This window comes from Castanea sativa, chromosome 9, assembly GCF_040712315.1.
Source record: "Castanea sativa cultivar Marrone di Chiusa Pesio chromosome 9, ASM4071231v1".
Classification (NCBI taxonomy): Eukaryota; Viridiplantae; Streptophyta; class Magnoliopsida; order Fagales; family Fagaceae; genus Castanea; species Castanea sativa.
In genome coordinates this window covers 33,966,737-34,038,825 of record NC_134021.1, presented here as the reverse complement: position 1 = coordinate 34,038,825, position 72,089 = coordinate 33,966,737, and the positions used below count along the sequence as shown (strand labels likewise).

The 72,089-nt window shown below is 34.3% G+C and overlaps 5 protein-coding genes and 1 pseudogene across 5 annotated transcripts; 2 read left to right on the top strand and 4 right to left on the bottom strand.

Moving 5' to 3' along the window:
- Positions 1-168: 168 nt before the first annotated feature.
- Positions 169-2,373, bottom strand: LOC142610822 (cytochrome P450 81E8-like). Its single transcript, XM_075782762.1, has 2 exons — positions 1,415-2,373; positions 169-914 (listed from the first exon to the last, which is right to left on the bottom strand). Exons 1-2 carry the CDS (start codon positions 2,306-2,308, stop codon positions 819-821), a joined length of 990 nt encoding a protein of 329 aa, XP_075638877.1. The 5' UTR covers positions 2,309-2,373; the 3' UTR covers positions 169-818.
- An 8,712-nt stretch (positions 2,374-11,085) lies between these two features.
- LOC142609698 (cytochrome P450 81Q32-like) lies at positions 11,086-13,414 on the bottom strand. The gene is made up of 2 exons (XM_075781359.1): positions 12,455-13,414; positions 11,086-11,947 (listed from the first exon to the last, which is right to left on the bottom strand). Exons 1-2 carry the CDS (start codon positions 13,346-13,348, stop codon positions 11,321-11,323), a joined length of 1,521 nt encoding a protein of 506 aa, XP_075637474.1. The 5' UTR covers positions 13,349-13,414; the 3' UTR covers positions 11,086-11,320.
- An 18,137-nt stretch (positions 13,415-31,551) lies between these two features.
- On the bottom strand, positions 31,552-33,879 carry LOC142609553 (cytochrome P450 81Q32-like). The gene is made up of 2 exons (XM_075781163.1): positions 32,917-33,879; positions 31,552-32,415 (listed from the first exon to the last, which is right to left on the bottom strand). Exons 1-2 carry the CDS (start codon positions 33,808-33,810, stop codon positions 31,789-31,791), a joined length of 1,521 nt encoding a protein of 506 aa, XP_075637278.1. The 5' UTR covers positions 33,811-33,879; the 3' UTR covers positions 31,552-31,788.
- A 6,771-nt stretch (positions 33,880-40,650) lies between these two features.
- Positions 40,651-43,071, top strand: LOC142610989 (cytochrome P450 81D11-like). The gene is made up of 2 exons (XM_075782981.1): positions 40,651-41,576; positions 42,077-43,071. Exons 1-2 carry the CDS (start codon positions 41,388-41,390, stop codon positions 42,701-42,703), a joined length of 816 nt encoding a protein of 271 aa, XP_075639096.1. The 5' UTR covers positions 40,651-41,387; the 3' UTR covers positions 42,704-43,071.
- LOC142609077 (cytochrome P450 81E8-like) lies at positions 40,683-41,267 on the top strand. The gene has a single exon (XM_075780712.1). It carries the CDS (start codon positions 40,683-40,685, stop codon positions 41,265-41,267), a length of 585 nt encoding a protein of 194 aa, XP_075636827.1.
- An 18,858-nt stretch (positions 43,072-61,929) lies between the features above and the next one.
- LOC142611323 (cytochrome P450 81E8-like) lies at positions 61,930-63,898 on the bottom strand (annotated as a pseudogene).
- Positions 63,899-72,089: the final 8,191 nt, after the last annotated feature.

Sequence of the window (72,089 nt, the reverse complement as noted above, 5' to 3'; positions counted from 1 at the left end):
CAAAATGTCCTAATTTAACTTAAGAATTTGGAAGGGAAAAGCAAAATTATACGTATCCTTTACTATTCCTTAAACAAATATACAAATCACTATTTATTATAGGCCAAAAACAACAACACCACACCAAAAAAAAAAAAAAAAAACCCCAAAAAAAGATACAACTTTATATAGATACAATAATTCAATTTGAAAATTGAATATGTAATGGTTTATTTTAGTCTATTAAATGATTAAAATTATCAACAAATAACTAAGCAAGTCTCTTAAAAGTAATTCAAGGAGATTGTTCAAACATCATCTGTTGACATAGAAAGAAGCTTATGCATGATTGGGCGTGCTTTACACATGGCCTCCAATGGCATGGCTTTAGGCATAGTGAGCCCACTACCTTCATCTATGTCAACTTCTTCTGTGGTAACCCTTTCCCACTCAAAACATTGAATCAACGAACCCAAAGTCAGGCTCACAGTACGTTGGGCGAGGCCTGCCCCAGGACAAGTCCTTCTCCCAATCCCAAATGGCATTAGCTTATGTCCTTCACTTTCACCATTTTCAAACCTCTCTGGCTTAAAACTAGTCGCATCATCTCACACCATAGGATCTCTATGTATGGCCCATGCATTGACCAATAACATTGTGCCACTTGGTACATCATATCCTCCAATGGTGCAATCAGCAGAGGACATATGGGGTACTAACAATGGTGCTGCTGGATACAATCGAAGGGTTTCTGAGATAATACTCTGAAGGTAGTGTAATTTGGAAACATCTGATTCCTCAATCAATTTCTCTTCTCCAATTTGACTATTTATCTCATCTCAAGCTTTCTTCAATATATTAGGATGATTAAGCAAATTAGTCATTGCCCACTCTAATGTAACTGCTGATGTGTCAGTCCCAGCAAGTAACAATACCTGTGCATTATACACGAGGTGTTTAGAATAAAACAACAATATATTAAATAAAAAAGGTTTCTTTATATGTTCTGCGAAATTCAACAACGATGATATGTAACTAGTTAGTCTAATGTTACTGTGGATTTTTTTTCCTCAGGACTAAGGGTCTGTTTGGATACTGCTTATTGCTGAAAACTGAAAACACTGTATTAAAATAATTTTTAAATGTGTGAATAATGTCATGGGACCTATTTTTAATGAAAGTTTTGCTGAAAAAAGAGGTTTGTAGTTCCCGTCATCAGTGCACGGGACCCACGCACAAAACGCTGGACGCTTGCCACTATCCAAACATTCACTAAGAATGTCACTTTTTCGCACTAGACAACAATTCCGATGAAGCTATTAAAGAAAAATAAAACAGATAATTGCGTGACTGCTTTTTAAGATGCAAGAATCAAACAAAACCATGATTTCCTAGTTTGCTCAGTAAGAAATGAAGCATTATTCAATGCACTTACCAATATAAGCCCCTTGATGATTCGGTCCGTGTAGTACTCTGGCTGTGATTTTTGCAAAGAAAGCATATGGTCAATCATAGTGTAACCCTCTTCCTCCTTAAGCCTTTTCTCATTAATGAGTGCTTGCAAGAACTCATCCGTCCTCTTGGAGAGGCTCTTCAACTTCTTCTCCAAACCTCCATAATCCATCCACCGCAAGATGGGCACAAACTCTGTGGGATTTGATGCCCCTCCGAACCTTGTTAACTCTTTAATTATCCGCCTAAACTGTCTCACTTCTTCCTCGTCCTTCACGTCTTCACCGTACCTGTAGTACCGTTTTCCTGCCACCATTCTCATTATGTTGTTAAATGTCATCTCCAAGAGCATTGATTGTAGCTCCACCTTGGCGAAACTGTGGCAAGAGTTGCGGGATAGGTTTTGTAGCAAGTGGTTGATCTCATCTCTTCGGATGCCTAAGAACTTGTTGAGGCGATTGTTTGAGAAGATTTCGAGGGTACTAATGCGGCAGAGGTTACGCCAGTGATCACCATATGGGGATTGTACTAGGGTGGTGTTGTTGTAGGCAACGTGCTTGCCTAATAGGAAGGGAGGAAGATTGGCTAATACTATGTCATTCTTTGTGAAGCACTCTTCGACTGTTGATGGGGATGAAACAATGACCACAAGTTGTGAACCAAATTTGAGTGAGAATATTTGACCATATTTTTGTGAGAGGGCATGGAAAGTACGGTGGAATGGTTTTTTAATGATATGGAGATGACCTATGATTGGAAGAGAAGGGGGGCTAGGTGGGAGGTGTTTTGGTCGAGAAGTTCTTGTTTTGAGAATGAGCTTGAAAGCAACAAGAAAGCTGAGAAGTGTGAGAGACAAATATAGTAAGATGGCTTCCATGTTTATTTTTATGATATTTTGATACTGAAATGATTTCTGATGCTCTGTGATTGAAGATGCATGTGGTCACTACATATTTATAGGGACTAGCCAGTTAGTGTTAGAATATCATTTGTTTTAAAGGTAAATCACACGTTGACACACGACACTCTTCAAATGAGCAAAAATCAATGCTTAACCATGTACAATGCTTGTGTGTGTGTTACTTTACTTTTCATGTGCTTTCTTTCTTATATTCCTTATTATACATAATTTGTTATTATAATAATCAATATATTATATACTATATGACATTATAATTTATAAATGGACTTGATTAGTTTGATTAAAATGTATAGTATATACAACTATATTAACATGTATTTAGTTGTTGTTTAACTTTACTATTTTAGATTTTATACACATACAAAAAATTTTATAAATGGCCCCCATAAAGATAAATTCTTGGCTTCGCTATTAGGCCCAAGTGTTTTCTCCTTGGGCCCACCAAATAGTTTTCTCCCCAAAATGAAGAGAAAACTAAAAGGAGAAAATGAAACTGCTTAATGGACAAAAATTCTCTTGTGCACTTGCACATGGGCTTTGTTTGTACATTGCTCCGCTTCACTTTTCTTTTCTTTTTTTCCTTCCTCCTGGATGTTCCCTATTTTTTTCTCCTTCCTCCTTCCTTCCTTCCTTCCTTCCTTCTTCTTCTTCTTCTTCTTCTTCTTCTTCTTCTTCTTCTTCCCTCATTGCCTCTTCTTTTCTTTTCTTTTTTTCTTTTTTCTTTTGATTTAAGTGTACATTACTCATATTCTTTTTCTTTTTTTTCCTTTTGCTTTCTTTTGTGTTTCGTTTTTGGTTGTTTGTCACTTTTTTTATTTTAATTGGTCATCATTTTTAACAAAGGTTCATGAGTAAATTTATACACTCACTTTTTCCATCCCTCTAATTTTTCACTTCCAAGCAAAAAAAAAGGGAAGGAAATTAAAATCATTTATATCCTCCCACTTTTCCACTTCTCCAACAAAACGAACCCTAACTTAATAAGAACATATGTCATTATTTTATGTAATTGGCTAATTCTTTGACAAAACGCACTTTACTTGTATTTGGGTAGATCTAGGATGTGTTTAATATTTTAAAGAACATGTTTTTCAAGTCTAGTATTAAAGCCATGAAGATTGGACCAAGAAACAAGTGAAAAAAAGGTGTTTACTAAAGCTGGACAGCTGCTCGACAGATAGCTATCTATCGAGGTTTAATGAGGCTCGACAGATGCTATCTATTGAGGCTTTCTATTGAGGTTACGAAAATAATAATTTTCAGATCTGATTTTTGAGCCAGACTTTTGTATTTGTGTAGGGTTTCTTTTCTCACAACTCTAGACATATATAAGGCATATTTTAGAGGCCGTCACACAAGAGAATACAAGGAGAACATATGAAAAAGGTGACTGAAGCCTTATTCTCTAAAAAAAAAGAAACTCCTGCGTCTTTGCGCCTTAGGGTTTTGTAACCAAGTGCTTCTTGATCTTCATTGTTGATGAAGTGAAGAATTTTGCAACCAACATCTTCTTCTCTCTAGTTGGTGATTGAAGTCGCGTACTGTGATCTGCGCAATTGGTTAGTCACGTACTGGGATCCGTGCATTAAAGGGTGGCGTTCATATATTGAAGAGTTTAGAGGTTCTAAAGCGGTAGAAGGTTTCTACTGTGAGTTCAGCTACGGGGATTGTAGAGTCTAGGGACAAAAGTTTTGTACTAGATCTGAAACTTCTCTTTACTATAGTGAATTGCTTTTCGGGAAGGTTTCCCCCCAAGTTTTTTACTGAAAAACTAGTTGGTTTCATTGGTTTTCTTGGGTCATCATATCTTGTCTTATTTATTTTTCCGCTACACTTAGTTTTGATATGATATTGATGTTTGTTTGTTTTAATAAGTTTTATGCATAATAAATCTAATTAACAACTTGGATTTAAAAATTGTTAATTCTATCAACCGGGGTCTAAATTTCTCAACACTTTACTTTTCATGTGCTTTCTTTCTTATATTCCTTATTATACATAATTTGTTATTATAATAATCAATATATTATATACTGTATGACATTATAATTTATAAATGTACTTGATTAGTTTGATTAAAATGTACAATATATACAACTATATTAACATCTATTTAGCACTTTAAAAAAAGTTAACATGTATTTAGTTGTTGTTTAACATTACTATTTTAGATTTTATACACATACAAAAAAATTTATAAATGGCCCCCCGTAAAGATAAATTCTTAGCTTCGCTACTGGGCCCAAGTGTTTTTTCCTTGGGCCCACCAAATAGTTTTCTCTCCAAAATGGAGAGAAAACTGAAAGGAGAAAATGAAACTGCTTAATGGAAAAAAATGCTCTTGTGCACTTGCACATGGGCTTTGTTTGTACATTGCTCCGCTTCACTTTTTTTCTTTTTCTTTTTCCTTCCTCCTGGATGTTCCCTGTTTTTTTTCTCCTTCCTCCTTCCTTCCTTCTTCTTCTTCTTCTTCCCTCATTGCCTCTTCTTTTCTTTTCTTTTTTTCTTTCTTCTTTTGATTTAAGTGAACGTTACTCTTTTTTTTTTTTTTTTTTCCTTTTGCTTTCTTTTGTGTTTTGTTTTTGGTTGTTTGTCACTTTTTTTGTTTTAATTGGTCATCATTTTTAATAAGGGTACATGAGTAAATTTATACACTCACTTTTTTCATTCCTCTACTTTTTCACTTCCAACCAAAAAAAAGGAAGGAAATTAAAATCATTTCTATCCTCCCACTTTTCCACTCCTCCAACAAAATGGACCCTAAGGGTCCGTTCAGTTAGAGAAGTGAAAAAGTAGGAGGATGAAAAAGAGAGAAAACTTTCTTCCGGGTTTTCTTTTCTTCCTATTTTCTTTCCCCAATCGAATAGTGGAAAACAACATTTTTCACCCTATTTTTCTCTCTCTATTTTCCATCCTCCCTATTTTCACCCCAAATGAACACACCCTAAGAGTACCGAATATTTAGCCGAATAAGAAATGTGTTTAAGAATTAAATGTAACATATATAATATTTAAAAATTAAATAAATATTATGTGTTGTGCACTAGACTTATCTATATATCTATATATATAATAATGATAATAATAGGTGAAACTAAGAAAAACTCAAATTAGAACTCCAAATTATAGTTCCAATTTTGTACCATGTGTCCTAAATTACTTATTCTTAAAGAGTTTCATTTCTTAATTTTAGAATCAAATATGGGACCACATTATAAATATTAATCCAAGTGAGTTATTAAGTACAAAAACCAAAGAGTCTAGAATAAATGAATCGTAAAAAAAAAAAAAAAAAAAAAATGAGCGATGATGATGATTCACAATAACTTTTAAGAAAAAAAATGGAAAATTTACATTTTATACCTAATAATATCGTTATAAATTTTTTAAAGAGTTAACAAAATATAAAAATGACTATCGATAGTATTTAAATTTTATATATAGGAATTATATTGTGTATCTTATTGTATATATTTAAGTGTATCCATGCATATGCATGGGGTTACAAGCTAGTCTACATATATAATAATAGGTAATGCAAAGAAAAAATTTCTAATTGAAATTCAATTAGAGTCTAATTTTGCGCCATGTGTCTCATCTAATCTAAATTTTAGAATTTTGTGCCGAGTGAGTTAATTTAGTGTAAAAATTGAATTTCAAATAAATTTTAATTTTGCGCCACGTGTCCCATCTAATCTAAATTTTTTAATTTTTGTGCCAAATTAGTTAATTTAGTGTAGAAAACAAGGAGTTCAATATAATAAATCATAAATAAACATAAACATATAACTAAAAAACATTTAAAATTATAAGTCATCTATATATATATATATATATATATATATATATATATATATATATATATATATATTAAACAAAGCCGAGAGAAAGTTGGTTCCTGCATTTAAGGACGTGTTGACAAATAGGATAACTGCCTATTTAAAATTCAGACACATATACAGTTTTAAAAAAAATAGTTGTACGTTACAACATTTAGCTTTTTAAGCCCTGCCACGTTTGCAATTAAAAAAAAAGATATAAATTAAATAACCGATTTGTTTTTTTTTTTTAAAACACCGTTTGACTGCCTTCTTAGGTATATTAAAAATAAAGCCCGGTTTAAAAAAAAACAAAAAACAAAAAACATTGCAATTAAAAAAACCCTAGCCATCTCTGTTCATCAGACTCGCCTTAACATTTTCTCTCTATAAAAAAAACCACTACCGATATTGCGATAGAGAGAAAGGGAAGGATAAAAAAAAAAAACGCTAGCAATCTCTTCACATCAGTCTCTACTTTGCGATCCAGTGGAGTTCGTACGGCCAACCATCGCCATCTGATCTGCTGCTCTGCCTTATCTCTCCTCTGCAACAAAATTTTTATAAAGGCCAGCGTACTCTTTTCTTCTTCAAATACTTTCCTTTTCAAATTAGCATATTAAATCTCCAATATGTATATGTTTTTAGTTTAAAACTAGATGTTTATACTACAAGAATTACCATCTTCCTTTTCAATATATCTGTATTTCAAAATTTTCTCCATACTGAATTGTCTAGGGTTCTTCTTTGACTCCTTTTGAAATATAGATGGGTTTATTTCTCTTTCTATGGAAAAATTATAATTTCCGGTTTTAAGTACTGGTAACATTAGGGATTTCGCCCTTGATTTTAATACTTGAATGGTTTAAAATCAAAAAGTTTAGAGTGTATAGTTATTTATAATTTTTTTCTAAGTAAAATTATTGTTTTTTGGATTAATTATTGGGTTTTTGAAAAATAAATTAAATAATTAATAACCAACTGATTAATATACACCTTCCAATAGATTGTTAGACACTGTGTTATTGAAATTATAAAAAAACCTTCTTACCCTGTCATTTTGTTGAAATTCAGATTTGCTGCAATTCTCTATCAAGTACAAAACTTGAGTAATTTGCAAGCAGATTTGCTGGAACAAACTGATAGGTTAGGAAAGCCTAATTTTTCCTTTGTTTATCTGATAATTTTGTCAATTATGTATTCGTTGTTTGAATTTCCTCTATTTTTGTATATTTTAGACAGTTTTTTCTACGAAAAAAAAAAATGCATTCCATGATTCCTTTTCAACTAACCTGTAAAATTGTTATGTTTTTCTTGTTGGTGTCATGCTTTGTGATCAACTTCCTTATAATGATTACTTCAACTTTTTTTTTGGAGACTTTGTTTCACCTTAGGATGGCCTTACTATCCCTCTATTTATCTAATATTTTGTATTAAATTTTTTTTTATTGATGTATTTGGGATAGTTCTAAGCAAAATTGGATTGTTAGAGTTCGCTTTGGTTTATTCTTTGAACATAAAAATCCTTTTTTTAGGCTTTACATTTCAGTCTACCTCACAGATTAAATTTTCTTGATTCTAAGGGATTTCAGTTGCTATTTGTGATGGTTCTGTGAATGAAACTTTCAATTTCAAATAGAGCTCTTATATATGGTTTGTGATCTCTAGCATTTTTCCCCACCCATGTTTGTAAGATTTGAGTTGCGATAGTAGCAGATTATCTATTACAAGTTTGGGTATCTTATATTAGTATCTATTTAATTGTTAGCCTCTATCTTTCATACTGTTGAATACTTTGTTTTGTTGAGTTATTTTGGAACTCCATGCATCCATCTTAATTTCGCTAATTTTTGCATATAGGCTCAGGCTGTTGTTTTTCCTATTAAATAAGTAGTGTTGTTCTCAAAGTTGTTGGTTTGTACGTGAATGGTTTGATTCAAGTGCTAATTTGAAGATTTTATCGATTAAGGTAGATCATTTTTCATATTTAGGTGTAGGTAGACTCATTACATGAATTTGAGTGTCCATGTGCTGAATTAGCAACATGTGTGCACCTTAAGGCAATATCTTTACATGAGATAACATAGGAGAAGAAGACTAAGACTTGGTGACATTTGTTGGCTGTATTAATGGTGTGGAGGATTTTTTATATTATTTTTAAAATGTATTTGAACAATGATAATTTGTACCATCTGTTTGGTGCACAGTTTTTATAGCCTGGATTTTTTTTCCCTTCTTACATGCTTGCTTTTTGTTTCCTTTAAAAGGTTGGATGGAATGCCATGTTGTCTTCTTTTTCTTTTTTTTTATGGAATGCCATGTTGTCTTTGGCAAGATGCTATATGGGATGGATGTTGTTTACAAGAGTGACACAAAATGATATATTTAGTTATTGGTTTGGGATGTTATTCTATTTGGTCAAATATTATAAATTTTACCATTTAGCTAGAGATGGTGTCTTTTGGAAAAGTCTTCAGAACTTTTACCCACAATCCATCTGTTTCTAAGTAATTTTTTAGAACAATGCTTACTCCTAAATCTGTGTATATTTATTCTTTTTCTTGATATGCAGAGTATTAAGAAATTTAATATTTTTTAAATGGATAAATTTAGAAATATGTTTTGAATGAGTTCAATCTTGGTGTCCCCTGAGCAGTCAATGGTATTATGGGATCAATCTTGCACATTTTGCAATTCAAGCCAAATTACAACTTCAATTTATTTTCTACAATTTAAGAAACCTCCTTTTTCCATCTTTTGTTGAAGCAAAAAATTACTGAGTTCTCTTTTAGATAAGACATTTGGGTGTTTTTAAGAAAAGTTACTGAATCAAACTAAAAGATTAGGATAGCCTGATTTTTCCTTTGCTTATCTCATATTTTTGGTTAAATTTTCCCAGTTTATGTATTTGGCTTTGAATTGGTTTTTGTTCTGGATTCAATTGACCTATAACCTTATTATGATTCCATTAATCTTATTCAACCTTCTTCCGATAGCCAAATAGATAGAGTTCTCTTTGATTTTTTTTGTTTGCTATGTTTTGTAATCAAGTTGGCTTATTTGTTTTTGTGAGGTTTTCCAATTCAGTCTAACTCAATGATTACATTGTCTTGCTTTTGATGGTTTTGAGTTCTATTAGTGATATTTTGTAAGCGTTGAAAATGCATGATTTATGCTTTATGAAAAAAAATTAGTGATTCCCACACATGAAGTGCTGTTTATACCTAAGTTTTATATGTCTAGAAGTTTACATTACAGTTTAAATTAAAAAAGACAATACTTTATGATCTTATGATTGCCAAATGCTATAATTACGAGTTTGGATTTAATTATTGTTACTGGATTACCATATTTTGAAGTCTTGATTTTGGTACATCTAAATATGGAAGAGACCACTTTCAATTCTTAAGACTCAATTTGGTTAGTGACTATGTTTTGATGCTCACCCCATGAAGAAGGTATCTCACAAAATAGAGGCAGAAGTTCGTCTTTGGACATAGTCATCAAACATGGACATTCGGGGTAATCCAAATGCGATTCCCTCGAAACATGTAGCACTTCGGAAATAAGCTCCGGAGTAACTACTAAATGAGTACCTCAAACAAAAGTAACAAACTGAGGTACTGAAGAATCAAAACCATGCATATTGGAGTAGAACTCCTGTATGATCACGGAGGGACAACTCACGAGTATCTCACATAAAGATTTCCAACCCCGCTTGTGAATGACAGTCGGAAGAGTAGTATCGGAGAAGTCTGATAGGATAACATGGCGTTCCAAATGAATGCCACGTTTGGAGAAGTTCTCCAAGAAGTCCTTACGGGCATTCTCATCACGAAACCTAACATGTAGGATGCCCTGGAACAAAGCAGGTTCTGGGACGGAGTAGTTTTACGCTTGGGTGCCATGCGTAGACTATCCGAGAGAGAGAGAGAGAGAGAGAGAGAGAGAGAGAGAGAGAGGAAAGCAAAAAGCACCATCAATAAAGAGTACCAGAAAAGAAAATGAAAAGGTACGTATGCATGAACAATGCATGAGCATGTGACATATAACAAAAAAATGCATCATGGGCTCAGCCCAATCCAATCCTAACAACACACAAGGTTCCAACATAGAAACACACATCTATAATGCATGAAACATTGTGAAAATGCAAATGTAATGCAATGCATGAGCATATAACATCATATAAGAAAAACCCTTCCCAAAAATTTTACGGAAAACTCATCAATTATTTGCATTTGTAATATAATATCGAAGTAGTTTGAATGTTTAAAAGATAAAGAGAGAAGACCTTATAACCCATTTATTGATTATTTTCATCATTGGGCTTGGTACACCTCATTTCATGTGTTTGGGTTACTCTCTTGTATATGTGGAGCAAGGCTTTGTGTAAAAACGTAGTGTTTCTCTGTTTTTTACACATAGTAGTCACACAATCTCTCCATGAGAGAGAGAGAGAGAGAGAGAGAGAGAGAGAGAGAGTGCTTAGCCAAAAAAAAGGGATAGCAGAGAAGACAGACCCACACATGAAAGTTGACTGGAATAAGCTCAACCGGTAGTTTTCTTCTTCTTCACCATTGTCTTTCACTTAGAAAAAAAATCTTTCTCAATTATTTGCTTTTGATAATATTATTGTAAATAAGGAAAGACGCAACTGAATTAAATATCTAAGTAAACTCAATTCAAGATACATATCATATCTTTTATATATATATATATATATATATATATATATATAATCTAAAAATATGTCTCAAATTCTAGACATTCATTTCACCAATTTAGCAAATACACAAGTGTTTTTGCAGTTAACTTTCAAATTTTACACAACTTGACTTATTTATATCCTATAACAAAATGTCCTAATTTAACTTAAGAATTTGGAAGGGAAAAGTAAAATTATACCTATCCTTTATTATTCCTTAAACAGATATACAAATCACTATCCATTATAGGCCAAAAACAACAACACCACACCAAAAAAGAAAAAAGAAAAAAAAAACCCCAAAAAAAGATACAACTTTATATAGATACAATAATTCAATTTGAAAATTGAATATGTAATGGTTTATTTTAGTTTATTAAATGATTAAAATTATCAACAAATAACTAAGCAAGTCTCTTAAAAGTAATTCAAGGAAATTGTTCAAATACCATCTGTTGACATAGAAAGAAGCTTATGCATGATTGGGCGTGCTTTACACATGGCCTCCAATGGCGTGGCTTTAGGCATAGTGATCCCACTACCTTCATCTATGTCAACTTCTTCTGTGGTAACCCTTTCCCACTCAAAACATTGAATCAACGAACCTAAAGTCAGGCTCACAGTACGTTGGGCGAGGCCGGCCCCAGGACAAGTCCTCCTCCCAATCCCAAATGGCATTAGCTTATGTCCTTCACTTTCACCATTTTCAAACCTCTCTGGCTTAAAACTAGTTGCATCATCCCACGCCCTAGGATCTCTATGTATGGCCCATGCATTGACCAATAACATTGTGCCACTTGGTACATCATATCCTCCAATGGTGCAATCAGCGGAGGACATATGGGGTACTAACAATGGTGCTGCTGGATACAATCGAAGGGTTTCTGAGATAATACTCTGAAGGTAGTGTAATTTGGAAACATCTGATTCCTCAATCAATTTCTCTTCTCCAATTTGACTATTTATCTCATCTCTAGCTTTCTTCAATATATTAGGATGATTAAGCAGATTAGTCATTGCCCACTCTAATGTAACTGCTGATGTGTCAGTCCCAGCAAGTAACAATACCTGTGCATTATACACGAGGTGTTTAGAATAAAACAACAATATATAAAATAAAAAAGGTTTCTTTATATGTTCTGCGAAATTCAACAACAATGATATGTAACTAGTTAGTCTAATGTTACTGTGGATTTTTTTTCCTCAGGACTAAGGGTCTGTTTGGATACCACTTATTGCTGAAAACTAAAAACTGAAAACACTGTATTAAAATAATTTTTAAATGTGTAAATAATGTCGTGGGACCTATTTTTAATGAAAGTTTTGCTAAAAAAAGATGTTTGTAGGTCCCGTGATCAGTGCACGGGACCCACACGCAAAACGCTGGACGCTTGCCACTATCCAAACATTCACTAAGAATGTCACTTTTTCGCACTAGACAACAATTTCGATGAAGCTATTAAAGAAAAATAAAACAGATAATTGCGTGACTACTATTTAAGATGCAAGAATCAAACAAAACCATGATTTCCTAGTTTTCTCAATAAGAAATGAAGCATTATTCAATGCACTTACCAATATAAGCCCCTTGATGATTTGGTCCGTGTAGTACTCTGGCTGTGATTTTTGCAAAGAAAGCATATGGTCAATCATAGTGTTACCCCCATCCTCCTTAAGCCTTTTCTCATTAATAAGTGCTTGCAAGAACTCATCCGTCCTCTTGGAGAGGCTCTTCAACTTCTTCTCCAAACCTCCATAATCCATCCACCGCAAGATGGGCACAAACTCTGCAGGATTTGATGCCCCTCCGAACCTTGTTAACTCTTTAATTATCCGCCTAAACTGTCTTGCTTCTTCCTCGTCCTTCACGTCTTCACCGTACCTGTAGTACCGTTTTCCTGCCACCATTCTCATTATGTTGTTAAATGTCATCTCCAAGAGCATTGATTGTAGCTCCACCTTGGCAAAATTGTGGCAAGAGTTGCGGGATAGGTTTCGTAGCAAGTGCTTGATCTCGTCCCTTCGGATGCCTAAGAACTTGTTGAGGCGATTGTTTGAGAAGATTTCGAGGGTACTAATGCGGCGGAGGTTGCGCCAGTGATCACCATATGGGGATTGTATTAGGGTGGTGTTGTTGTAGGCAAGGTGCTTGACTAATAGGAAGGGAGGACGATTGGCTAATACTATGTCATTCTTTGTGAAGCACTCTTCGACTGTTGATGGGGATGAAACAATGACCACAAGTTGTGAACCAAATTTGAGTGAGAATATTTGACCATATTTTTGTGAGAGGGCATGGAAAGTACGGTGGAATGGTTTTTTAATGATATGGAGATGACCTATGATTGGAAGAGAAAGTGGGCTAGGTGGGAGGTGTTTTGGTCGAGTAGTTCTTGTTTTGATGATGAGCTTGAAAGCAACAAGAAAGCTGAGAAGTGTGAGAAACAAATATAGTAAGATGGCTTCCATGTTTATTTTTATGATATTTTGATACTGAAATGATTTCTGATGCTCTGTGATTGAAGATGCATGTGGTCGCTACATATTTATAGGGACTAGCCAGTTAGTGTTAGAATATCATTTGTTTTAAAGGTAAATCACACGTTGAGGCACGACACTCTTCAAATGAGCAAAAATCAATTTTGTGTACACCACATTGAAGATCACGTTTGCAATGATGATGTGCCTTTTTGGCTTAGAACGGACATAATAATGATGCCTATCCAGTGCCTCACGTCACTGACTGCGTGTATTTGTTTCTCTCAATTGATCTGCGTCACCGAGTGCATAATCGCATTTAGCTTTGCATGTGTCATAAGATATATAATGTGTGGATAAGAGGCAACAATAGTTGACGAGAAAAGGACAGGAATTAAAAAAAAGAGAAGATTCAATTACGTAAAAAGAAATTGAACGGTCCACGAGGACATGCTGATTTTGTTTAAAAGGTAAACCACAGAATCATTTTGGCGTTGGCTAAATTATTTGCTGTCTTTTACTTTGTTTAAAAGACAAACCGCAAAGTCATTTTGGCGTTAGCTACTTAGCAAAGCTATTTTCTTTTCCTAATTTGAAAGGTAAGCCACAAAATCAAAGGCTGCGCGTATTTGCTTTCTTTTCTTTGTTATTTCGTCATCAAGTACGTGATCGTGTTAGCTAAGCAAGGGTTTAAAGAATTACGATCCAATTGGCTAATTATTTGCTTGAACAGTGGCATCCTTTACAGCATAGGTTCCCTGCCTCTTACGGTAAATTTTTTTTTTATTTTAAGACATCTTACTAATCAACGCTAGCAGAAGCACGAGATAAGGGGGGTTAAATACTAAAATAAAACTTTTGATGTTAGGTGTATTGTAAATTGAGTTATTAAAAGTTATATGTTTTACATGTTTTACTGTAAATACTCTAAATACGAGTAAATTTATGTACAATATTTGTTTAATACATTTTTTTTTTTTTTACAACTTGCTATTTCAAAAAGGTATGATTGATAGATGAAAATGTAATGATATTAGTGGCCTATATTGCCACTAATTACAACTTACTGCTTTAGTAACTTGTAAAAAGATTATTATAAAAATATATGTATGTATCCCTATTATCATTGTCATTGTCATGAAAAACTTTAAATTACACTCTTGCTTAAGAGCACCCACATCGCTTGTATAATAAAAAAGTATAACATTTTAGCTAACCAAGCCTAAAATTCATACACAATAGTTTTTATAATGTTTTGTACAAATACATTGTTGCTATAGTAATTCTGTAAAGTATAGCATTTAATGTTTTTGTAAAAGAAAATTATGTTGTAGAAGGCAAAAAATTAATTAATCGAATTATAATATGCCATGTCAAAATTTAATGAGATATTCCAAATTTATGTGTCATTAAATTAATTAAATCAAATGTGGACAGGTGAAATCCAAGGCTCAAGTAGTACGTGCCAACTGTCAACGATGAATATGACACCTTCGTTGCATGCCAAGAACCACATGGAGGCATAGAAGAATACCTGATGGTTTTTATTAACACCTTATAGGAAATGGCAATGAAAAGAGATTTTGGCTTCATGGAGTTTTAGGCTTTTCATTTCTTTTCTTATTTTTAAACCTATAATTTTCATGAAGTTCCTCACAGCCGTATTCTTAGACAAGTTTTGAAGAAAATTAGTCCAAATCTTCTAACCTAGTCTAGAGGTGAGTCCCGCAAAGAACCGTAATGGCTAAAGCTGAAGAAGACCGAGAAAAGAGGGACCTCTACCAAAGAAGAGTTCTTTATAAATTATAATTGCAACCAACAATTAATATAACAAAAAAAAAACCATTACGATAGTCAAGATTAAGAATAAAAATAAAATCAACGTGTAATTAAACCCAAACCAAAGAACGAAGTGGAAGATTTCTCGCCAGAAAGGATCACTCGTAAAATAAATTCTTGAGAATAACAGTCTGTCCAAAGATTCCCCAAATTAAAAGAACAAAACCCATTGTTAACGTGTAATAGGGCTGTGGGCTTTTGGCCCACCTTGTTTGCTTGTATAGCACACATACTTGTACTACACACTCAGTCTCCTATATAAAGGTACTCATGTATATTTAATTCTTTGAGAAATAAAATACTATTTATTCAGTATTTCTAACATGGACTCTTATCACTTCCGCCGTCACAACAACCTCTATAGCCACTCACCGTTGAACCTCCAACGTCTCTCAACCGTCGTCCTTGGGTTCTGGGCCTGTAGCTGCCGTCATTGAGGAGTCCCACACCACACAAACCACTGCACTTACTGTCTTCGCCGTGTATCTTGCTTCGATAATATTTTTGCAAGTACTACTGTGATTGTCTCGCCCCGATCTACTCAATCGTGGAAATCTCGCAGTTATTGGAGCTCACATGCGCCCTCATGCGCCGCCGAAAGAAGATGCGGCTCAGTCATGCATTGGCCTCTAGACCTATAGATGTCATCACTGCCATGTCCGCCCTAGCTAACGTCATCATTGCGTCATATGCATGCGTTAGTTGCCACGTCATCCGTTGACTTTGACCATGAGTTTGATAGTTGGTTTTTTTGCTATCTAGGTGCTCCTTACTTAATTTTTCACGTAGATTTCATTTTTGCAGTCTATTTTGTCATATTTTTCCTTTAAATGGATAAAAAAATATATTTTTCTTCCTTGCCCCATCAATGCTATATTGGAGGGGAATAAGAATTACTTATCTTGGTCTCAAGCTATGCGCAGTTTTCTTAAGGGTCGCGTTCTCTAGCAATATTGTGCTGGTACAATCAATTTATTATCAAAGCAATATTATTTTTTGATGGATCCACTAATTTTATTTTGCATCGCACATTAGGCATAATCCACCCCATGTGAGAGAATTGTTACACCTTTTTCATGAAAATTTGCTGTGTCCTATACTTACTTCTCCATATATAGCCAAGAGACTTCCCATTTTTAAGCCAAAAAATTTATTTAAAATTTCTATCATTCTATTTCCGTGAAAATTCAAGTACAGTTCAACAAGACAACTGTGGCTGTGAAATAGTTTCAGTTTTCATTCTCTTAACACATTTTTCATACGCTATAAATATAGGGTTGGCATGATATATTATGATTGGTTTGTAATAAAAATGATATCATTGGTCTAAGTGAAAGTGACATTACTCCAACCAAAATAAACAAAGTTCAACAAAAAATAAGTTTGACATAGCAATTCAATTACGATGGAAAAAATCCTCACATGCAAAAACCACTACTGGGTGAATTTTAAGTCACCACTCTCGAATAATCCACTAATCAAGAATCAAATGGGTATAAGTATATAGAATCTTACCTCAACTGGCTTATTCAAAATTACCTGTTAGGGACATATTTTTATGTAATTGGTATATCCTTTTATAAAACGCACTTTACTTGTATTTGGGTAAATCTAAATAGGTTCAAGATGATTATTACAAGTGGTTAAATTGAAGACATGAAAATTACTCAAGAATTGCTCAAGATAAGTACAATATGCAGGTCTTGATAGCTCTTCGACAGAAGCTCGATCTGTTGAGATTCATTAAAGCTTAACACACATCTCGATCTATCAAGCTTAAGGGATTCAAACTACAGCTAGCAACGTTTTTACTTTAAAAGGCTATTTGTTTATGAGTTTGTATAATCCTTATTGGACTAGGAAAACCCAAGGTTTGCGTAAACCTATTTGGAATAAGAAAGCTCATTAAGCTCCTATTTAAAGGAGGTGGAAAAAGAAAAACCTAACCCTAGAGAGGTTCATAAGGTTTTCTTTTTGAAACTCTAGCCTCCTCCCACAGAAAAAAGAGTTCTTGCTACGTTTCATGTACGCCTTTGGGTTTTGTAACCAAGCAAAATCTCTTGCACCAACATTGAAGATCTTATTGGTGTTTCTATATGAAGCTGCTGCAAATCAACTACAAAAATCACAGGGTTGCTGTGAAGTTAGTCATGTACTGGGATTTGTGCCAAGGAGTAAGCAACGTACTAGGATCCATGCATCGATTGGTTAGTCACGTACTGGGAGCCGTGCAATGCAAAGGAAAGATTGTCACTACAGAACAAGTCCAATTGGGTATTAGGATAAGGGTTCAACTGTAGGTTGGTATAAGGTACTAGGATTCCTTTACTTTTAACTGCTTGTTGTGACAATAGTGAACTCTCGAGAGTGGTGACCTTAAAATCACCCTGTGGGGTTTTTGCCGTGTAGGTTTTCCCCATTCGTAAACAAATCACCGTGTCATTTAATTTTTGCTGCATTTTTAGTTATTTAGTGATTTGTTTGTGCTGCCACGTATATTACATGTTAATTTGATTAATTAATAAACTTGGCTAATTAATTAATTAATATTTCATAAGAGGTTTCAGTAGACATTCCTACCTCACCTAATTTTGAATCTCATGAAGAGAAAAGACCTACTTCTAGGATCAAGTTGAATCACACTCTTGAAGTTATTGTAGGAAATATGAATGAACTTATACTAAGAAAGCGTACAATTGATAAATGTGTTGCTAACTTTGTGTCTTATTCTTGCTATTTGTCGTAGGTTGAACCCACCAAAGTTGAGGAAGCTCTCCAAGATGAAAGCTGGGTTGAGGCCATGCATGATGAACTGCTTCAATTTCAAATGAATAATGTCTGGACCCTAGTACCTAGACCGAAAGGTGAGCACATCATTGGCACAAAGTAGCTATTCCGCAATAAGACCAATTAGGAGGGAAATGTGATCTGCAACAAGGCTAATCTTGTGGCTCAAGAATACTCCCAAATGGAAGGAGTAAACTATGATGAGACATTTGCTCTTGTAGCTCGTATGGAATCCCTCAAGATTCTCCTAGCCCTAGCATGTCACTTGAAGTTCAAGCTTTACCAAATGGATGTAAAGATTGCATTCTTGAACAGGTTCCTGAAGTAAGATGTCTATGTAACTCAACCTAAAGGATTCATTAACCCACACTATCCGGATCATGTATTGTATCTCAAGAAGGCTTTCTATGGTTTAAAGCAATTACCTAGAGCTTGGTATGATTAGTTCACTCAATACTTAGTCTCTCATGGTTTCACAAGAGGAAAAGTTGATCAAACACTCTTCATCAATAGGGAAAATGGCGAGTTGATAGTTGCTTAGGTCTATGTTGATGATATCATCTTTGGTTCTACACAAGATGAACTTGCTCACAAATTCTCCAAACTCATGCAAGCCAAGTTCGGAATGAGTATGATTGGAGAGTTGAACCAATTCCGTGGACTACAGATCCATCAACAAGAGTCAGGTATATTCATATCCTAATCTAAATATGCTAAGAATCTTGTGAAAAATTTTGGTTTGGAATCTGCTAATTCTGTTAGAACCCGTATGAGACAAAATGTTAAACTCACTATTGATTTGTTAGGAAAAAATGTTGATTCCTCCTTATATAGAAGCATAATAGGTAGTCTTCTATACCTTACTACTAGTAGACTTGACATTAGTTACAGTGTCAAGGTGTGTGCTAGATATCAGGCTAATCCTAAAGAGTCTCATATGATTACTTTGAAATGATTCATAAAGTATGTCAAAACCACTGCCGATTTCGGTGTGTGGTATAGCAAGGACACCAATGATGTCTTAGCTGGGTATTCTGACACTGACTGGGCAGAGAATGCTAATGACAGAAAGAGTACGTCAGGGGGTTGTTTCTATGTGGGTAATAATCTTGTCTCCTAAAAGAGCAAAAAGCAGAATGCCATCTCATTATCCACTGCAGATGCTAAATACATCGTTGCCGATAGCTGCTGCACCCAACTTCTGTGGATGCAAAAACTCCTCCTTGATTATGGTATTCGTCAAGAACATCTTACCATCTATTGTGATAATACTAGTGCCACTAACATCCCTAAGAATCCTGTTCAACATTCTCAAACAAAACATATAGAGATTCGACATCACTTTATTCGGGAGCTCGTCGAAGATGGTACTCTCACTCTTGAGTTCATTCACACCGATGATCAGAAGGATGATTTGTTTACCAAACCTCTTGATAGCAAACGGTTTGAATTTCTTCGCCAAAACATTGGTGTCATCTCTATGGATTGATCTCTCCTCCTTCTCCTCATTCCTCATGCATTTGCATCTAGTTTCATGCTATGCTTTGTGTTAACATGTTTTTGTTTGTTTGTTTCAATTTTGCTTTATTTTGTTTTTCATAAAAAATAAATAAATAAATTTGAAAAATCAAAAAAATTCAAAAACTATGTGTGTTTTGTGTACATTGGTACTTGTGAACCTTGGATGGCCATTGAAACAAAGTTTTCTAAACTTTGTATCTTTTGTATTTTGGATGAGCATCTCAATGCACAACTAAGCAAGTGAGCTTTGTGGCTCATGTTTGTGATGAGTAAGATTAAGTAATCTCTTATACTTAACACTCATATCACTCTTTTTGACGAAAATGACTAAAAAATCCTAAAAGATATGCATAAATAACTGGTCTACTATCACTAGCAACCAAAAATAAAACCTATACTCCTAAAAATATATGTAGTATTGCGAGTAAGGATCATTCTCACAAAGAGTATCTAGCATAGTTTTATGCTACATGAACAAGGAGGCGGGAGGGTTGAGTATAATGAAAACAACTTTAAGAAAAACAATTAATGAACAATTCAAATTAAAATATTGAAATCAATGAAAAGAACAAACCTTGGTCTAAGTCAACATACACCACCGGAATTTACGACTGATCATTGATGCAAGTATATATCAATTCACACTTTGAATATTCACCGTTGGCACTATTTTCCTATCTTTCCTTAGTCGTAGTTAATTAGAAAACAAGCGCTCTAATCAGCCCTAATTACTAAACAACCCAAGAGAAGCGCTAATTGTTTAATCTAGTAGCAGCCTTAAAAATTGGAGAGATCGATGAAACTAAACAACACAAGCGCAAGCAATTGTATTTAATTTAGTCAAGCGTTCTTCCTAAGATCTAATAATTTCTGACGAAGCAAATCATTAAATCTTGGTTGCTTCACAAATTAGAGGGATTAAACAATTACGGATTTGATATCTAACCTAGCAGTAGATTGCAACGAATAATAAACTAGTAGGCCTCCTAGTAATTAAATGAGACAATCATGAAAATAGGCATAGAAGAGCATCTGATACTCAAAACATAAATTGAACAATAAAAACAAATTAGATCTCACAGTTTTATTGAGTCCAAGGCTTTAGTTTCTTTCGACCAAGTATAAAAGTTTTAGCCACGCAGGGCCATGACAAAAACTCAAAAGAGAAGTCAGAGAAGAGAGGAGAGAGAGGCGTGTCTCAAGTTTGATTTTTCCTCCCTCTTTATACACGTTAATTCCCCCTTTCCCGAGCCTACAAAATCTCCTAAATAATAATATCTAAATCTAACTAATTAAGGAAAAATATTAAAAATAAAACAAAGTCCTAATATAACGAGGAAAGTGGTGTTTTTCCGCTGGAATTTTCGTACACCAAATCTAGAAGCTTCCGAAAATAAACCACATTAGATCCACGTATTAATAGAGAAGCAAGGTGAGGGACACAGAACATGGCTGGCTAGTTCGACTAATCTTGCAAAAGTTTTAACGATGCTGTTGTGAGACACAATAAACAATGAGAAGCACACAAAACAAAGAAAGAACAGGAACTGAGGAAGAGAGACATGCAATTGCAAACCAAAGAAAAATAAAGAAAGAGAGGAGCAGAAGAATCAACGAAACAGAGAGAGACTTGAAAAAGAAAAAGAAGAAGCAGGGTGTTCCCTGACCAGTACATAAACAACATCAAGAGCCATTACAAAAAAGTGGACCTGTTTCAACCCTTATTTTTCGAGGGTTTATTAAAATTTGTCCAAATAAACACTAAATGTAACACGCGGGTAACTATTACTATGCTTACCGAGAAACTTCAAAATAAGTCAACATATAACCCTTGAAATAAGTGCTGAAAAAAATGGCAGGTGACTATTACTAGGCTTATTGATAACCTTCAAAATAAGTCAACATATAACCCTTGAAATAAGTATTGAAAAAATGGCGGGCACACCACTGTGAGTTTTCGCTCTAAAATTTGTAGATTTCCCAGTACCCCTCGAAAAAGAATACAAAACATAAAGACTGATTTATTTCTAAGCAAGACTGAAAAGTTTTGTATGAAAATTTCAGAGTATTTAGGTCCTCCCTGTCTTATTCTCTTTCATTTATTTTTTCTCTTTTTCCTTTGATTGCTCTTTCTCTCTCTCTCGCTCGCTCTCGAAGTAGATCGCATTTTCTCTATGTGCAAAGATGAATCACCAGAATGTGAGGAATCTTTGATCGGAGGAAGGAATTTTCCAACGAGGACAGCAGCGCCGACGAAAACTGTCATACTCACTCCATTACCACCTCCAGCGAATCTTCCGATGGTATTTTTTTTGTTTTTTTTTGTAAAAATTAAGTTCGTATCTTGATCATACATAACGCAACCATAGTGATTGAATGTTGTGCATTGCTCTGTGACTCAGTCTCTGTTTTTATTTATTGACTATAGAAATTAGGGTTCAATTTTGGTGTGTGATTTTAAACTTTGCTTTAGTAGCTGAGTATTTTTACAATTCAAATTTCAACCAGCTATAGATGGAGTACTGATGTTATTGTTACAATTCAATTCAACATTTCAATCATACATAACGCAATCGTAGTGATTGAATGTTGTGCATTGCTCTGTGACTCAGTCTTTGTTTTTATTGATTGACTATGGAAATTAGGGTTCAATTTTGGTGTGTGATTTACTGATTTAGGGTTCAATTTTGGTGTGTGATTTTAAACTTTGCTTTAGTAGCTGAGTATTTTAACAATTCAACATTTCAACCAGCTATAGATGAAGTACTGATGTTATGATTAGTAAAAATTCTAAGTCTTTTTGCAATTTTTTTATAATAAATAAGTCTTTTTGTAATTCTATATTCAATTAATTTAGCAGGCTTATCCGAAAGGAAATAATAAGATTGGCTTGGCCAAGCTAGGATTGATTTTGGTTTTAGATATGTGATTAATTGGGCTCTCTTGTGGTTGAGATTCATTCAATAGATATAGTGTCCAAGGAAACTGCAAGAACTTGTTTCTTTTGGTTTATATTGTATTTATTCATATTACATTGGTTGACTTCTTATGAAATGATTGCCCTGCTCAAATGTTTATCATAAAATACTTTAGTTGAAAGATAGTGGGTTTAATCTTTTCCCTTTATTTATGATTTCTTTTTGTTAACCCTTTTCCGAATCCATTTATTATAACTTATATTAATTGTAAAATTTTCTAAAATGTTGCAGAAGTTTTAGCTCAAACAATTTCAATGGAACATTACCTATGCAGCTTGGAATGTTGACCTCCTTACAACAGCTGTGAGTTATATATATATATATATATATAGTGACAATATTTTGCTTTATAAGTTGAAAAGTAAAAACTGAAATGCCTTCCCCTTTCTGCCTTAAGAGTAATTTTCCTACTGGTATATTCATTTAGAAGTCTCTCTCTCTCTCTCTCTCTCTCTCTCTCTCTCTCTCTCTCTCTCTCCCTGTTGTTAGTTTGAAGGCCATACGTTTGAAAAAGTATCCTTTACTTTGACGAGGAAAATGCTTGTAGAGTGTGCACAAGTATGTGTGTATATATATATATTAAATAAATAAAATTGAACTTTAGGTTTGTATTGGATGTTTGTTCCTAACCTAGTTTATGACATATTCAGAATCAATGATCTATAAATCATTAAGATTGGATACTCAATGTTACTACAGTTATTTAGAATGCCTATTAAGTCGACTACTCAATGTTACTAACTGGAGTAATTCAAAATGCCCATGTTAGATACTCAAGCACGCTTTGTCACTTTCTTTTGCTCTCTGCTATGTGTTACTGTGTTTTTTCTGTGTTTCTGGCTGTTCCAGCTGTGCTTCTGTAGTGTCTTTGTATTGATCTGATGTATTTCCTTGAAATAAAATTTGCTTATTCATAAAAAAAGGGGGGGTTAGATACTCAAGCATGGCTTAGAACCCAGAGCAAAATTGTAAGATTTGTTTCAGGGAAGAATTTAATCTCTTAAACACACACATATGCATCCAATGAACACTCTAATTATGTTAAGCATTCTTCCCTTTGTCATTTCCTTAATAGAAACTTGTGCACATTGTTTACACCTTGGAAAATAGGCAGAGTGCTTCCAAGACCCTCCATATTGGGGGTTACAGACATATAAATGCAATGGCCATCCTGTCATTGGCTGGTAGATGCTCTGCCATACTCATAAAGGTGGATTGTTAGTAAAGGGTCTGATACTTTTATCAAAGGTTGCAATTAGCAGTAGATCATGGACTAGTAAAATTTCCTTGTTTCTTGTGTACACCCTATGTACTAGGATAGTACTTTTATTTTTGCCCCCTTTTTTTTTTAATGAAATTCTGTTACTTATAAAAAAAATAAAAAAAATGAGTTCTTGTTTTTTTTATCAAGGATCGGTATGAGGAAGTGCATTACCATTAAAAGTTCATCATTTTTGTTCCTGCTGTCAGGGGAATGAAGATCTTATTCTTGTTCATGATGCTTATGGGGACTGCCATTTATCACTGGCTGTAAGTTGTTCTTGCAGATAGCCAACTGAAACTTACTGCTTATCTCATAAATTTTACTGTTAATAATCTTGGTATATCACCGATCATAACAATCTTGGTATATCCTTTGCCCTTTTAGATTCCCAAATATGGGATTTTTGAGAACATAAATTCTTTAAAAGAGCTAGCACAAATGCCTTAATGGACTGCTGAAAAGCCTCTGCAAGTCACTACTGGATTCACCTACGTATGATCTGTGTTTCATTTTATTATATTATGAAAATTTCAGTTTATTTTTTTTATTTTTGTAACAGTTTCAGTTTTGGCCCTATCCTTCTGCGCAGCTAGGTCCTAAATTTATGAAAGAAAATGGACTAAAGTATGTGACTTTTTCAACTACTGATGGAGCACTGGAGGCAGCTCTTGCGGTGAGAAATGCATTCTTTCTCTATGATTTGCATATTTCTTTGTTTCTTTTTGCTATTTTCTTTTTCCTCTATTTAGAATTGAATTGTTGCTGTCCATTGAGATAGTTGATCTAGTCCCTTGTCATATATTAGCACAATGTAGGTTGTTCTCGGGGAAGAGGCTTACAATTTCTTTTGATCCAGAATATTGATCACCCTGATACTCAGTTTATTTGTTATAAACATATTCTTAATATTCTTTTCCCCATTAAAGAAGATTGTTTATTTTGGTTATTTAATTATTTATATTCTCTACTGTTTTACCAGAATAATGGTTGATGAGATATATTGTTTGATTGTCAGTCTTGTATACCGCACTGGACAATCTCTTTTCATTCCCCCCCCCCCCCCTACTTAGAGACAATTTTTTTGAGAGATGATAAGAATGGAAACCATAAATAAGTTGGTATGGATTTTTTTTTTGGTGGGGGGAGGTTGGTCCAGTTCATGAAAAGGCACAGCAAGAAATTGAGAGAATGAATAAAAAATGGATAGAAGCACAACTAAAATAGAAATAGAAGCTAAGATGGGTTTGAAGACTAAAATAGTTTGTGTGGTTTTGGTACAGTACTGAGAACTTCTACATCTTTTCCTCCTCCAGGATTATTCTGTATGCTATAGCAATGGCCGATTAAATTAGGACAACGTCAAGGTTTGTGAAGATGTACTTAAGACAAAAGATGGTATAGATCGTTTAGCTCTCTACAACTCATCGGTTGGTAGGTAGTTTATTTCTTCTTTGTTTTGTATCGACTTTATGTAGAACTGTTTTCTTGTTGCTACCCGCCTACTACTATTGTAATGTTGATGATACCACTGCCGGTAACTGTGTTGCTTGTCTAGATTATGGATTGCTTGAGACTTTGTTAAAGTAAAATGGTGTGAATAGGTTCATCAGGTGAATGTAATCTTTTTCTGGATAATGGATGGTTTTGGGGCTTTAATGTCTTGACTGTATTACTAGAGCATTATGTTTCTTGTTTGCATCCTTGAATCAAGAATATTTGGTTGGTTTTTATTTTAAGAAGCAAGGTATCACAAGTATGTGCTTTTATGTTTCTTGTCCCTCTTAGGTTTCCAAATGCACTTGGGGCTTTTAGGTATCCAATTTATGGTCACGGGGAACAACCACAGGCTTTTTGCCATCGTGCTGCTGTCAAAGGTTGCATCCATGTAAGTTCTAGTCAAGGGATTTGTAGTTTAGTTTTCTAAAAGAATCATCATTTGATAATTCCTTACCATTTTTACATTCTGCTAAATACTTGTTAATGTCTTGTGCATTTTATTTATGAGGAAATAGGTATACGAATGTTCATACTTGTCTAATCTTATTTCAAATGTACTTCACTGTTTGTATTATGCATTTTATAAGAGAGAACTTGACCTACTTGCATGATGCCTTTAAGAATTGGGAGTGAGTCAATTATTTGCTTTGATTTGGATTGAAATTGTTTGGCTAATAATTGAAAACCTGGAAACAGATTTCATAGGAAGGGATGAAACCCAAGAATAGTTAGAAAGGAAAACTTTATTTTTTTTCAACTTCGAATAATATTTTTATTGATAAATACCATATAGATAATGTTGGCAGTACATTTTGGGTCAGGATATTTACCTGGTTGTAGAGATTTGATTATTGAACTTACATCTTGTTCTTGTCAATATGGACTTCATTGTATGACAATTTTTCAATCAAACACCTCAACCATTTAACAAGTGTATGATTAATTGGTTTGTCTATTTCCTTTCAGTTCTTAATGCAAGGGAAAGTTGGTGGCTATGCATCAATCTTTGAGAAGTACCAAGAGAAGGCAGAATCCTTTATGTGAGACCCTTTAAACATTAGTACATCAGGTTGTTTTGCATTGAAATAGAATAATATTTAGATTAGGATTTTGATCATGCATGGTTCATGTATTGATTCATTTCTCTTCTTCTTCTTCCTTTTTTTTTTTTCTCCTTTATCTAGTTAAAATACTAAGTTCCTTTATGTTAATATGAAAATGTCTACATAAACTTCAAGAATGAAGAATTTAGTATTATTTTTTTATTTATTTTTTTTTTTTTAAAGAGAAAAACCTTATTTTGAGGGTTGGAAGACCCTCAAAAAAAGGTTTTTTTTTGTTAATCACTTTTAAATTTTTCAAAGGTTGCCAATCCTTGATAAAGATAAAACATTTTTTTCGAGGTTCACGTAGGCTGTTGAAATTTCAGTTTCAAGGGTCATAAAGGCCGTAGAAATTTCCGTTTCGAGAGAATTTGTTTCAAAGGTCATCAAGAGTCAATTAAATCATTTTGAGGGCTTTTAATACTTTTTTCAAGGGTTTTGACCCTCGAAAAAAATCAACTTTGTTGTAGTGAGCGTACCCAGCCTACATTCCACTATTTCCTAGTTTTGTTTGAAAGCAGAGTCACTTTTGTGGCTTATATATGTGATTTCCTTAAGCTTCCTTCTCGTAATTTCCTCTATTCAATAAACATAGAGATATAGAAAATGCCCACGGTTAAGCCATGCCATTTAACTTAAATAAATTTATGGTTATGGAAGTTATAAATTATTAATTAGTCAAGAAGCAAGCATCCCTGCTGTTTTAGGTCTTTCTCCATTAGTAACGACCTCAAACATGAAGATGAAGAAGAGTCGGCACTTTGTAGCTTAGCTTTTCCTACAAATCATCAGTCGATTGTCTAAAACAACCTAAAGAGAAAAACAATCCAGAAGTAACTTGAGCTAGTTGTATTTATTATTTTAGGTACTTTGTAAGTCATGCATTCGATGCTATATGTAATATATGTATCAATATATTATGTGCAAGTCAAACGTTTTGTTTCCTCTGAAAAAAAAAAAAAGTTTTTCTCTGCCATTGCATACAATTATTGCACCCAGTGCAATAACTTGAATCTCAACCCTGTTAGGCTTCATAAATTTTTGTAATTTGTATAATTCTGTTTGCACATATTTATGAATACAAATCTAAGTATCTGTCGTTGACTTTAGAAATGGATTGGAGACGTAACAATTTTGTTCTGAAAATAAAATAAAAAAGGAACTGATGATGATCTATTTGTCATCCATCTATTGATTTAACATTAACGTTAATAGCAAAAGAGAAACAATCCATAAATTGTTGGCAAATTTTCCTTTCAAAAAAATAAAAAGAAATTGAGCGGTCAACGACGACATGCTGATTTTGTTTAAAAGGTAAACCACAGAATCATTTTGGCGTTGACTAAACTATTTGCTGTCTTTTACTTTATTTGAAAGACAAACCACAAAGTCATTTTGGCGTTAGCTACTTAGCAAAGCTATTTTCTTTTCCTAATTTGAAAGGTAAACCACAAAATCAAAGGCTGCGCGTATTTGCTTTCTTTTCTTTGTTATTTCGTCATCAAGTACGTGATCGTGTTAGCTAAGCAAGGGTTTGAAGAATTACGATCCAATTGCCTAATTATTTGCTTGAACAGTGGCATACGTAGGTGGGAGATGCCGCAAGACATCTCTACGCTTTTTCCACTCTAATTTGATCATCATATCCTTTACAGCATAGGTTACTTGCCTCTTGCGGTAAAAATTTGTTTGATTTTAAGACCTCTTACTCATCAACATTGGCAGAAGCAGGAGATAACATGTGTTGAATACTAAAATAAAACTTTTGATATTTGGTGTATTGTAAATTGAGTTGTTAAAATAAATAAAGTAACTTTTTAAATTGCTAAAAGCTATATTTTTTATATGTTTTATTGTGAATACTCTAAATACAAGTAAATTTATGTACAATATTTGTTTTACACATTTTTTTTACAACTTGCTATTTCAACAAGGTGTGATTGATAGATGAAAATGTGATGATATTAGTGGCCTATATTGCCACTAATCACAGCTTACTGCTTTAGTAACTTGTAAAAAGATTATATATAAAAATATATGTATGTATCCCTATTATCATTGTCATGAAAAACTTTAAATTATAGGCAATGCTTAAGAGCACCTACATCAATGCTTGTATAATAAAAAAGTATAACATTTTAACTAACCAAGCCTAAAATTCATACACAATAGTCTTTATAATGTTTTGTACAAATACATTGTTGCTATAGTAATTCTGTAAATTTACACTAACATTATTCATTTTGTTTTTTTGTTTTTTATGTTGTAGAAGAAAAAAAATTAATTAATCCAATTACAATATGCCACGTCTAAATTTAATGAGATATTCCAAATTTATGTGTCATTAAATTAATTAAATCAAATGAGGACATGTGAAATCCAAGATGATATCACATTGGCCAATGAAAATTTTCCAAATGTCTTTGGTCCACAAAATAAAGATAAATTTCTTTTTCAGAATTAATGGATACTTTTCTTTATTTAAAAAAATAGAGACAATTATCTACAAGTAATAAATCCTAGTGGGACTCTTTGTTTGATTATTGTCTGTATCAAAATAAAATTTTAAAAATAGAGATAATTATCTACAAGTAACAAGTCCTAGGGGTCTTTCTAACTTTGGGACAATCAAAATCCACTACCTATCCTCAAGTAGATCAATTTAAAGTGGAACTCATTTTCTGAAGCCACTATAAATAATGGGCACCCGTCATAAATGTCCACCAACTTTTCTAGACAATAAAGTTCTAGAGAAATTCTACCTTAAGAACACATAAAAACATTCAAAGAAGTTCATTCAAATCACTCTTCCAAAACTCAAAGTTCTATTGGAATCGAGCTCAAAACCCTCCACAAACTTCAAAAAGCCCTAAATCATTAAAGTTCAATGGATCAACCTCCAAAGCTCCAAAGAACTTCCATCCAAAAGCCTTTGCATTCAAAAAATCTTCAAAGAACACTTGAAGAACAACAAATCTCTGACAAACTCAAAGCCAAATATTTATTGCGAAGACCATTCGGCCTATCTATCTATCTTCCAACCAAAGTGAAGAAGATCTCATGTTCAAGCCAAGATTACAAGAAGATAGAATCAGATGATTATTCTATTGTATAAAAGTCTAAGTACATAGAATTGTACTTACAAATTCATCAATAAAAATTACATTTGTGAAACTATTTCAATTGTTTGATTTCCAAACTTGATAATTTTGGGTTTACATACGTATCTAGAGGATAGTGGATGGTGGTTGTTACGTGTGAAGAAAGAAAAATAATTTTAAAATCAAGAAAAGTTAGTAATATGGATAATCCATTATATAATATAAATTATATATAAATTTTAACAATTAATATTTGTGAATCTAATTTTTATAAGTTCATAAATTAATCTCATTGTTTCCTAATTAAATCAAATAATATGATTTTAACTATAACTTATTTATTAATTATTAGTATAGAATTGTAAAGGGGTAAAAACTGAAGTTATAGTGTTTTAATATATAGGAATATAATAAGTTAAGCAAGTAGTTCTTGGAAAATCTTAAGCTTATTTGACAATAAAATTAATTGAGCTTCAACCTGTAAATTAGTTTGACGATTAGTTTGAGCTTGTAAAGTGTTTGAAATAAAGTTAAATGAAAAATACTAAACTTTTAATACTTGGCTTGCCTTGTAGGACAATTCAGCTAACAAGCCCCAATATCACACAGCAAACTCAGTATATACCCCAACTATTCTTTTGTCCTCTGTTACACTACACAGCCAGCAAACCCATTCTTTTGTCCTTTTGTTATACGATGTAAATAAATCAAGTAGTCCAAAATTTGAAAGTTAACTACAAAAAACTAATTTATTTCTAAATTTGTGAGATGGAAGTGTAAAAATTTGAGACATATTTTGGGATAAAATATTTCTTTTTGCTTTGTTTTGTTTTGCTTTTAAGTGATACGCATCTTGAATTTGACTTTTATATTAGATTTAGTTACATCATTCCTTATTTACAATAATATTATCCAAAGCAAATAAATGAGAAATTTTTTTTTTTTTAAAGGAAAGACAATGGGTGAAGAAGAAGAAAACTACCATTGAGCTTATTCTAGTCAACTTTTATCTATGTTCAATTCTCTCTTGTCCCTTCTCTCTCTGTCTCTCTCTCATGGGGAGATTGTGACTACTAAGTGCAAAAACAAGACAACAACTCTATTATTACATAAACCCTTGCTCCATATAGGATTGTAGCCCTTACACATGAAATAACGTGTACCAAGCCAACAACAAAAATAATCATAAACTAGAAAGTGGGATATTCGGTCTTTTTTCTTTATTTCTTAAAAATTCAAACTTCTTGGATATTATTTTACAAATGTAAATAATTAAGGATTAAGGTAAATAATAAAGTTGCCGAACATCCCAGCAATCTTTCTGCCTCTCCCATTGAATAACATTGAGAGGTTTATTGCTCCATATTCCAAGATCAAAAGGGTGTTGGCTATCTATTGAAACTACACAGCTTTCATCCTAATTTTTAACTTAATATTGTCGGACAACATAATCCTTAATTATTTGCTTATGTAATATAATATCGGAGTAGTTTGAATGTTTAAAAGATAAAGAGAGAAGACCAAATAGCCCACTTATTGATTATTTTCGTCATTGGGCTTCGTACACCTCATTTCATTCGTATGGGTTACTCTCTTGTATATATGGAGCAAGGCTTTGTGTAAAACCGTAGTGTTTCTCCATTTTTTACACATAGTAGTCACACAATCTCTCCATGAGAGAGAGAGAGAGAGAGAGAGAGAGAGAGAGAGAGAGAGAGAGCTTAGCCAAAAAAAAAAGGACAGCAGAGAAGATAGACTCACACATAAAAGTTGACTGGAATAAGATCAACCGGTAGTTTTCTTCTCTTCTTCACCATTGTCTTTCACTTAGAAAAAAATCTTTTTCAGTTATTTGCTTTCAATAATATTATTGTAAATAAGGAAAGACGCAACTGAATTAAATATCTAAGTAAAGTCAATTCAAAATACATATCATATCTTTTATTTATATATAATCTAAAAATATGTCTCAAATTTCTAGACATTCATCTCACCAATTTAGCAAATACACAAGTTTTTTTGCAGTTAACTTTCAAATATCAGACAACTTGATTTATTTATATCCTGTAACAAAGTGTCCTAATTTAACTTAAGAATTTGGAAGGGAAAGGTAAAACTATCCATATCCTTTATTGTTCCTTAAACAAATATACAAATCACTATCCATTATAGGCCAAAAACAACAACACCACACCAAAAAGAAAAAAAGATACAACTTTATATAGATACAATAATTCAATTTTCAAATTGAATATGTAATGGTTTATTTTAGTTTATTAAATGATTAAAATTATCAACAAATAACTAAGCAAGTCTCTTAAAAGTAATTCAAGGAGATTGTTCAAATATTATCTGTTGACATAGAAAGAAGCTTATGCATGATTGGGCGTGCTTTACACATGGCCTCCAATGGCGTGGCTTTAGGCATAGTGAGCCCACTACCTTCATTTATGTCAACTTCTTCTGTGGTAACCCTTTCCCACTCAAAACATTGAATCAACGAACCTAAAGTCAGGCTCACAGTACGTTGGGCGAGGCCAGCCCCAGGACAAGTCCTCCTCCCAATCCCAAATGGCATTAGCTTATGTCCTTCACTTTCACCATTTTCAAACCTCTCTGGCTTAAAACTAGTTGCATCATCCCACACCCTAGGATCTCTATGTATGGCCCATGCATTGACCAATAACATTGTGCCACTTGGTACATCATATCCTCCAATGGTGCAATCAGTGGAGGACATATGGGGTACTAACAATGGTGCTGCTGGATACAATCGAAGGGTTTCTGAGATAATACTCTGAAGGTAGTGTAATTTGGAAACATCTGATTCCTCAATCAATTTCTCTTCTCCAATTTGACTATTTATCTCATCTCTAGCTTTCTTCAATATATTAGGATGATTAAGCAGATTAGTCATTGCCCACTCTAATGTAACTGCTGATGTGTCAGTCCCAGCAAGTAACAATACCTGTGCATTATACATGAGGTGTTTAGAATAAAACAATGATATATTAAATAAAAATGGTTTGTTTATATGTTCTGCGAAATTCAACAACGATGATATGTAACTAGTTAGTCTAATGTTACTGTGGATTTTTTTTTTCCTCAGGACCAAAGGTCTATTTGGATACCGTTTATTACTGAAAACTGAAAATATTGTGTTAAAATAATTTTTAAATATGTAAATAATGTCGTGGGACCCATATTTAATGAAAGTTTTGCTGAAAAAAAAGGTTTGTGGGTCCAGTGATCAGTGCACGGGACCCACGCGCAAAACACTAGATGCTTGCCGCTATCCAAACATTCACTAAGAATGTCACTTTTTCGCACTAGACAACAATTCCAATGAAGCTATTAAAGAAAAATAAAACAATAATTGCGTGACTGCTTTTTAAGATGCAAGAATCAAACAAAACCATGATTTCCTAGTTTTCTTAGTAAGAAATGAAGCATTATTGAGTGCACTTACCAATATAAGCCCCTTGATGATTTGGTCTGTGTAGTACTCTGGCTGTGATTTTTGCAAAGAAAGCATATGGTCAATCATAGTGTTACCCTCTTCCTCCTTAAGCCGTTTCTCATCAATGAGTGCTTGCAAGAACTCATCCGTCCTCTTGGAGAGACTCTTCAACTTCTTCTCCAAACCTCCATAATCCATCCACCGCAAGATGGGCACAAACTCTGTTGGATTTGATGCCCCTCCGAACCTTGTTAACTCTTTAATTATCCGCCTAAACTGTCTCGCTTCTTCCTCGTCCTTCACATCTTCACCGTACCTGTAGTACCGTTTCCCTGCCACCATTCTCATTATGTTGTTAAATGTCATCTCCAAGAGCATTGATTGTAGCTCTACCTTGGCAAAACTGTGGCAAGAGTTGCGGGACAGGTTTCGTAGCAAGTGGTTGATCTCATCCCTTCGGATGCCTAAGAATTTGTTGAGGCGATTGTTTGAGAAGATTTCAAGGGTACTAATGCGGCGGAGGTTGCGCCAGTGATCTCCATATGGGGATTGTACTAAGGTGGTGTTGTTGTAGGCAACGTGCTTGCCTAATAGGAAGAGAGGACGGTTGGCTAATACTATGTCATTCTTTGTGAAGCACTCTTCAACTGTTGATGGGGATGAAACAATGACCACAAGTTGTGAACCAAATTTGAGTGAGAATATTTGACCATATTTTTGTGAGAGGGTATGGAAAGTACGGTGGAATGGTTTTTTAATGATATGGAGATGACCTATAATTGGAAGAGAAGGTGGGCTAGGTGGGAGGTGTTTTGGTCGAGTAGTTCTTGTTTTGAGAATGAGCTTGAAAGCAACAAGAAAGCTGAGAAGTGTAAGAGACAAATATAGTAAGATGGCTTCCATGTTTATCTTTATGATATTTTGATACTAAAATGATTTCTGATGCTTTGTGATTGAAGATGCATGTGATCACCACATATTTATAGGGCCTAGCTTGTTAGTGTTAGAATATCATTTGTTTTAAAGGTAAATCACACGTTGACACAGGACACTCTTCAAATGAGCAGAAATCAATTTTGTGTACACCACATTGAAGATCACGTTTGCAATGACGAGTTGCCTTTTTGGCTCAAAACGGACATAATAATGATGGCTAACCAGTGCCTCACGTCACTGATTACGTATATTTGTTTGCGTCACCGCATTTAGCTTTGCATGCGTCATAAGAGCCAACAATAGTTGACGAGAAAAGGACAGTAATTAAAAAAAGCGAAGATTCAATTACGTACTTAATTTCTCCAACAACATACGCGTTCAATTACGTGCTGAAGCAGTATTCCAATGAGAAAAGGATCTGTCCGGAGTTGGCAGAAAAGGGGCTATTTACGCCAGTAATAAGGAGCTGTCACGTAAGATATTCACTGAGGCCTCAGCACACTCTATCACACAGGGTTGGAGCTCTCAAATAAAACCAAAATGACCGAACAGAATCAGAAGCCCTTACCTGGGGAAAACAGCAGCAGCCCCAACGCCTCCTCTCCTCTGAACAACGGAGCTCCACCCCGCCTCTTCTTAGCACCGAATCTCCACGCCTCCGCTGGACTCTGTGCTGGCACCTGGAAATTGCGCCAGAGCTGCTGTGATCGTGGTGTCGCAACCTCAAGCTTTGTTTTTTCGTGATTTGTTCTTTTACCCAATCTGGATTTCGAAATATTGATGGTTTTGGGTTAGGTTTTTTGGACGTTAATAACCTGCTTTGGTATGGGTTTTGCTGTATTTTGGTACCTTGGTGCGCTTTGATTGGATTCCAAAGTGGTTAAGTTCAACCCTAAACAAATCTGATTTGTCTATTATGAGAATCTTGTTAGTATTTCAAGTTCTTACATGAATAAATTATATATAATGAATAAACAAATTGATGAAGTTCTGAATCTGGACATGTATTCCTATTGTTTAGCTCACTACTTGAAATCAGTCTAATTCACATAATATGAATTTTTGATAAATTATTATTGATCATTTTATAAAGTCTGTTATACACCATTTAGTGATTGTAGTTTCCAACCTATCACTTTTGAAAGCAGAGTCAGTGGGACTCCTATGGCTCATGCCTATGATTCCACACAAGCAAAACCTTGCCAGTGAAAATTGGGCTTGTTGCCCCATATTGAATATGATGAAGTTGTTGGACTTTGTATTTTATTGGTAAGGAGAAAGTGTCGCATTGTCTTGTTACTCTCTTGGTATTCACTACAATTTTCCAACTCCAGTATTATTGTAAAATTAAAAGGAAAGAAGAAATTTTGTGCCATTTTTCACCAAAGAGGTTGCTCTCTTGGTAGTTTGTGTATTTTTTCCTCACTTCATCAATCCTTTCAAAGGTAGATTCAAGAGAATTTTCCTTTTGCTTCTTCCAATTCATTTTTATTGCACTAGGTGTGTGCTTTGGGGGGTTTAAATTGTAAAAAAAGGTGATGAAATTATTTGAAAAGTTTTCTTGTTGAATACAATAGACCTTGAATTTCATTATGCTGTTATATTTCAATATATATGTGAAGTATAGACACAATTAAATCAATAGTTAAACTAATGCAACTTTTTTGTTTGATGAATAAGAATAATGTATTAAGAAACATGGGGAAGGGACCCAACTTCTTTGTTTGATTTATCTTTATGTTTGTGGTATTTAGAAAAATAGAGCCTAAGTTATTTCTTGTTGACAGTTTGGAATTTGAAACATTTCATTGTCTTATTTGTCTGTCACTTGGAAATCAATATCATGTTGTTCCATATAGTTGAACGGATGTGGCAGGTACATTGAAGCTGTAAGTTGCAATCTGTTGCCTGAGCTTGGCAGTGCAGAAGTGTGGGCTTTGTCTCATAACAGCATAACAACAAACAGAGTTCAAGGAAACAGTAAGGCGCTATATGGCTTCTTTATTAATTGATGATTGATAGTATTAGGGAAAGAAATAAGCAAAGTTGTAATTGAAAAGATTACATTTATAAATATAACAATAGGCTACTGATTGTTGAACTAATACACCGTCTTCCACACCATAGCATTACAACACTTCTTTGCGACATGCTACAAACTAAAATTGCCTATATTCTTAGTTCATTAGCCCCATCATATCAAAACAACCAGTTGGGTTTATCACAACTGGCCTAGCATGTTGGCTTGCTAGGAGTCTCTCAGTAAACTCAGTCCTGCTTCCAGAATTTGCTGCAATGGCATCTGCATTGGCAGATCTATGTTAGGGCCAGGGGGCAAAATTCTAATAAAATCCTGTGTGTGTGTATTAAGTATGTATAATTTTTTTTTTTCTCGAAATTTTGGTGGACAAATACTTTTAACAATTACTAAAAATTTATCATATCCAAATTGATGTATTCGCTCTATTTAACTTTCTTTTTTATCAAATTTTCCAAAGTCTACATACCATTTCCTATGTATCCTATATTATCTTGAATTAACCACTAGTTGATTTCGTATGTATGTCACTTTAACTAAGAAAAAGTGGATCTGGCTGAGTCAATTTGAATTTGCGTTTTAATTCAATCTAAACTTGATGTTCGTAATTAGATGTAAGTCCATTTCTAGACCCACTTTTGTTCATTAACTTGAGCTATTTCTTTATGCTGATTTGCAATAGGAAAGACTGAAGTTGGAGCAATTATTGGTCTTGCTGGAAAGGACTGATGATAGGACGCACAGAAAGCGTTGTCATTGATTATGAGCAATATACTTCTTCCCTTGTAATCAAATCTGTTGGAATGGACCATGATTAATTTAGTGTAATGTAGTCTGTATTCTTCTTCTGTTTATTGTGAAATGCATGCTAATTATGTGATCACATGAAAGAGTTGTATAATACTATAATCTATCCTGGACAGATATTTCCTACCATTTACCACATTGAAGTTATACATGGTTGTAATTAGAAGAATATAGAATATTTTAATGTAAAATTAAATTGAAATTTTCAAAATCTCACTTGATCAAAATTTAAATTTTCTCTAGCAAAATTTAGTTTTGTTCAAGCGATTTAAGTTCTGCTCCAGCAAAGGACAAGCAAACTTTCTATAAAGACCTTGTTGAATTTTTTTTTTTTTTCTATTATTGAAGAATTTACTCGAGTAAGAAGGGTCCTTCGCTCAAAAAACAATTGCAAAAAAAAAAAAAAAACAAGTTTACTAGAAAATTTTGTAGAATAACAAGAGAGAATTGGCAACGTTTTAGAGTGTTTGTTTCAGCATAAGTGACCTTTCAAATGTGTATTTTCTTTGGCAATGAAGGTATAAGTCACCTTTCAAATGTGTTTTTTATTATTACTATTACAACTCTTCCTTCGTTATAAATAAATAAAAAACCATATTTAGGGGGGGTCAAATTCTCTCCATATAATGAAATTCACAAAATTCCCCAATTTTGTTATTTGTAGAATCTTGATTAGCTGTATTTAGGAGATGGGTTGCTTTTAGCAAACTTATTTGAGTGGGGACAATCATGAACATTCACATAATCCGAATATCATACAATAGACACTTTACAAAGTTTAAATTCTATTACACACATTCAGAGAGGTGAGGGAAAAAATATGGCAAAAAATTTTAGAATATAAAGATCAAAATTTTCTTGTTCATAGTGTTAATTAGAAAAACATTTTTTTTCTTTTTTTGCATTAGTATCACTTAGTATTCAAATGAATAGTTTTAAAATTTTAAAATTGGTTTTCAAGTTTCTAATGGACAATAAATTCATCTAAAATAAAATCTATCATGATTCAAAATACAAAAAGAGAATCATAAGATTACAAATACATCTTAAATAAAACCTGTCACAATTTTTTTTTTTTTTTAAGTTTCTAAGTGACAATACATTCACCTGAAATAAAACTTATCATGTTTCGGAATACAAAAAGAGAATCATAAGATTACAAGTACATCTGAAATAAAAACTTGTCATAATTTGCAATAAAAGTTTCTAATTGACAATACATTCACCTGAAATAAAACCTGTCATGATTCAGAATACAAAAAGAGAATCATAAGATTACAAATACATTTGAAATAAAACCTATCACAATTTTTTTTATTATAAAAGTTTCTAATTGACAATACATTCTAAAACCTGTCATGATTCAAAATACAAAAAGAGAATCATATGATTGAAGATACATATTAAAATAAAACTTGTCTCAATTTAAACTACAAGAAGATGGTTCTATCCACCACAATTAAAATATTGTATAGCGAAAAATATTTGCTTTCCAATGCATTCTCTTGGTCACAAAACTTGTTTGAACATAACTTTCTTGGAATTGTTGTAATAGATCCTACATAAAAGAACGTACAACCAAACACAAAAAATAAAAATTAGAATGAGCACAGTTAAAAGAACAATTCAATATACTCTAATTAAACAGTAAATAGTCATACCGTAAATGATGATTGATTAGGATGTATATGCATAGTAGATGATGATGATGTAGAAGGTTGTCACTCATCTTTTAAAAGATTAAAAGACGAAAGTTCTTAAATAATATGAAAAGCCCAAATGTGCTCACTTCAGACCCAAAGGTGAGTGTTCCTTGCCTTAAAGCTCAAAAGGCATCAGAGGAGCACTACTCACCTTGCCTTAGCATCTGGTGACCACCTCTTTTACATTTGACAACTCTGTTTACATTGGATGAAGCAAGCAATAAAAAAAATAAAAATAAAAAGAATATATATATATATATATATATATATATAGATATATATATATATATATATTAACAACACAACTCTGTCAATTTGCGCATACCTAATGTGGTAACCTCAACTAGATAAAATGAAACTTGCTGGGGAGATGAGTCAATGACATAAATCAGAGTTGAGTATGCAATCAACAACTCATCGATAATAAAAATAAAAGGTGAGAGAAAAAAGAAAGGAAAGTTCCTTATAGTCAAAACAGGGGATTGGGTTCTAGTCATATGTTTGGACAAGCCATGCCCAGCATTACATGTTAGGTCACCACAGATATGGTGCTAGCATGTCAATTTCCAATTTCAATTGTGTCAAGTGAATTTTTTCTGCCTGAAAGCATTAAGAATTATATCATTAGCCTAAAACAATAAAAATGGACCTGGTACGCACAGATACAACAGCCCCTTCCTCTTACACATCATGTTTGAATTTGGAAATTATTGGATAAGCTGCTACTTACTATTCTGTTCATCTTTTTGTATCCATGCATTCCAAATTTTGAATTTCCAAAAGTATCTACTTCGTTTCTTTCAAGAGTTATCTCCAAATTTATTTCAATAGTCGTCGTGATTCAAACGTTTTCTCTCAACCAAGATTGCTTTGGTTGAACTCAACCATCTCTACTGTCAAACACCTAAAAATTGGTGGAAGCTTGCTAAGTATAACTGTCTGAAACTCTGAATGCAGCCATTTCAAACATAGATATATATATATATATATCAAAGGTGACAATTTCTGCCATTTTTAGTTTCAAGAAATGTCATAATGCACACTTTCGATATGTTTATATCAATTAACGAAATGACGGAATAGAAACAATTGGAAGCATATTTGGACAAATAGACTAAAGATTTCAACTGAGAGAGGAATCCAAAGATTCCAATCGACAAACAATTTTGATGTATCATTCTTAAATTTATGTAATAAACTCCCAATTCCCAAACGATTTCAATTGGGCAATGCATGGACCACATTTTTGGGCCTTTTCATCAAACTAGGCTCCTTTGGTAAACTTGGAATTGGCTCCTCAGTTGTCTCTTCTTCATCAATGATGCAGGATGAGCAGACTATCTTCTATGTGAAAATACCATGGAATCACTTAAGAATCTAATCAAATACACGGATACATGTACAAGAAATTTAAGTCTGTATCCATTAAAACCGAAATCCCTGAACTTCCAAGATTCTCATAATAGACAAATCAGATTTGTTTAGGGTTGAACTTAACCACTTTGGAATCCAATCAAAACGCACCAAGGTACCAAAATACAGCAAAACCCATACCAAAGCAAGTTATTAACGTCCAAAAAACCTAAACCAAAACCATCAATATTTCGAAATCCAGATTGGGTAAAAGAACAAATCACGAAAAAACAAACCTTGAGGTTGCGACACCAAGATCACGGCAGCTCCGTTGTTCAGAGGAGAGGAGGCGTTGGTACTGGTGCTGTTGCTGTTTTCTCCAGGTAAGGGATTCTGAACACGTTCCGTTGGGTCATTTTGGTTTTATTTGAGAGCTACAATCCTGTGTGATAGAGTGTGCTGAGGCCTCATTGAATACCATACGTGGCAGCTCCTTATTGGTAGCGTAAATAGCCCCTTTCTGCCAACTCCGGACAGATCCTTTTGTCATTGGAATATAGCTTCAGCGCGTAATTGAACGCGTATGTTGTTGGAGAAATTAAGTACGAAATTGAATCTTCGCTTTTTTTTAATTACTGTCCTTTCCTCGTCAACTATTGTTGCCTCTTATCCACACATTATATATCTTATGACGCATGCAAAGCTAAATGCGGTGACGCAAAATATACGTAGTCAGTGATGTGATTTTCAATGTGGTGTACACAAAATTGATTTCTGCTCATTTGAAGAGTGTCGTGTGTCAACGTGTGATTTACCTTTAAAATAAATGATATTTTAACACTAACTAGCTAGTCCCTATAAATATGTAGTGATCACATGCATCTTCAATCACAGAGCATCAAAAATCATTTCAGTATCAAAATATCATAAAAATAAATATGGAAGCCATCCTACTATATTTGTTTCTCACACTTCTCAGCTTTCTTGTTGCTTTCAAGCTCATCTTCAAAACAAGAACTACTCGACCAAAACACCTCCCACCTAGCCCATCTTCTCTTCCAATTATAGGTCATCTCCATATCATTAAAAAACCATTCCACCGCATTTTCCATGCCCTCTCACAAAAATATGGTCAAATATTCTCACTCAAATTTGGTTCACAACTTGTGGTCATTGTTTCATCCCCATCAGCAGTTGAAGAGTGCTTTACAAGGAATGACATAGTATTAGCCAACCGTCCTCCTTTCCTATTAGGCAAGCATGTTGCCTACAACAACACCACCTTAGTACAATCCCCATATGGAGATCACTGGCGCAACCTCCGCCGCATTAGTACCCTCGAAATCTTCTCAAACAATCGCCTCAACAAGTTCTTAGGCATCCAAAGGGACGAGATCAAGCACTTGCTACGAAACCTGTCCCACAACTCTTGCCACAGCTTCGCCAAGGTGGAGCTACAGCCAATGCTCTTGGAGATGACATTTAACAACATAATGAGAATGCTGGCAGGGAAACGATACTAAAGGTACAGTGAAGACGTGAAGGATGAGGAAGAAGCGAGACAGTTTAGGCGGATAATTAAAGAGTTAACAAGGTTTGGAGGGGCATCAAATCCAGCAGAGTTTGTGCCCATCTTGCAGTGGATGGATTATGGAGGTTTGGAGAAGAAGTTGAGGAGTCTCTCCAAGAGGATAGATGAGTTCTTGCAAGCACTTATTGACGAGAAAAGGCTTAAGGAGGAAGAGGGTAACACTATGATTGACCATATGCTTTCTTTGCAAAAATCACAACCAGAGTACTACACAGACCAAATCATCAAGGGGCTTATATTGGTAAGTGCACTCAATAATGCTTCATTTCTTACTAAGAAAACTAGGAAATCATGGTTTTGTTTGATTCTTGCATCTTAAAAAGCAGTCACGCAATTATCTGTTTTATTTTTCTTTAATAGTTTCATTGGAATTGTTGTCTAGTGCGAAAAAGTGACATTCTTGGTGAATGTTTGGATAGTGGAAAGCATCCAGTGTCTTGTGCGTGGGTCCCTTGCACTGATCACTGGACCCACAAACCTCTTTTTTCAGCAAAACTTTCATTAAATGTGGGCCCCACGACACTATTCACATATTTAAAAATATTTTAATACAGTGTTTTCAGTTTTCAACAATAAACGGTATTCAAATAGACCTTTGGTCCCAAGGAAAAAAAAATCCACAGTAACATTAGACTAATTAGTTACATATCATCGTTGTTAAATTTCGCAGAACATATAAACAAACCGTTTTTATTTAATATATCATTGTTTTATTCTAAACACCTCGTTTATAATGCACAGGTATTGTTACTTGCTGGGACTGACACATCAGCAGTTACATTAGAATGGACAATGACTAATCTGCTTAATCGTCCTAATATATTGAAGAAAGGTAGAGATGAGATAAATAGTCAAATTGGAGAAGAGAAATTGATTGAGGAATCAGATGTTTCCAAATTACACTACCTTCAGAGTATTATCTCAAAAACCCTTCGATTGTATCCAGCAGCACCATTGTTAGTACCCCATATGTCCTCCGCTAATTGCACCATTGGAGGATATGATGTACCGAGTGGCACAATGTTATTGGTCAATGCATGGGCCATACATAGAGATCCTAGGGTGTGGGATGATGCAACTAGTTTTAAGCTAGGGAGGTTTGAAAATGGTGAAAGGGAAGGACATAAGCTAATGCCATTTGGGATTGGGAGGAGGACTTGTCCTGGGGCAGGCCTCGCCCAACGTACTGTGAGCCTGACTTTGGGTTCGTTGATTCAATGTTTTGAGTGGGAAAGGGTTACCACAGAAGAAGTTGACATAGATGAAGGTAGTGGGCTCACTATGCCTAAAGCCACGCCATTGGAGGCCATGTGTAAAGCACGCCCAATCATGAATAAGCTTCTTTCTATGTCAATAGATAATATTTGAAAAATCTCCTTGAATTACTTTTAAGAGACTTGCTTAGTTATTTGTTGATAATTTTAATCATTTAATAAAATAAAATAAACCATTACATATTCAATTTGAAAATTGAATTATTGTATCTATATAAAGTTGTATCTTTTTTTCTTTTTCTTTTTTTCTTTTTGGTGTGGTGTTGTTGTTTTTGGCCTATAATGGATAGTGATTTGTATATTTGTTTAAGGAATAATAAAGGATATGGATAATTTTACATTTCCCTTCCAAATTCTTAAGTTAAATGAGGACATTTTGTTATAGGATATAAATAAATCAAGTTGTCTAATGTTTGAAAGTTAACTACAAAAAAACTTGTGTATTTGCTAAATTGGTGAGATGAATGTCTAGAAATTTGAGACATATTTTTAGATTATATATAAATAAAAGATATGATATGTATCTTGAATTGACTTTACTTAGATATTTAATTCAGTTGCGTCTTTCCTTATTTACAATAATATTATCAAAAGCAAATAACTGAGAAATATTTTTTTTCTAAGTGAAAGACAATGGTGAAGAAGAAGAAAACTACCGATTGAGCTTATTCCAATCAACTTTTATGTGGATCTGTCTTCTCTGCTATCCCTTTTTTTTTTGGGCTAAGCTCTCTCTCTCTCTCTCTCTCTCTCTCTCTCTCTCTCATGAAAAAACAAACCTTGAGGTTGTGACACCACGATCACGGCAGCTCCGGTGCATTTTCCAGGTTCCAACATAGAGTTCGGTGGAGGTGTGGAGATTCGGTGCTAAGAAGAGGTGGGGTGGAGCTCCGTTGTTCAAAGGAGAGGAGGTGTTGGTGCTAGTGCTGGTGCTAGTGCTATTTTCTCCAGGTAAGAGCTTTTGAACATGTTATGTTCGCTCATTTTGGTTTTACTTAAGCTACAATCCTATGTGATAGAGTGTACTGAGGCCTCATTGAATATCTGACGTGGCAACTCCTGATTGGTGGTGTATATAGCCCTTTTTCTGCCAACTTCGGACAGAACATTTTCTCTATTCCAATCTTTCTCCTTTTTGTTCTTTTGTGAGCTCTCTATCTCTACTTTGGTCTTCGTCTTGGAGTAGCCTACATCTGTTTGCTGGGTTTCTTCTCCACAATCAATGATTTGCTCTTTCATCAGCAGTCTCTTTGTGTTTGTGTCTGTGTTTGTGTGTGTTTCTACTATCAATCAAAAAGAGTTCCTTCTCTTGATTATCAAAAAAAAAAAAAAAAAGCTATGTCTCTCTCTACAGCATTTGAAGATTGTGAATCAGTGAAGCTTAAGCACCTCAAAAAATTATCAGATCTCTTTCTGATCTTTGTTCTTCTTCGTGTTCTTTCATTTCTTTTTCATTTCTTATAGATTTGATCATAACTTCATACCATTGTACCCAAAATTCACCAGAAAAGCTGAAGTAAAAAGAAACCATCTGAACCTCAAAAACCGGTCACGGTTCTCAAAACCATAAGGTCCGACCGCGGTTCGCACGGGTCCCTGCTTTTTTCCCATAGAGTGGTTATTGAGACTAAAAAAACTGCAAAAATGAGTGGTTCAAGGTTTTCCCGGTCAGACCGTACGGTCCGGTCTAGGTTTCAAAACCTTGTGCATAAATTGTTTTACAAAGACATTACAAGGTTGACATTTTATGTGTAAAAGTGAAGCTGATGATTAATTTAATTTTATTATATAAGTTTTATAAATTTATATGTTGAATTTCAAATGTAAAACTTTAAAAAAAAAATACATTAAAAAAATGTATTTATCTTGTTATTGATGCATAACATCCATCAAATATATTCATTATCATGTCAATTTGTAAGATGTTTTAAAATAAAATTAATACAAATTTAGTATTTTTCTTTATATAAATGTTATCACAAGTCAAGAGTCGTATAACTCAACTGATTGACAATTCTTAGTGTTTCCAAATAGAAATTGTTGGGTTATAAATTGACCTCAGTTAGTTAATCCAATTACTCAAGTTGATTAATTAGTCAAATTACATGTAAATCAAATTATGGTACAATCAAATCACCAAACTAAATAGGGTGTAGCAGATGATAAGTTTAACACGGCGATTTGATGACGATGGGAAAAATCCTCACATGTAAAAACTACTACCAGGTGAATTTCAAGTCACCACTCCCAAATGATCCACTAATCAAGAATCAAGTAATTACAAGTATAAAAATTCTTACCTCTACTGACTTATCTCAAAATACCTACCTACAATAGAACTTACTGACCTAACCAGTATCAACTCCAATACCATACTGAACTTTGTTTTTGTAGAGAATTCTCTCTTACATAGATCACAGTAATGACTAACATTACAGCAACTGTTGATTGTTGTAGTTTGGTAGAACTCTTCAATCCACGCTTGAAGATCTAGAAGTAGCTTTGCACAAAACTCTTAAGCACACAAAAAGTCGTAGCAACTCCTATTAAACGTGTATCTCTCTGTCTCTCGGAGTACATATGATGATGGCTGTAAAATATACCCTTTATATGCTCTAAAACTCTAGTGCATAAAACCCTAGGAAGCCTTGTCATCATGTGCCAAAAATTGATCTTGGAATTCAAAATACTTGAAACTCAATAGATTTAGAGATGTCAAGAAGTCTACTGAGGTTCATTAAATCTCGATGGATCAATTGCTATCAAAATCTGCAATTCCAACTTTTCTTGAGTAGTTCTTTGAGTTTTATTGTGTCTTCAATAATACAACTTGTTAGACCACTTCATAGTCTTCTTGAACACACTAGAAACTAAGACTCAAATACATATAAAAAATGTGTTTTGATATTGTATATGTCAACACATAAAAATATGACCCTTATAGAAACATTCATAGTTCAAACCTTTCATTCCTAACTATCAAATTATAAATATGGTACCACAACAATTGATTAATAAATAGATAGATTTTTATTTTTTTTATTGTTTAGAAAAGGGGGAAAAAAAAAAACTAAAAGCAAACAAACGTCTTAGGTAGGGCCAAGGCTCAAGCAGTACGTGCCAACTGTCAAGGATGACTGTGACACCTACGTTGCATGCTAAGAACCACATGGAGGCATAGAAGAATACCTGATGGTTTTTATTAACACCTTATAGGAAATGGCAATGAAAAGAGATTTTGGCTTCATGAAGTTTTAGGCTTTTCATTTCTTTTCTTATTTTTTAACCTATAATTTTCATGAAGTTCTTCACAGTCGTATTCTTTGACAAGTTTTGAAGAAAATTAGTCCAAATCTTCTAACCTAGTCTAGTCTAGGTGAGCCCCGCAGAGAATCGTAATGGCTAAAGCTGAAGGAGACCGAGAAAAGAGGGACCTCTACCAAAGAAGAGTTCTTTATAAATTATAATTGCAACCAACAATTAATGTAACAAAAAAAACCATTACGATAGTCAAGATTAAGAATAAAAATAAAATCAGCGTGTAATTAAACCCAAACCAAAGAACGAAGTGGAAGATTTCTCGCCAGAAAGGATAACTCATAAAATAAATTCTTCAAAATAACAGTCTGTTCAAAGATTCCCCAAATTAAAAGAACAAAACCCATTGTTAACATGTAATAGGGCTGTGAGCTTTATGCCCACCTTGTTTGTTTGTATAGCACACGTACTTGTACTACATACTCTGCCTCCTATATAAAAGCACTCATGTATATTTTATTCTTTGAGAAATAAAATACTATTCATTCAGTATTTCTAATATGGACTCTTATCGGCCGCTGTAGCCACTCACCGCTGAACCTCCGACGTCTCTCAGCCGTCGCCCTTGGGTTCCGGGCCTGTAGCCGCCGTCGTTGAGGACTCCCACACCACACAGACCACTGCACTTACCATCTTCGCCATGTATCTTGCTCCGATAATATTTTTGCAAGTACCACTGTGATCGTCTCACCCCAATCTACTTAATTGTAGAAATCTCGCAATTATCAAAATTTGCACGCGCCCTCACGCGCCACCCAAAGAAGCTGCGCCTCAATCACGTGCCAAGCTCTAGTCCTACTGATGTCATTAGTGACATCATCACTGCCACGTCAGCCCTAGCTGACGTCATCATCGCTTCATCTGCATGTGTTAGTTGCCATGTCATCCATTGACTGTTAACTGCTGCCGCTGACTTTGACCTCCACCATTGACTTTGTGACTGCGTCCTGAACTCACACTCTACAATGGGTAAGCCAGCAGCCGTGCCCCAGACTCATATTCTATAGTAGGTAAACTAGCAGTTGCGCTCTGGACTCACATCCTACAGTTGGTAAGCTAGTGACCACGTCCTAGACTCACATTCTACAGTGGGTAAACTGACGGCCGCACCTTGGACTCACATACACTCAAGTTTGCAAGGTCCTGATCTATAGTGCGTAAACCAGCGACCGCGTCTTGGACTCACATTCACTCAAGTTTTCAAGATCCTAATCTACAGTGGGTAAGCTGGCAGTCGCGCCCCGGACTCGTATTCTTCGGTGGGTAAGCCAATAGCGGCACTCTAGACTCACATCCTACAGTAGATAAGCTAGTGACCGCATCCTACACTCACATTCTACAATAGGTAAACCGACAGTTGTGCCTCGGACTCACATTCACTCAAGTTTTCAAGTTCCTGATCTACAGTGGGTAAACCAGCGACTACGTCCTAGGCTCTCATTCACTCAAAAGCCAAGTTCCTGATCTACAGTGGGTAAACAAACGGCCACGCCTCAAACTCACATTCACTCAAAAGTTTTCAAGATTTTCGATTTACAGTGAGTAAACTAGCAGCCACGCCCTAGGCTCACATTTCCACTATCCCCAACTACCAGGTAAGTCCCCTTATTCGTATCCCACATTTTTATTCCCACATATTTGCACACCCATATAGTAGACAAAAAGGAAAAAAAAAAATTATATATATATATATATATAAACACACATATACATATGCATTTTCCTACGTGAGCATAGCATAAATCATGGCAAGAAAAAAAAAAAAAATATATATATATATATATATATATATATATATATAAGCCCATAAAATTCAAAAAATAAAATAAACACTAGCATGCTTTCCTAGTTGCATTGCTACTAACTTCTTACAAAAAAAAAAAAAAAAAAAAAAAAGAAGGAAAAATAGGCACTGACCTCAAGTGCAAAAAGGACTAAAATGGCAGACTAAAGCAAAAAAGACAAACCTGCTAAGCTCGAAATCACTCCAGAAATTTTTTAGAAGTAGGAAGTCAAAAAAAGTGAGAAATGAGATCAAAAGGAGGCTTTTATAGGCCTTTGGGGAGGCCTGGCAACCCGGCGCACCTTTTAGATCGCTAGGGCAGCCCAGCGCACCTTGTTAGGCCATCGGTTAGAAGCAAGTCTCGGGAAAAAAAAAAAAAAAACCCCCCTTTCCCTCTCCCAAAGCTTAGAGGCAAGTCCAGGAAATTTTTGAAAAGCAGCTGTAGCAAATCGATCCAATTAGGTAAAAATCCGGTCTTGATCCGCGTATAGTCTCCACATACAAATTTGGGGGGCGACAAAATTTGAAATCTCATTCTTTATCTGACACCTCTCATTGCACTCAAGATATCAGATAAAGAAGGGGCAACTTTTGATACTAAATTTTGTTTGCCCTCGATTTGCGTGTTGGACCCCGAAAATCCAAAAATATTATTTTCTCTCCATGGGGCCGCGAGAATATCTTGAATAACGTGGAACAACCCATTTGGACACTAGAGTGCTCGAAGTGCCCTTTTCAGCTAAAATAACCGAAATGCCCCTAGTCAACCCTAGGTTGACCCAGGGTCAAACGAGGTCAAAACCCTCACAAAACAATACTTTTCATAGTTTTACATCAAACTCAAGCTTCTTGGATATTTTTGGCCAATTTGACCAAGTTTGACCCAAAGTTAATCTTGAGTGGGCCCAAAAACCTTAATTTTGATTCGACTGTCAAAACGGGTTGAAACCAACGCCATTGCGAAGATTATCAAATTCTCATTCCAATAACTATTCATGGGTCGAAATCAAAGTTAGAACGGCCGAGATATCATGAAAGCTAGGATAACACCCCGATCGATGCACCATTAACTTCCAAGAGCCATAACTTTTGGTCCGACCGTTGGATTTTCAAGTTTCATACCTTTTCAGATACAGGAAGTCAAAATATTTCCAAGGGTGTCAAGATCAACCCAATCCATGGTTGTTTCAAGGGGGTAGCCCTACAAGGACCGCCGCCTCACAATTTGCTTCGAGGCTATAAAAAGCCCCAAGCGCCCTTTAGACAGGGGGGAGGATTATTTTTATAGAGTTTTGCTCTTTGCCTAGTTTTTCTACACATTTTTTCTCTCTTCCAAACACACAAAACACATCAAAGTATCTTGATTCTGTTAGGATGTGTGCCCTTAAATCCTATTGTATGATGTCATGTATGACATTATGTATGATGTCATGTATGACATTATATATGACTTAATGTTATGATAAATAAAGTTATTTTATTATTATCTAAAATAATGGTAACATGAATATTTGGACATTATTATATAGTCCATGAGATGCATAGTATGTGATTCATATGAAAATTCAGAGATGATATAAAATCACAAGTTCTTTGTAAACTCAGAATTATAATTCGTAATCGGTGATGAAATTGGGCATTTCATTTGCGAAAACTACAACATATCAACTAAGATGATTTGTCTTGATCATGGAAGTGGAGACTTCTAGTTGGTATTTTGATATGTTTTAAGAGTTAAAACATATTGAACTGAACCACTGTGAGATTTATTATTCTCCTAACAACTGTCAAATGAATAATAAATCTCACGACTTCTATTTGCATGAACTCTTAATCTTAAGAGAATAATGGACCTAATCATGAGGTATAGGTTGCTTTGATATATCAGGAGTGAGATCTAAAGTCACGATCAAAATATCAGTATGTTAGGCAACTACATTTAGTGTTGATGGAACATATATTCTCAAGATGGAATTCATAATCTCTTAATAGAGATATAAAATATTCCCTTGAGATAAGTTTAATGAGTTTGGTTATTCAGAATGTTAGGCCTAACCACTTTAGTAAGGAGTTATTAAAGTATATATTTATGAAATTAGATTTCATAAATATATGATAAATAACTTAATGAATTAAACCGGGTACTCAAAGATTAAGATGTAGTAATCTTCAAAGTGGTAGTCTACATTCATAACTTTGTATTACTACAAATATTTTATGAAGGGGTTGCATGCATAATAAAGTCTTGGGATATAATTTATTAATAAGGCCTAGAATGCAATTATATTTATATAGTGGTATTAAATATAATTAATGATAACTTTGGACTTGTCAAGAGATGATAGAAAAGCCCAAGGCCCATTGGAGATAGTATCTTATTGGTCCCTTTTGGTCCCACTCCAAGCCACACACTAAAGCCCAATAGGCTAGCCCAATTTAATAATCAATTAAATATAAAGGGAGAAACATACATAATTTTTTATTATAGAGAAAAAGAGACATCATTGTGAAATGGTGTGTATATGTGAGTGAAGCCACTCAATTATTCTCCCTTGGAAACTGATTGAGTGACCACACTTCTAAGGCATAAAATAGAATTGGAGTGAAGATTAAAAGTGTTCCCAAATACTTCTAATCTTTTGTTTTGAATTTCACCACACCAAGGTACGCTCTCTTGTTCTTAAATTTTGAAATTTACATAGTGCATGTTATCAATCATGAATGAAATAGATCCATGTTTATTGCTTCCGCTGTGTGTTTTGTATGAAATACAAAACCAGATTTTCCAACAGATTCTTCTTTCTTCACCAAAAATATAAGGTAGTGTTCTTGCATCCAATCTTCTTTTCCTTGGTTCTACACCTTAGGTTTAAGGTTTATGGGTGTGGATGTAGCTTTTTAGCTACTACCCACACCCCTAACCTTCTAAATCTGTTCCTAACATGTTTCTTGCTCTTTTTGCTTTAATAACATGATTTATGGCTTTTTCTAGCATGTTTCTTGCTTTATCTTGTTTCTAGCGTGTTCTTAACTTAGATCCATGTTTCTATGTTTCTCACATGTTATTTTTCCCGATCTACGTGCTTTGTGCTTTACAACAATGTGTTGGTTCCTAGATTTATTTTTCCATGTGTTGTTTGGCTAGATCCGCATGTTTCTATGCTCGTTCTTATGTTATTTGTCTTGATCTACATGTTTTACGCCTTATACCTGGTTTTCCTATGCGTTGCCCATTTCTTTCGATCTATGTTAATGTTAGGGTCACATGCTCACATGCTTGTATGATGTTTTGGGCTATGCCTTTCTTGGATCTATGTGTTTATGTCTATGTTGCCACGTTATGTGGTTAAATCCATGTCTTCACATGCCTATATGTCTCGATCTATGTGTTCACATGCTTGTATGCTCGGATTTGGTGTTCTTCCATACTTTTATGCTTACATCCACATGTTTAGATGTATATTCACATGTTTGCACGCGCTTTTCCATGCCTATATGTGTAGATCAGTGTGTTCACATGCATAGATCATTGTTCTCTACATGCTTTATGCCATCATCTATGTGCTTGCGTGCTTCATGCCATGTTTATGTGCTTAGGCCTAGACCTTTTTGTCATGCCATGTGCTATTGTAGCCCTTTTATTCATTTTATCGCATTTTCTTGCATTTTGGCCATTTGGTAGGATTTAGATCTTAACCCTATGGTCTTGGTCCTCGTCCATACACCTTGGCCCATATCAAAGGGTTTGGATCATCTCATTTGCATGTTTATGCTTGCTTGCTTATATGCTTTATGCTAGTGTTAGCTTCTCTAGCTCTAGGCTTTGCCACGATTGACACCCTTAGCGGGTTTGTAGTTGTGCGGTTACATCCGATGCCCATAAGGCCTTGTTTAGGTGTAACCATTTTGGAGGCATCTCCGAATGGCGGGTTGCTTCGTGCATACCTTTCCCCTTTTCCACTGCGTGCGATGATATGCTTACCATGCTTACTTACATGTCCATGCATGAGTCTTGCTTGTTAGTGTGTTGTCCATACTTCAACACAATGAAGTTATGGACATCCGATTTAGACCTACATTTATCCCCCGTGGACACCACCTTTTGTGTGGCTTTTACTTGTCTGTCTTCTTTCTTATTTGTTTGTTTGCTTTCTTGCTTGTCTATTTACCTTTACTTGTCATGTCTCCCGCCACATGCTATGCTTGCCATATCTATCTTTCTTGTTTGCTTTGCACCCTTTAAGCATTATCTACGCATCTTTTTCCCTTCCATCGCATGTCTACTAGTTTCTTGTCTTTGCCTTTGCATGTACACACATGGAGCAAGGATGCTTGGAGCTAGGGCACAGTCTCTTAGGCGCAAGCAAAAAGGATGCGAATGCAAGCATGTAAAGCCAAGAAGTTGTGTTTAGTAGGCTTAGGAGTTAGGCTTATCCCATTTGATTATGTACTCTTTTAACCCCCCCCCCCCTTTCTTCCTCCTTCCTTTCTCTCTTAGATGGTTTGTATTAGGTATATCATGCCATGTACCATTTGTCATCATCTCTAGAGCATGGCGACCACTGTTTACTTTCTTGCATCTATATTTTGGGTCATTCTCTAAGGATGTAGGCATTTACTTTCTTGCTCTGCTTGCATTGTGCATTATGTATGTATATATATATCTGCTCCCCCCTTCCGATGTGATTGTCATAGTCCATGTCACCTAAGGCTAACAATGCTTGATTTCTGCCATGAAAGTAAGGTGACACGTCACTAGATTTTCACCATGGAAATCTGGTATTTTGCTCGAATGCCTTAGGAAAGCATAGATTGGGACCACACCTATTCAAAAGCCAAACCTCAAAACCCTCATGTATGTTAAGCCCCAAAAGCCAGTGCCAAAATCATGTTTTTTATTACCAATCTCCGAAAAGTAAGGTTTTATCAAAACAAAGGACTGTCCTTAGATAGGTGTTGTAGGGTGCCTAACACCTTCCCCACACGTAACCAAACTTTCAGACTCAAGAATCAAGTTTTTTTGCCATCCACGTTAGATTAGGAAAATGACATTTTTCTTAGCCTAGGATTTGTAATAAAATTAACTAGAAACAGGTGACCAATCACAGCTTAGAAAAACTTAATGATTAGTGGCGACACGCACCTTTGGTAATTGCTTTAAACTTGGCCAAGATTCCTTCCGCACCACCAAAGGAAGACACCTACCCTCCTCCGCCGAGAGAGAGAGAGCACCCGAAGCTTCACGCGAACCACGCAAAGACTATTACCGAGAAAGGAACCTTCAACGGGCCCCGCGCGGGTGGGAGTGTCGCCACGACGGGTGGTCGAACAAATACGTGATGATATAATACACCTTATAGGAAATAGCATGAAAAGAAATAGGCCTCATGATCTTTTCTTATTTTTCCACGTATTATTTTCATGGAAACAGTCATTTTCTTTGACAAGTTTTGAAGAAGTGGAATGTGGGCTTCAACAGTGGTCTTAATTTCTAGCATGATAAATGGTTGATGGAAGCGAGGCTCTGGTCCCTAATCTCTAAACATTTTCTTAAGGATGAGAACTAGCTGAAAGTGATGGTGCAAGGAGGAAGTTGGAATGTTAGCCTATGTTCTTTTTACTTTCGCCTAGAGATCCTCCTTCGCATCAAAGCTATTCCTACCCCCCAGACAGCAAATCACAAGGATTCCCTTAGCTGGGGATTATCACCCTTTGGGGAATTTGAAGGGAAATCTACCTATAGCCTAGAAAGAGAAGGAGAGAGCCAAATTATAGGTTCTCAAGACAATGGATTTGGAAAACTAACTCTTCCAAAAATTCAATTTTATGTATAGAAATGCTTTCTGCATAGCCTCCCAATTAAAGACCTGCTGGTGAAAGAGTTATTACTGAGGATAGCACCAGTGATATTTGTAATAAAGGAAGCAAGACGGTCATTCATGTGCTTCATGGCTGTGATTTTGCAAAAAAATTTGGATGGGATTAAGCAACTTGAGATGTGATGGGAGTTGATTCAAGGATGAACTCTACTCTTGGTTGAAAGATAATCTGCATCCTGACGTAAGTGTTGAGGAAGATTCCGTCCCCTAGAATGTATTCTTTGCTTTTGATATCGGGGCCTATGGAACCATAAAAATAGAAGAATTTTCAAACAATCTGAACCTAATCTCAGGTTTTCCATGGAGGTAGAGAATTTAGCCCTTATTCCTTCTATGTAGTTGGCAAATGCAAGGCCAAAGCAAACCACTAACCTATTTGGTTAGATGGGCCAAACTTGAAGAGAATTGGCACAAACTCAACATAGATGAGTGTCTATGGTCAAACTTTGGTTCTTAGTTTAATGTAATGACTTCCTATTACAAAACAAAACAAAACAAAAAAAAAATGGTCCAAATCTTCCTCGCTTGTCTGGTGGAGGTGATCGAGAAGAGGGACCACCACTAAAAAAGGGTTCATTATTGCAAAAAAATTACGATAGTTAAGCTTACAATTTAAAATACATTAGTGTGGGTGCAAGCGCCCGCGACATGGGTCATCCTGTCCTTCGTGAGAAGTATGCTTTGGCCAAAGGTGGACCATGGAGGAGGGTATAAATGGAGTTGCCACCTAATTTAGGTCTAGGATCCATAAATATAATGCCCTTTCATGGAAGGACTGATCTTTACTAGAGCACGTTGTGGGTGCAACGGGAGGGGGAGTACGCCTCGGTCGAGTGGACCATGGCGGAGAAAAATGTAATGGAGTTGCCACCTAGTTTTATGCCCTAGGAACCATGCATTTAGAGCCTTATGTGGAAGGACTGATCCTACTATCAAAGTATAAGTTCAAAATTTAGGTACGGCTTAGGAAGGTGTTAGGCACCCAAGACTACCCGACCCGTGAGTTAGCTTCAACTCATTGTATCTTACGTCTTAATCTCATTAAAGGCATGTTTAATATTGCATCTTAAACTCACACACACACACACTAGCATACATCTAACCATACAACATGGCATCAATCATCCTAAAACCTTAACATACATCTATTATGGCAACTCATATTAAGCCTAGCATACATCTATCATGCATATCATACTATTTCATCCAAGGCAGCAAGTATATCACAAGGCATTAATTATCAAGTACATTCAATCATTAAAACCTAGCATCATGGCATTCATCAATCAAGGAGATCAATCTTCAAATTAAAATATGCATGTTCATATGAATACATGACTTATCTTACTTACCTCACAACATCATAGCACCTATGCATCAATGCATGGTCATATCATATGCATGTCCTTGACAAAGTAATAAAATGAAAGGAAACCATAATCTAGCATGTGAAAGACAAACAAATACACAAACAAAGGAGTGAAGACTTATAAACATAGACCTAGACAAGGCAGAAACATGTTAAATAAAAGAGATAGAAAAACATAAACAAAAAGGATTGAATTAGGGTTTTGGGGCTTGAATACGTGTACATGTACATAGGGCTTGCATAAATAGCCCAACTGTATTCATACCTCACACTTCGAGTATGCGTACGTATGCAAAGAGCATATGTATGCATACACGCCAAAAACCCTAACCCAGAAACAGCAAGAACAAAGAAACAAAGCATAAACTTTAAACAACAAATCTAACAACATAACATGCTTAAAAAATAGAATAAAGAAAACCTAAGAAAAGTAGCACAACATAAACAAGCAAGAAAAACAAAGAAAAGAGGAAGATTAAAACAAGAAAAGCAATGAAATGAAAAAAAAGGTTAGAAATTATACCTCAAAAACAAAAGCTCTTTGGCTTGATTTTGACCATTCCCTTCAGTTAAATCTATTCACAACCAAACAAAATTGATACGTAAACTTCAAAACTCAAAGATCAAGACCAGAAAAGGTCCTAATCAAAAGAAAGTTAACTTGGGGATGTTTTGGGAAAAACTCCCTATTTGATTCACTATTTCAAGTGAATCTTAGGTTTTCTGGTAGGATTTTCTGTGTGTTTTGAAAAGATATTATGGGTCTGTTTGGATAAAACTTATTACTGAAAACTAAAAACTAAAAACACTGTAGCAAAATAATTTTTAAATGTGTGAATAGTGCTGCGGGACCCATTTTTAATAAAAAAATTTTAAAAAGTGCGTGAATAGTGCGCGCACAGTACACACACAGTGCGCACTGCGCTGCTTGTCTCCCGCAGCAGAAACAAAAAAAAAAAAAGGGAGAAAACGCAAATGCACAAAACGCAGCCACAATCATTTGGATCCAAACGCATTCTATATATGGCTTTATATATTGAGAAAATGGAGTTTAGAACGGCTCTCAGACGATTTTGGTTTCATTCCAAAAATTAGTCTTTAATGCAGAAAATTTATATGGTGTGGGGACATAATTGTAAATTTATACCAACTTCATTTTTCCATCCTTTCATTTTTCTTCTCAACCAAATAAATAAGTTTTCATCTCTCTACTTTTCCCCCTCCCAACCAAACACAAATAAGAGAAAACTAAATATTTGCTATCCTCCCACCTTTTTATCCCCTCCTCATTTTCTATCCTCTCACGTTTCCACTCCTCTCCACTTTTCTACAATTTAGGCCATTGGGATTCTTGGTTTCTTTGTGATGGAGAAGAGGTTTTTCCTTTTGGTTTCTTGGCTACCAAGAAATGAATGGAGATGAGACTTTAATTGGCTTTTTCTTTTGATTTTCTTGGCTACCAAACATGGAATGGATAAGATTTCTTTGACTTTTCCTTTTTATTTCCAAGGTTAACCAAACACAGTCATTAGTACTATTCTTTTTTTCTTTTAATTTTATCTTAAGGAAAAAAAAATCATTTTGTTGTTGGAAAATCAAAGAAAAATGGGAAAAAGCCAAAGGATCAAATAGGACTACGAGAAGAAAGTTCTTTGAGAAATAGAAGGGCAATTAGCATTGTGTTTGTGGGTTGGATGAAGAGACAGAGCGAGAGAGCGAGAGAGAGAGAGAGAGAGAGAGAGAGAGAGAGAGAGAGAGAGAGAAACAGTGTTGTAACGTCATTTGTGTTTTGAGAACGAAGTTGGTCTATTTGAAATGTTTTAGACCTGGTTGATTAACCCAAACCTTAAGGTAGGTTAGTAAAATTTACCACTTTTTTTTTTTAATTCTTCTTATTTATTTTATTTGAGGAATATTATTGTGAATATGGAAAGATGCAACTAAATGTTATATACAATCTAATTTGATTAAAGAAGCATATAATTTAGAGAAATGATATGTCCATAACATTTTCACAACATTTTTACAACAAATCCTAAGTGGCAGGTTGTTACTAGTTATTATTGTTAGGGTAAAAAAGTAATCTTAGTGTTAGGTTCAAATTTAAACCAATAACATCTAACCACCTGTGATTTGTTGTGAAAATATTGTAAAAATGTTGTAGACGTAGCATCTCTCTATAATTTAAGAAGGAAACAAACTATATCAAAATATGTCACAAATTTTTAGACTTCAATCTCACTAATTTAGTAAATAAATAAAATAAACAAGAGTTCTTTTAACTTAACTTTTAAATTTTTAACAGCTTGAAATATATGCATTGTGGGCGCATTGTCCCACACTTGCAGGCTGCATGGTTCGCTCTCTCTCTTTTTCTTTTTTTTTTCTTTTTTTTTTTTGGGATTTCACACTTAGTTTAGGTTTAGGAACCAAAATGGAGGTCTATATACAAAATTTTAGGTTTAGGTTTAGCTAAGCAAGGGTTAAAGAATGACGATCCAATTGCCTAATTATTTGCTTGAATAGTTGCATACGTAGGTAGGAGATGCTACAAGACATCTCTACGCTTTTTCCACTCTAATTGGATCATCATATCCTGTAGACCATAGGTTCCCTGCCTCTTGCAGTAAAAATTTGTTTGATTTTAAGACCTCTTACTCATCAACATTGGCAGAACCGGGAGATAAGTTGTGTTGAATGCTAAAATAAAACCTTTGATGCTGAGTGTATTGTAAATTGAGTTGTTAAAATAAATATAAAGTGACTTTTTAAGTTACTAAAAACTATATTTTTTACATGTTTTACTGTGAATACTCTAAATACGAGTAAATTTATGTACAATATTTGTTTTACACATTTTTTTTACAACTTGCTATTTTAGCATGGTGTGATTGATAGATGAAAATGCGATGATATTAGTGGCCTATACTTCCACTAATCACAACTTACTGCTTTAGTAACTTGTAAAAAGATTATATATATATATATATATATATATATATATATATATATATATATATATAAATGTGTATCCCTATTATCGTTGTCATGAAAAACTTTAAATTACGGGCAATGCTTAAAAGCATTCACATCAATGCATGTAATAAAAAAGCATAACATTTTAGCTAACCAAGCCTAAAATTCATACACAATAGTCTTTGTAAACTTTTATAAAAATACATTATTGTTACAGTAATTGTGTAAATTTACATTAACATTATTCATTTTGCATTAGTATTTTTTTTTCTTTTTCTTTTTTACATTGTAGAAGGCAAAAAATTAATTAACCCAATTGCAATACGCCACATCAAAATTTAGTGAGATATTCCTAATTTATGTGTCATTAAATTAATTAAATCAAATGAGGACATGTGAAATCAAAGATGACATCACATTGGCAAATGAAAATTTTCCACATGTCTTTGTCCGCCTACAAAATAAAAATAAATTTCTTATTCAGAATTAATGGATAGTTATCTTTATTAAGAAATAGAGAAAATTATCTACAAGTAATAAATCCTAGTGGGACTCTTTGTTTGATTATTGTCTTTATCAAAATAAAATTTTGAAATAGAAATAAATATCTACAGGTAACAAGTCCTAGGGGTCTCTCTGACTTTGGGACAATCAAAATCTACTACTTATCCTTAAGTAGATCAATTTAAAGTGGAACTCATTCTCAGAAGCCACTTTAAATAGAGGGCACCCTCTCATAAATGTCCAACAACTTTTCTAGACAACAAAGTTCTAGAGAAATTCTACATTAAGAACACTTAAAAACATTCAAAGAAATTCATTCAAATCACACTTCCAAGTCTCAAAGTTCAATTGGAATCGAGCTCAAAAGCCACCACAACCTTCAAAAAGCCCTTATTCATTGAAGCTGAATGGATCAAGCCTCCAAAGCTCCAAAGAACTTCCATCCAAAATCCTTTGCATTTGAAAAATCTTCAAAGAACACTTGAACAACAAAAAATATCTAACAAGCTCAAAGCCAAATATTTATTGTGAAGATCATTCGGTCTATCTATCTATCTTCCAACCAAAGTGAAGAAGAGCTCATGTTCGAGCCAAGATTACAAGAAGATAGAATTAGATGATTATTTTATTGTATTATAATCTAAATACATAGAATTGTACTTACAAATTCATCAATAAAAATTACATTTGTGAAACTATTTCAATTATTTGATTTCCAAACTTGATAATTTTGGGATTACATATGTATCTGGAGGATAAATGAAAAGAGTGGATGGTGGTTGGTGTGTGTGAAGAAAGAAAAATAATTTTAAAAAAGCAAGAAAATTGGTACTATGGATAATCCATGATATAAAATAAAATAAATATAAATTTTAACAATTAATATTTGTGAATCTAATTTTTATAAGTTCATAAATTTATGTCATTTTTTTCTAACTAAATCAAATAGTATGATTTTAACTATAATTTAGTTATTAATTATTAGTATAGAATTGTAAAGGGGTAAAAATTGAAGTTATAGTGTTTTAATATATAGGAATATTATAAGTTAAGCAAGTAGCTCTTGGAAAATCTTAAGCCTATTTGACAATAGAATTAATTGAGCTTCCACTTGTAAACTAGTTTGATGATTAGTTTGAGCTTGACAAGTGTTCGAAATAAAGTGAAATGAACAATACTAAACTTTTAATATTTTTTTTTTTTTTGAGAAACAAACACATACACATAGGGGAGAGGGAAAGGGGTTCTAAACTTTTAATACTTGGCTTGCCTTATAGGACAATTCAGCTAATAAGCCCCAACATCACACTGCAAACTCAGTATATACCCCAACTATTCTTTTGTCCTCTGTTACAATACATAGCCACACTACATAGCCAGCAAACCCATTCTTTTGTCCTTGTGGTATTGGATGTAAATAAATTAAGTAGTCCAAAATTTGAAAGTTAACTACAAAAAAACTGGTTTATTATCTAAATTTGTGAAATGGAAGCGTAGAAATTTGAGACATATTGGGATAAAATATTTCCTTTTGGTTCGTATTGTTTTTAAATGATACACATCTTGAATTTGACTTATATATTAGATTTATTTGTAGCTTTCCTTATTTACAATAATATTATCCAAAGCAAATAAATGAGAAATATTTTTTTAAATATTTTTAAAAGAAAGACAATGGTGAAGAAGAAGAAAACTACCAATCGAGCTTTTTCTAGTCAACTTTTATTTGTGGTCAATCTTCTCTCTCTCTCTCTCTCTCTCTCTCTCTCTCTCTCTCTCATGGAGACATTGTGACTACTAAGTGCAAAGACAGGAGAACAACTCTATTATTACACAAACCTTGGCTCCATATGGATTCTAACCCTTACACATGAAATAAATTGTACCAAGTCCAACAACAAAAATAATCACAAACCAATAAGTGGGTTATTCGGTCTCTTTTCTTTATTTCATAAAAATTCAAACTTCTTGTATATTTTTTTACAAATGTAAATAATTAAGGATTAAGGTAAATAATAAAGCCACTGAACATCCCAGCAATCTTTCTACCTCTCCCATTGAATAACATTGAGAGGTTTATTGCTCCATATTCCAAGATCAAAAGGGTGTTGGATATTTGTTGAAACCACACAGCTTTCATACTAATTTTCAAGTTTTTCATTTTTTTTAAAAAAATATTGTGAATAACCTATGTTTCCTAAGTGGGAGAGACTAAGATTTTTAACTTAATGTCGGGCAACATAATCCTTAATTATTTGCATTTGTAATATAATATCGGAGTAATTTGAATGTCTAAAAGATAAGGAGCGTAGACCAAATAACCCACTTATTGATTTGTGATTATTTTCGCCGTTGGACTTGGTACACCTCATTTCATGTGTATGGGTTACACTCTTGTATATACAGAGCAAGGCTTTGTGCAAAAACATTCTTTTTCTCCTTGTTTTTTACACTTAGTAGTCACACAATCTCTCCATGAGAAAAAGCGAGTGAGAGAGAGAGAGCGAGCTTAGACAAAAAAAAAAAAAGGGACAGTAGAGAAGACAGACCCACACATAAAAGTTGACTAGAATAAGCTTGACCAGAAGTTTTCTTCTTCTTCACCATTGTCTTTCCCTTTAAAAAAAATCTTTCTCAGTTATTTGCTTTTGATAACATTATTGTAAATAAGGAAAGATGCAACTGAATAAAATATTCAAGTAAAGTAAATTCAAGATACATATCATATCTTATATATATATATATATATATATATATATATATATATATATATATATATATATAGGAGCTGGGTTCAAGTTACATCTGGTGTAACTCTAAGCAATGTTACACCACCCAAAAACTTGTTATAAAATTCATATTATGAAAATCCAACCGTTGAATTACATGTTCTATATGTTCTTAATACATGAAAATTTCCATGCAAAATTGAATGTAATTTACCATTCGATCCATACACTCATCTCTTATGCATAATTTCAAACTACAAAAATTTGAATTTAAAAAATTGATTGATGACATGGCTATTAATCTTTGATCACCTTGAAATGTTGCAAGCATAGAGAATATACGAAGATAATGTAATCTAACGGTAGATTTGTCAAAATTTGCATCCAATTAATAAATATTAAGTAGTGTAACATTACTTAGAGTTACACCAGGTGTAACTTGAACCCAACCCTATATATATATATATATATATATATGACTCAAATTTCTAGACATTCATCTCACCAACTTAGTAAATACACAAGTGTTTTTGCAGTTAACTTTCAAATTTTAGACGACTTGATTTATATATATCCTATAACAAAATGTCCTAATTTAACATAAGAATTTCAAGGGGAAAAGTAAAATTATCCAAATCCTATCTTATTCCTTAAACAAATATACAAATCACTATCCAGTACAGGCCACAAACAACAACGCCATAGCAAAAAAAACAAAACAAAACAAAACAAAATACAACTTTATATAGATACAATTATTCAATTTTCAAATTGAATATGTAATGGTTTATTTTAGTTTATTAAATGATTAAAATTATCAACAAATAACTAAGCAAGTTTCTTAAATGTAACTCAAGGAGATTGCTCAAATATCATCTGTTGACTTAGAAAGAAGCTTATGCATGATTGGGCGTGCTTTACACATGGCCTCCAATGGCATGGCTTTAGGCATAATGAGCCCACTACCTTCGTTTATATCAATTTCTTCTGTGGTAATCCTTTCCCACTCAAAACTTTGAATCAACGAACCCAGAGTCAAGCTCACTGTACGTTGGGCAAGGCTTGTCCCAGGACAAGTCCTCCTCCCAATCCCAAATGGCATTAGTTTATGTCCTTCACTCTCACTATTTTCAAACCTCTCGGGCTTAAAATTAGTTGCATCATCCCACACCGTAGGATCTCTATGTATGGCCCATGCATTGACCAATAACATTGTGCCACTCGGTACATCATATCCTCCAATGGTGCAATCAGCAGAGGACATATGGGGTGCTAACAATGGTGCTGCTGGATACAACCGAAGGGTTTCTGAGATAATACTCTGAAGGTAGTGTAATTTGGAAACATCTGATTCCTCAATCAATTTCTCTTCTCCAATCTGACTATCTATCTCATCTCTAGCTTTCTTCAATATATGAGGATGATTTAGTAGATTAGTCATTGCCCACTCTAATGTGACTGCTAATGTATCAGTCCCAGGAAGTAACAATACCTGTGCATTATACACGAGTTATTTAGAATAGAACAACAATATATTAAATAAAAACAGATTTTTTATATGTTCTGCGACATTCAACGACGATGATGATCATATGTAACTAGTTAGTCTAATGTTACTGTGGATTTTTTTTTCCGAGACTAAGAATATCACTTTTTTGCACTAGATAGCAATTCCGATGAACCTATTAAAGAAAAATAAAACAAATAATTGCATGACTACTTTTTAAGATGTAAGAATAAATAAATAAATAAATAAAAACCATGATTTCCTAGTTTTCTCAGTAAGAGATGAAGCATTATTGAGTGCACTTACCAATATAAGCCCCTTGATGATCTGGTCCGTGTAGTACTCTGGTTGTGATTTTTGCAAAGAAAGCATATGGTCAATCATAGTGTTACCCTCTTCCTTCTTATGCCTTTGCTCATCAATGAGTGCTTGCAGGAACTCATCCATCCTCTTGGAGAGACTCTTCAACTTCTTCTCCAAACCACCATAATCCATCCACCGCAAGATGGGCACAAACTCTGCTGGATTTGATGCCCCTCCGAACAATATTAACTCTTTAATTATCCGCCTAAACTATCTCGCTTCTTCCTCGTCCTTCACGTCTTCACCGTACTTGTAGAATCGTTTCCCTGCCACCATTCTCATTATGTTGTTAAATGTCATCTCCAAGAGCATTGATTGTAGCTCTACCTTGGCGAAACGGTGGCTAGAGTTGCGGGATAGGTTTTGTAGCAAGTGATTGATCTCGTCCCTTCGGATGCCTAAGAACTTGTTGAGGCGATTGTTTGAGAAGATTTCGAGGGTACTAATGCGGCGGAGGTTGCGCCAGTGATCGCCATATGGGGATTTTCCTAAGGTGGTGTTGTTGTACTCAAGGTGCTTGCCTAATAGGAAGGGAGGACGGTTGGCTAATACTATGTCATTCTTTGTGAAGCATTCTTCAACTGCTGATGGGGATGACACAATAACCACAAGTTGTGAACCAAATTTGAGTGAGAATATGTGACCATATTTTTGCGAGAGTGCATGGAAAGTACGGTGGAGTGGTTTTTTAATGATATGGAGATGGCCTATAATTGGAAAAGAAGGTGGGCTATGTGGGAGGTGTTTTGGTCGAGTAGTTCTTATTTTGAGGATGAGCTTGAAAGCAACAAGAAAGCTGAGAAGTGTGAGAGACAAATGTAGTAAGATGGCTTCCATGTTTATTTTTATGATATTTTGATACTGAAATGATTTCTGATGCTCTGTGATTGAAGATACATGTGATCACTATATATTTATAGGGACTAGCTAGTTAGTGTTAGAATATCATATGCTTTAAAGGTAAATCACATGTTGACACACGACACTATTCAAATGAGCAAAAATCAATTTTATTTACACCACATTGAAGATCATGTTTTCAATGATGAGGTGCCTTTTTGGCCCAAAAGGGACATAATAATGATGCCTGTCCAGTGCCTCACGTCACTAACTGCGTATATTTGTTTCTCTCATTTGATTTATGTCACTAAGTGCGTAATTGCATTTGGCTTTGCATGTGTTATTGTGGATAAGAGGCAATAATAGTGGATGAGAAAAGGATAGGACCACCATGGCAGGTTTGGAAAAAAAAAAAGTCCAGAATCAAAAAAGAGAAGATTTAATTAGGTATTTATTTTCTCGACGAGTTCTTTAGGTGGCAGTTGGGAAGGCAACGTGTCAAACTTTTTAGTCTCTAAATTCTCTAGGATCTCACACATATATCCTTACTAACACGTGTGAGATGGAGAAAAAATACACCCAATATATGGTGTATTTTCTCCACCTTTTAGAGGTATGTGTCTTTTGAACTATACATTTACTATGCATAAGTTGTTTTACAAAGATATTACAAAGGTTGATATTTTATGTGTAAAAGTGAAGCTTAGGTGGCAGTTGGGAAGGCAACGTGTCAAACTTTTTAGTCTCTAAATTCTCTAGGATCTCACACATGTATCCTTACTAACATGTGTGAGATGGAGAAAAAATACACCCAATATATGGTGTATTTTCTCAAATTTTTAGAGGTATGTGTCTTTTGAACTATACATTTACTATGCATAAGTTGTTTTACAAAGACAATACAAAGGTTGATATTTTATGTGTAAAAGTGAAGCTTAGGTGGCAGTTGGGAAGGCAACGTGTCAAACTTTTTAGTCTCTAAATTCTCTAGGATCTCACACATGTATCCTTACTAACACGTGTGAGATGGAGAAAAAATACACCCAATATATGGTGTATTTTCTCAAATTTTTAGAGGTATGTGTCTTTCGAACTATACATTTACTATGCATAAGTTGTTTTACAAAGACAATACAAAGGTTGATATTTTATGTGTAAAAGTATGTGTAAAAGTGAAGCTTAGGTGGCAGTTGGGAAGGCAACGTATCAAATGTTTTAGTCTCTAAATTCTCTATGATCTCACACATGTATCCTTACTAACACGTGTGAGATGGAGAAAAAATACACCCAATATATGGTGTATTTTCTTCTCTTTTTAGAGGTATGTGTCTTTTGAACTATACATTTACTATGCATAAGTTGTTTTACAAAGACAATACAAAGGTTGATATTTTATGTGTAAAAGTGAAGCTTAGGTGGCAGTTGGGAAGGCAACGTGTCAAACTTTTTAGTCTCTAAATTCTCTAGGATCTCACACACGTATCCTTACTAACACGTGTGAGATGGAGAAAAAATACACCCAATATATGGTGTTTTTTCTCCACTTTTTAGAAGTATGTGTCTTTTGAACTATACATTTACTATGCACAAGTTGTTTTACAAAGACATTACAAAGGTTGATATTTTATGTGTAAAAGTGAAGCTTAGGTGGCAGTTGGGAAGGCAACGTGTCAAACTTTTTAGTCTCCAAATTCTCTAGGATCTCACACATGTATCCTTACTAACATGTGTGAGATGGAGAAAAAATACACCCAATATATGGTGTATTTTCTCAAATTTTTAGAGGTATGTGTCTTTTGAACTATACATTTACTATGCATAAGTTGTTTTACAAAGACAATACAAAGGTTGATATTTTATGTGTAAAAGTGAAGCTTAGGTGGCAGTTGGGAAGGCAACGTGTCAAACTTTTTAGTCTCTAAATTCTCTAGGATCTCACACATGTATCCTTACTAACACGTGTGAGATGGAGAAAAAATACACCCAATATATGGTGTATTTTCTCAAATTTTTAGAGGTATGTGTCTTTCGAACTATACATTTACTATGCATAAGTTGTTTTACAAAGACAATACAAAGGTTGATATTTTATGTGTAAAAGTATGTGTAAAAGTGAAGCTTAGATGGCAGTTGGGAAGGCAACGTATCAAATTTTTTAGTCTCTAAATTCTCTAGGATCTCACACATGTATCCTTACTAACACGTGTGAGATGGAGAAAAAATACACACAATATATGGTGTATTTTCTTCTCTTTTTAGAGGTATGTGTCTTTTGAACTATACATTTACTATGCATAAATTGTTTTACAAAGACAATACAAAGGTTGATATTTTATGTGTAAAAGTGAAGCTTAGGTGGCAGTTGGGAAGGCAACGTGTCAAACTTTTTAGTCTCTAAATTCTCTAGGATCTCACACACGTATCCTTACTAACACGTGTGAGATGGAGAAAAAATACACCCAATATATGGTGTTTTTTCTCCACTTTTTAGAAGTATGTGTCTTTTGAACTATACATTTACTATGCACAAGTTGTTTTACAAAGACATTACAAAGGTTGATATTTTATGTGTAAAAGTGAAGCTTAGGTGGCAGTTGGGAAGGCAACGTGTCAAACTTTTTAGTCTCTAAATTCTCTAGGATCTCACACATGTATTCTTACTAACACGTGTGAGATGGAGAAAAAATACACCCAATATATGGTGTATTTTCTCAAATTTTTAGAGGTATGTGTCTTTCGAACTATACATTTACTATGCATAAGTTGTTTTACAAAGACAATACAAAGGTTGATATTTTATGTGTAAAAGTATGTGTAAAAGTGAAGCTTAGGTGGCAGTTGGGAAGGCAACGTATCAAATTTTTTAGTCTCTAAATTCTCCAGGATCTCACACATGTATCCTTACTAACACGTGTGAGATGGAGAAAAAATACACCCAATATATGGTGTATTTTCTTCTCTTTTTAGAGGTATGTGTCTTTTGAACTATACATTTACTATGCATAAGTTGTTTTACAAAGACAATACAAAGGTTGATATTTTATGTGTAAAAGTGAAGCTTAGGTGGCAGTTGGGAAGGCAACGTGTCAAACTTTTTAGTCTCTAAATTCTCTAGGATCTCACACACGTATCCTTACTAACACGTGTGAGATGGAGAAAAAATACACCCAATATATGGTGTTTTTTCTCCACTTTTTAGAAGTATGTGTCTTTTGAACTATACATTTACTATGCACAAGTTGTTTTACAAAGACATTACAAAGGTTGATATTTTATGTGTAAAAGTGAAGCTTAGGTGGTAGTTGGGAAGGCAACGTGTCAAACTTTTTAGTCTCTAAATTCTCTAGGATCTCACACATGTATCCTTACTAACACGTGTGAGATGAAGAAAAAATACACCCAGCATATGGTGTATTTTCTCCACTTTTTAGAGGTATGTGTCTTTTGAACTATACATTTGCTATGCATAAGTTGGTTCACAAAGACATTACAAGGGTTGATATTTTATGTGTAAAAGTGAAGCTTAGGTGGCAGTTGGGAAGGCAATGTGTCAAACTTTTTAGTCTCTAAATTCTCTAGGATCTCACACATATATCCTTACTAACACGTGTGAGATGGAGAAAAAATACACCCAATATATGGTGTATTTTCTCCACCTTTTAGAGGTATGTGTCTTTTGAACTATACATTTACTATGCATAAGTTGTTTTACAAAGATATTACAAAGGTTGATATTTTATGTGTAAAAGTGAAGCTTAGGTGGCAGTTGGGAAGGCAACGTGTCAAACTTTTTAGTCTCTAAATTCTCTAGGATCTCACACATGTATCCTTACTAACATGTGTGAGATGGAGAAAAAATACACCCAATATATGGTGTATTTTCTCAAATTTTTAGAGGTATGTGTCTTTTGAACTATACATTTACTATGCATAAGTTGTTTTACAAAGACAATACAAAGGTTGATATTTTATGTGTAAAAGTGAAGCTTAGGTGGCAGTTGGGAAGGCAACGTGTCAAACTTTTTAGTCTCTAAATTCTCTAGGATCTCACACATGTATCCTTACTAACACGTGTGAGATGGAGAAAAAATACACCCAATATATGGTGTATTTTCTCAAATTTTTAGAGGTATGTGTTTTTCGAACTATACATTTACTATGCATAAGTTGTTTTACAAAGACAATACAAAGGTTGATATTTTATGTGTAAAAGTATGTGTAAAAGTGAAGCTTAGGTGGCAGTTGGGAAGGCAACGTATCAAATGTTTTAGTCTCTAAATTCTCTATGATCTCACACATGTATCCTTACTAACACGTGTGAGATGGAGAAAAAATACACCCAATATATGGTGTATTTTCTTCTTTTTAGAGGTATGTGTCTTTTGAACTATACATTTACTATGCATAAGTTGTTTTACAAAGACAATACAAAGGTTGATATTTTATGTGTAAAAGTGAAGCTTAGGTGGCAGTTGGGAAGGCAACGTGTCAAACTTTTTAGTCTCTAAATTCTCTAGGATCTCACACATGTATCCTTACTAACACGTGTGAGATGGAGAAAAAATACACCCAATATATGGTGTATTTTCTCAAATTTTTAGAGGTATGTGTTTTTCGAACTATACATTTACTATGCATAAGTTGTTTTACAAAGACAATACAAAGGTTGATATTTTATGTGTAAAAGTATGTGTAAAAGTGAAGCTTAGGTGGCAGTTGGGAAGGCAACGTATCAAATTTTTTAGTCTCTAAATTCTCCAGGATCTCACACATGTATCCTTACTAACACGTGTGAGATGGAGAAAAAATACACCCAATATATGGTGTATTTTCTTCTCTTTTTAGAAGTATGTGTCTTTTGAACTATACATTTACTATGCACAAGTTGTTTTACAAAGACATTACAAAGGTTGATATTTTATGTGTAAAAGTGTAGCTTGGGTGGCAGTTGGGAAGGCAACGTGTCAAACTTTTTAGTCTCTAAATTCTCTAGGATCTCACACATGTATCCTTACTAACACGTGTGAGATGGAGAAAAAATACACCCAATATATGGTTTGTTTTCTCCACTTTTTAGAAGTATGTGTCTTTTGAACTATACATTTACTATGCACAAGTTGTTTTACAAAGACATTACAAAGGTTGATATTTTATGTGTAAAAGTGAAGCTTAGGTGGCAGTTGAGAAGGCAACGTGTCAAACTTTTTAGTCTCTAAATTCTCTAGGATCTCACACATGTATCCTTACTAACACGTGTGAGATGAAGAAAAAATACACCCAGCATATGGTGTATTTTCTCCACTTTTTAGAGGTATGTGTCTTTTGAACTATACATTTGCTATGCATAAGTTGGTTCACAAAGACATTACAAGGGTTGATATTTTATGTGTAAAAGTGAAGCTTAGGTGGCAGTTGGGAAGGCAATGTGTCAAACTTTTTAGTCTCTAAATTCTCTAGGATCTCACACATGTATCCTTACTAACACGTGTGAGATGGAGAAAAAATACACCCAATATATGGTTTGTTTTCTCCACTTTTTAGAAGTATGTGTCTTTTGAACTATACATTTACTATGCACAAGTTGTTTTACAAAGACATTACAAAGGTTGATATTTTATGTGTAAAAGTGAAGCTTAGGTGGTAGTTGGGAAGGCAACGTGTCAAACTTTTTAGTCTCTAAATTCTCTAGGATCTCACACATGTATCCTTACTAACACGTGTGAGATGAAGAAAAAATACACCCAGCATATGGTGTATTTTCTCCACTTTTTAGAGGTATGTGTCTTTTGAACTATACATTTGCTATGCATAAGTTGGTTCACAAAGACATTACAAGGGTTGATATTTTATGTGTAAAAGTGAAGCTTAGGTGGCAGTTGGGAAGGCAATGTGTCAAACTTTTTAGTCTCTAAATTCTCTAGGATCTCACACATATATCCTTACTAACACGTGTGAGATGGAGAAAAAATACACCCAATATATGGTGTATTTTCTCCACCTTTTAGAGGTATGTGTCTTTTGAACTATACATTTACTATGCATAAGTTGTTTTACAAAGATATTACAAAGGTTGATATTTTATGTGTAAAAGTGAAGCTTAGGTGGCAGTTGGGAAGGCAACGTGTCAAACTTTTTAGTCTCTAAATTCTCTAGGATCTCACACATGTATCCTTACTAACATGTGTGAGATGGAGAAAAAATACACCCAATATATGGTGTATTTTCTCAAATTTTTAGAGGTATGTGTCTTTTGAACTATACATTTACTATGCATAAGTTGTTTTACAAAGACAATACAAAGGTTGATATTTTATGTGTAAAAGTGAAGCTTAGGTGGCAGTTGGGAAGGCAACGTGTCAAACTTTTTAGTCTCTAAATTCTCTAGGATCTCACACATGTATCCTTACTAACACGTGTGAGATGGAGAAAAAATACACCCAATATATGGTGTATTTTCTCAAATTTTTAGAGGTATGTGTTTTTCGAACTATACATTTACTATGCATAAGTTGTTTTACAAAGACAATACAAAGGTTGATATTTTATGTGTAAAAGTATGTGTAAAAGTGAAGCTTAGGTGGCAGTTGGGAAGGCAACGTATCAAATGTTTTAGTCTCTAAATTCTCTATGATCTCACACATGTATCCTTACTAACACGTGTGAGATGGAGAAAAAATACACCCAATATATGGTGTATTTTCTTCTCTTTTTAGAGGTATGTGTCTTTTGAACTATACATTTACTATGCATAAGTTGTTTTACAAAGACAATACAAAGGTTGATATTTTATGTGTAAAAGTGAAGCTTAGGTGGCAGTTGGGAAGGCAACGTGTCAAACTTTTTAGTCTCTAAATTCTCTAGGATCTCACACATGTATCCTTACTAACACGTGTGAGATGAAGAAAAAATACACCCAGCATATGGTGTATTTTCTCCACTTTTTAGAGGTATGTGTCTTTTGAACTATACATTTGCTATGCATAAGTTGGTTCACAAAGACATTACAAGGGTTGATATTTTATGTGTAAAAGTGAAGCTTAGGTGGCAGTTGGGAAGGCAATGTGTCAAACTTTTTAGTCTCTAAATTCTCTAGGATCTCACACATATATCCTTACTAACACGTGTGAGATGGAGAAAAAATACACCCAATATATGGTGTATTTTCTCCACCTTTTAGAGGTATGTGTCTTTTGAACTATACATTTACTATGCATAAGTTGTTTTACAAAGACAATACAAAGGTTGATATTTTATGTGTAAAAGTGAAGCTTAGGTGGCACTTGGGAAGGCAACGTGTCAAACTTTTTAGTCTCTAAATTCTCTAGGATCTCACACACGTATCCTTACTAACACGTGTGAGATGGAGAAAAAATACACCCAATATATGGTGTTTTTTCTCCACTTTTTAGAAGTATGTGTCTTTTGAACTATACATTTACTATGCACAAGTTGTTTTACAAAGACATTACAAAGGTTGATATTTTATGTGTAAAAGTGTAGCTTGGGTGGCAGTTGGGAAGGCAACGTGTCAAACTTTTTAGTCTCTAAATTCTCTAGGATCTCACACATGTATCCTTACTAACACGTGTGAGATGGAGAAAAAATACACCCAATATATGGTTTGTTTTCTCCACTTTTTAGAAGTATGTGTCTTTTGAACTATACATTTACTATGCACAAGTTGTTTTACAAAGACATTACAAAGGTTGATATTTTATGTGTAAAAGTGAAGCTTAGGTGGCAGTTGAGAAGGCAACGTGTCAAACTTTTTAGTCTCTAAATTCTCTAGGATCTCACACATGTATCCTTACTAACACGTGTGAGATGAAGAAAAAATACACCCAGCATATGGTGTATTTTCTCCACTTTTAGAGGTATGTGTCTTTTGAACTATACATTTGCTATGCATAAGTTGGTTCACAAAGACATTACAAGGGTTGATATTTTATGTGTAAAAGTGAAGCTTAGGTGGCAGTTGGGAAGGCAATGTGTCAAACTTTTTAGTCTCTAAATTCTCTAGGATCTCACACATGTATCCTTACTAACACGTGTGAGATGGAGAAAAAATACACCCAATATATGGTTTGTTTTCTCCACTTTTTAGAAGTATGTGTCTTTTGAACTATACATTTACTATGCACAAGTTGTTTTACAAAGACATTACAAAGGTTGATATTTTATGTGTAAAAGTGAAGCTTAGGTGGTAGTTGGG

What these genes read in the sequence shown, in the direction of transcription:
- LOC142610822 (XM_075782762.1), bottom strand. Translation starts at nt 2,308, where the DNA reads ATGGAAGCCATCTTACTATATTTGTCTCTCACACTTCTCAGCTTTCTT. An exon ending in TCATCAAGGGGCTTATATTG is followed by an intron (nt 915 to 1,414) that starts GTAAGTGCATTG and finishes TATAATGCACAG; the next exon opens with GTATTGTTACTTGCTGGGAC.
- LOC142609698 (XM_075781359.1), bottom strand. Translation starts at nt 13,348, where the DNA reads ATGGAAGCCATCTTACTATATTTGTTTCTCACACTTCTCAGCTTTCTT. An exon ending in TCATCAAGGGGCTTATATTG is followed by an intron (nt 11,948 to 12,454) that starts GTAAGTGCATTG and finishes TATAATGCACAG; the next exon opens with GTATTGTTACTTGCTGGGAC.
- LOC142609553 (XM_075781163.1), bottom strand. Translation starts at nt 33,810, where the DNA reads ATGGAAGCCATCTTACTATATTTGTCTCTTACACTTCTCAGCTTTCTT. An exon ending in TCATCAAGGGGCTTATATTG is followed by an intron (nt 32,416 to 32,916) that starts GTAAGTGCACTC and finishes TATAATGCACAG; the next exon opens with GTATTGTTACTTGCTGGGAC.
- LOC142609077 (XM_075780712.1), top strand. Translation starts at nt 40,683, where the DNA reads ATGGAAGCCATCCTACTATATTTGTTTCTCACACTTCTCAGCTTTCTT.
- LOC142610989 (XM_075782981.1), top strand. Translation starts at nt 41,388, where the DNA reads ATGGATTATGGAGGTTTGGAGAAGAAGTTGAGGAGTCTCTCCAAGAGG. An exon ending in TCATCAAGGGGCTTATATTG is followed by an intron (nt 41,577 to 42,076) that starts GTAAGTGCACTC and finishes TATAATGCACAG; the next exon opens with GTATTGTTACTTGCTGGGAC.